General features: G+C 41.6%; 1 pseudogene; it reads left to right on the top strand.

The window, feature by feature from the left end:
• Window positions 1-32,749: 32,749 nt before the first annotated feature.
• LOC147457184 (uncharacterized) lies at window positions 32,750-59,795 on the top strand (annotated as a pseudogene).
• Window positions 59,796-72,089: the final 12,294 nt, after the last annotated feature.

Below are 72,089 nucleotides of genomic sequence, written 5' to 3'. Positions count from 1 at the left end.
AATGTTGGAATTGCGGAGAGTCTGGACATGGGATGTATAATTGTCCTTGGCCCCGTGGAGAGCCAGGGAGACCTAACTTGAATTACCCAGTGATGAATGCAGGAGAAGGAGCTGGTCAACAACCAAGGCTTCTACAAAGGCCAAATGGACCAAGACCACCTCCACAAGGGGTAGAAGGAGTCCCACCTTTGCCAGATCCAAATGTGCATGTGGTAGAGGTGACAAATTCAAATGAGGTTGACATGGAAGCCAATGGCATTAAGTGTGGCCGACGAAAAGGTAAAGAGAAAGAAGGAGTCACATCACAGAGTGACCATGGACAAGGCAAGAAGGCAAAGGAAACCAAGAGGACTCGACGTCGTATCAACCTCCAAGACTTCCCTCTTGGACATGGTATGGCTCCGTACAACTTGTTGGAAGACATGAGAGGTAAGGGTCTTGATATTTCATGGCCTCAATTTCTTGCATTATGTCCACAAGTTAGGAGGGATTTAACAAGGGCAGTTAGCACTAGGAGAAAGGTAAAAGAGAGTGTGCCTGTTGTAAAAATTGCACAAGCTGAAATGAATGAGGACATTACACCGGTGCTAGACTGTTACATCAAAGGGAGATTGGTTAGGAAAGGTCTAGTGGATGGGGGTGCACAAATATTGCATCATGACAGAGGGACTCATGCAAAGACTAGGCATGCACATCCATGAGACACCTGAAATCAAAGTGAAAATGGCAAACAATAGCAAGGCTAGGTGCGTAGGAATTTGTAAAAATGTTTTTGTGGAGGCCTTTGGCATTAAGAAGGCAGTGGATTTTTATGTTATGTCGACCAAGGGAAGTGGTTATCCATTTATCCTAGGAAGACCATGGCTAATGAAAATGCGAGCTTTGCAGGATTGGGAGAGTGGGAAATTAATTTGCAGGAATGACAATCATAAGAAGGTTGTCTTTGACATGAAGGAGCAACGCCAAGAGGAGCTCCATGAAGAATCATCTCAAAGTGAGACGGAAGAAGGTTGGACCGATAGCACTTCAGAAGAAGAAAGTAGCGGTAGCATTACTGAAGAGGAGTCTTCCATCGAAGTCATGGGGGTAAGGTTAAGCCAAGCAACCAAGAGACCTCTTGTCAAGGCTTGGAGGAGGTAGGTCCTCAAGAGAACGAAGGTGTTCAAGATGAAGGGATGCTGGAAGGTATTCTATCAACAACACTTACAAAGGATGAAAGAGAGGAGTTCAAATGTGTGCTAAGGAAATTTCCTAGGATTTTTGCTAAAGACTACACCGATGTGCGTGGAGTAGATGCTGTTCAACACAAAATTGAGTTGAAGCTAGAGGCCACACCTAAGGCTCAGAAGCTACGAAGGCTAGGAGTCATCAAGGAGCAAGCTTTACTCAAGGAGGTAAGAAAGATTCTAGCAGCAGGTTTCATTTATCCAGTGGAGAATTCAGAGTGGGTCTCTCCCGTTGTTGTCACTCCTAAGAAAAACGGAAAGTGGAGGGTGTGTGTGGATTACCGTCCACTCAATGAGGCAACAAAAAGAGATCACTTTCCCCTCCCATTTCAGGATGAGATACTAAATGAGGTAGCTGGTCATGAGAAGTACACTGTGTGTGATGGCTACTCAGGCTACTTTCAAATAGGTATCGCATTGGAAGATCAATTGAAAACAACCTTTATCACTCCTTGGGGTTGTTATGCTTTTAGAGTCATGCCATTTGGCCTGACAAATGCTCCTACAACTTTCCAACGCTTCATGAACATGGTGTTTCAAGCATTCTTTGGAAAGTCCATTAGGGTTTTTATTGATGATTTTTGCATTTATAGCTCAAAATCATTGCATCTAAAAAGGGTAGAAGAAGGTTTAAAGAAGCTCTACGACATGGGAGGTCAACTCAACCCCGACAAGTGCCATATAGGTGAGGATGAAGTAATCTTGCTTGGTCATAAAGTTTCTTACAAAGGAATTGAAGTGGATCCTTCGAAGGCAAAGGCTCTTATTGAGCTACCATCACCCAAGAGTCTTAAGGAGGTCATCTCATTCATTCAAAAGGTGAAGTATATGTCACGCTTCATTCACTTAGCCTCGGAGTTACTTCACCCTTTGCAAAAGTTGACACAACAAGTAGAATTTGCATGGTCTGATGAGCTTGAAGAGTACTTTTGTAACATTAAAGTCATTTTGTCAGAGCTACCAACACTCATGCCTCCTTGTTGGGAGTACATATTCTTTGTTAGCTCTAGTGCTGGGAAAGAAACAATTGGTGCTGTGTTGCTACAACAAGATCCCCACAGTACAAGGATGCGACCCATCTACTTTGCTAGTAGGGTCATGAATGCTTTGGAGAGAGACTACACAGAAGCAGAACTCATGATGCTTTCTCTCATGTTTGCGGTGAGAAAGTTTAGATCCTACCTGCTACCAAAACCTTTTGTAATTCTCACTGCAGAAAATTTGTTCCCTTGGGTGTCATCTCAAATGAATCTTAGTACTAGGATCTCAAAGTGGATTATGGAGTTGCAAGAGTTTCAATACTCTTTCAAGGTAGAAGATAGTGTGCGTGCACAATTGGCAGGGATTCTCACTTATAGGGTGCATGAAAAGGAGATTAAGGTGCCTGAAGTAAAGACCCTACCATTACCACCACCAAAAAGTATTCCTAATGCTTTTACCTTGTTCTTTGATGGAGCTTTTCGACGAGCCACAGGGAAAGCAGGGGGAGGGCTAGTGTTGCTCAACCCAAGTGGAGATGTGGTCACGAAAGAGAAGGTCAATCTACCAGGTTCAACTAGCAACAATGAAGCAGAATACGACACACTACTTCATGGTTTGAAGATGTGCATTGGCCAAGGGATAAAACGTCTCATGGTAAAAGGAGATGCACTTCTCATTGTTAAACAGATTTTAGGCATTTGGGCATGCAAGAATGAAAGCTTAAGGACAAAAGTTCATGCCATTCGTAGGATGTTTAATCAGTTTGAAGAAGTGCAACTATATCATATTCCGAGGAAACAAAATGAAGATGCCGATTTACTTGCACAACAAGCAGTTACATGTGTTGAGAGAGAAGTGCAGGTCATCATGGTGGTAGCAGCTGTCAAGCAACAGAGATACCAGGGATTGGAGTCATTGGCTCCCATTATCGGCTACATTTTGGAGGGTGAGTTTCCACAAGACTTCATGAAGGCTCATAAGAGGAGACTCATGAAGAAGGCAAGTTTCTATCTCTTCCTAGAAGGCTCCCTCTATCAAAAAGGGAAGGATCAAGTGTGCAGAAGAGTACCAACTATCGAGGAAATTCCAGCCATTCTAAAAGTTTTGCATGAAGAGGCATGTGGTGGTCATTTTTCCCAAGAATCAACCGTGAAGAAGATTTTGCTTGTGGGGTATGTTTGGCCAAGCTTGCATGTGGATGTTCAACATTGGTGTAAAAGCTGTCACAATTGTCAGATAAATGGAAATAGAAGGTTGGTGCATGGCCCGAGGCAAATAGTGCTTGCAAATGGACCCTTTGAAAAGTGGGGCCTTGATGCTATGGGTCCTCTGCCTAGGACAAAAAATGGTAAACTCTACATTCTAGTGGCTGTAGACTATATGACTAGGTGGGTGGAAGCTCAAAGTGTGGCAAGAGTGAATGAGAGGACAGTTAGCAAGTTTGTGTACACTCACATTTGTTGCAGATTTGGCACACCTTTGGAGATTGTTTCTGATAATGGTCCAGGGTTTAGGAAGGGCTTGCTCACAGAAGTTTGTGAAGAGCTTCACATTCTACATCGTCATAGCACACCATACTACCCACAGTCAAATGGTTTGGTGGAGAAGGCTAATGGTGTCATTGCAGGAATCATTAGAAAGATGGTGCAAAACAAGACAAAATTATGGGATGACTTCTTGGATGGTTCCTTGTGGGCATATCGAACCACATATAGGGAAGCCACGGAGTTCACACCATTTCACTTGGTCTATGGTCAAGAGGCTTTGCAGCCTATCGAGCTCAACATTCCAACAATGCGACTTCATGGCAAAGGAGCACAAGATGATCAAGAGGTATGGATGGATCGACTTCTTACGTTAGTGGAGCTTGAGTGGAAAAGAGAAGCAACATACGAGTGCTACAAGAGGAAAGCCACACAAGCGAAAGAAACGCACGACAAGAAACTGAAGGACAAAGGCATCAAGGAAGGAGAGCTTGTGCTAAGGTATGACAATCGGCTTGACAATCGTTTTGATGCCAAGTTTGAAACTAGATGGCAAGGGCCATACATAGTCAAGAAGGCTTTCAATTCTACTTACTATCAGCTTATGGACTTGAATGGTAAAGAGCACTCCAGGAAGGTAAATGAGTATCGCTTGAAGCCCTATTTTAGTCGCCTTCTACCAAAGGATCTACCAAAGATCTGTCCAAAGGCCGCTGTCTCATGTAAGAATTGTTACATGAAGCATGAGTGTAACTCCAGCCAAAATTCTGAGGGGCCAAACAATGAAGATCTCGTCAAGGACTCTAAAGCACTCTCTTTGGAAAAGATGCTCTATGATGGTACATGAATATACCATCATCCTGGGGGAGGGCTAATGATAGCCATTTTTTGGCTCTCCATAATTGCTATACTAAGTTACTCCACCCTACCAAATTTACCCAAACGCTATGGCTATCCCTACCATTTCATTGTACATAGGCGTGTGTGAGTTAGGGGGCTTTTCCCATATCTTCTTAAAAACCCTCAGCTAGCTAGTCACTGGGCTAGTTGAGCCAAAAAAATAAAAATAAATAAAAATAAATAAAAAATAAAAGTATATTATGGCCTCTTTGTGTGTAAATATTTCATTGTATATATGGCCTAAATATAGGGATTTTTTATAATTATTTTGATATTTTATTTAAATATTTCTACTTAGGTGTGTGTTTTATTAAACCTATGTACACCTTCTTTCATCCTCTTACACCATAATTATATTTTTTGCCAATATGAACATACTCTAACCTCATATTTTTCCTTTATACAAATCACTCCCACATTTTCACCCTCACCCTCGTGAAAACAAAAAATTGATTTCTACTCATTGGTTACTTTTATTATATTATTTACTTGCATACCTTTTTCTCTTTCACCCAAAATAATTCGAGGAGGGACCATATCATATGATTCCAATATCTTTCCATATCCATAACTCCTCCATATTTTTATTATTATTTTTACTCATTATTCTAACACCATGTGCTCATTGAGCTAAAGTCCATGAATAGTCCATACACTAGTCCCACCATGTATATATTTCTTATTTCACCAATAATCCTCCTCCATGCATGGGTCAAGGGCAACTTGAATGCTTTGTATTATAATATGACAAAGGAGGGGCTCACTCTTGGATGCATTGTACAAATTCAACAAAGGAGGGGGCCACTAAAAGACTTTTGCAGGCATAAAAAACAGGCTTTTTGGTGAGAATTTTGGCACCTATCTCCACTCCGAATTTGGAGCGGTGGTCAAAAGAGAAAATGTAGCCCACGCTCTGAATAATCACCTCAAATGTTTTCATGATTTTTGGAGCTACCAGAGGTGAGCTATGATCTTTTGAGTGGACCCCAGTCTGCCCACTTTTCTCACAAGTAGCCCTTAGTCTTCTCTCACCCTTCCACACACCTACTCACTCTTACACATCCCTCCCTCTCCTTCCCTCACTCAAACCTGCAATTTCCATGGCTTCTCCCACCCTCTTCACCATTACCCTTCTCTCTCATCCCTATAGTTCTTTTATGAACCTCTACATACATACACCCTCTCCATGTCTCTCTCTATTGCTTCTATGTTACAATTTCATTTACCTCTCCTAAAAATATCTAAAATTCAGCATCTTAACCATGATAACTTCTGCAAATTGAGGATTTTTCATCAACAAATCCTCTTTTCATCGTGGTGATCAACCGTGGCAGCGGCGTAAAGAAGCGAAGAAGAAGAAGAAGACCAACGGTCATTTTTTCCACAATCTACACAAGGGTGAGTTCAAGCTTCTTCAAAGCTTCACCATCTCAATGATTCTCTTTTAATTCACCCCTCTTCCTTCATCAAATCAACTCACTCTACCCATTGTAAATATAACATTAACTTTCTAGTGATTACTAACGACTAACATACTAACACAAAATAGCATTGACCTAACCATAAAAGACACCTCACCTCAAGACATGTGTATAGTAACACTCTCTCTCTCTCTCTCTCTCTCTCTCTCTCTCTCTCTCTCTCTCTCTCTCTCTACTTACTTTCACCTTATCTACCATCAATAATGCTCTCTTTTGAGCCCACACCCATGACTCAAGCAGACAAAGAAGGCCCGCAATGTTTTGATATTCAAAAAATCATAATCCTGATTTGTTAGCTTGTAAATTAGTATTTCCAATAATCTTTATGAGGGGTCTCCAACCTATAAATAGACCCCTCTCCTTCTTGTAAAACAACCTCCAACATCTCACATAGCACCCCAACACTCTATGCGTGAGGAGAGACTTAGGTGTAGCAACCACTTGTGAGCTTCACTCTTGGTGTGAGAGAAACCTTCAAGCTACACATTGCAAGTGAGAGAGCGTGAGTTCCACAAATCTCAAAACCACTATTGTACATGCTCCTTCATCATCAATAAATTGAGGTTTGGTGCATCAAAGGCGTGATTCGACGTTTAAATCTTCGTCCTTCCATTTGTGCAATACGGTTTGGTGAATTCAAGGTGACTTGTGTATTTTGAGTTTTATCGGTTGATCTTGATTTTAGAAAGTGTTCTAGTGTGTTTTTCATTGCCAGTTTTGTGTCCATTGTAAGAGGGTATTGTGGTGAGAGGTCTCCCACACCCTAAGACAGTGTGTGTGTGTTTTGGCAATGATTAGCAATCACTAAGCATTGAGTGAGTTTTGTACAAGTTCTACGATAGCATCATAACGAACCATCTCCATTTGCAAGTCACAAATAAGGTATTACGCAAGATCCTTCCCTCTCTCTCTTCCCTTTGCTCTAGCTCTCTCTGGTCCATTTCATGTGTGTCTTGGTGTGAGGTTGCTTGTGTGTGTTGTGTGGTGCATCTTCTTGGTTGTGCCAAAATCTCTCTTGCATCCTAGTTCGCATACCATAACTAGGTGGTGCCCCTATCTTGTTTGGGTTTGGCTGTGGGTTTGTTGTTGTGTTGTGCTTGTGGTTGCCCCAGCCCCAATTGAGCAGCACGGGAGCCTTGAGGGGTGTTTAGAGGTCGCCTCTCTTGTTGCCCGCCCCGGACCGCCTTAGTAGTTTGTAAGCTAGTCCTTTTGGCTTAACTTTTATTGGCTCCTTTTTCTTTCCTGTTGTAGATTCCTCCATGGTCACTTTTGGTGAAGGTGCCTCCTATGTTGGTGGTGCTTGCAAAGGTGTTGCATGATTCCTCCCTCCACTTCTTGTAGCTCTATTTGAAGGACCTTCATCACCATTTTCACGGCTACGCTTTTCTTCTACAATGGCTTTAACAATTTGTAATGTAGGCATTGACAGGCATTGAATCCACTGGATCATTCTACCCTATTTCCAGGTGTATGTAATCACCTTCTGCATGTAGAATCTCTTTTTTTAAGCTAATTCCATGATGTTTGGCCAAAGTCGACCATGATGATCACTCCCCTCTTCATCACTAAGATGCTCAATTTTTACTCCATTAGTAGCTGCCTCAGCTGAAGAGGTGGCATGGTTAGTTGTCATATCTTCAATTGAGGTTTGCATTCCCCCCTTCCTAGAGTTTGTTCTCAAGGGTAGACCTGTCTCTGTTAAGTGGATTTTACCATCCTTAAAAAAGATAACATCTTTTGTCAAAGCATCACTAAAACTATCACAATCCCTTCTTGCATGGTTTGTACTATCACACCAAATACATCTATTAACAAACCCTTCTTTGGGCTGTTGTCTTTGCCTAGGAAGTGGGCTTGATGGTTGGCCTTTTTCTTCAAGATTTTCAAGCCTCACCTTCAAGTCACACATTCCTTTCACAAGCTCATCTAGTATGGACTCGTCAAACTTAGGAGTTATAAAAGTAGGCTTTATCATTTTGTCAGAAGTTGAGGTGGAAGGACTTGTAGTGTTTATTACCATATAGTCCCTTCTTCTTTGTCATGGGGCAGGCAATGAGACATCACCTTCAATCTCATTCTAGTCGGTCTTTAGTCCTTGCTGAGCATCTTTATCTTCAAGAAGAAGCTCCAAATTTTCTTGAAACTCTTTACCTACAACTTGTAAGAAAAGATATGTCTTCTCTTCATCTAGTGTGACCTTTTCTATCCTAGTGAGTTGTTCATAGCACCGCTCAAATTTCCTAAGTAGCTCGTTATTGATAGTCCTTGCTTTGGCTTGACTACCTATTCTAAGAATGTCCTTTTGGTCATTCTCTCTGAGTCCTCCATAAAATATTCCTCGTTTAAAGCTACTTTGAGTTCTTCCTTGTTTCTCCCATGCCCATCTTTAATTGCCCTAACATGTTTCCTAATTTTTGAAGCAACAACTAGCTCAAAGCTTTGAATCATCTCACCTTTCGACACGCGATGCAGCTCCATCTCCTTCACATACTCGCATAAGTACTTGGCGACATCTTTTCCATTGAGCTGATCCATTCTGTTGATGATTGCTTGTATGGATTTGGTTGCTGAAATCTCCCACCTTTCAGTGGCATGTTGTTGTTGCATGAACATTGCAAATTCTTGAAACATTTGCATTGTTGCTGGGTCCAAATGCATACCATGTTTCTCCACATGATCACCCATGGTTACCCACAAACTCTCACCCTGGCAGACTCACGTCGGGTTCACCAAAATTATGTGGATCCCATCATACTATCCCTTATAGACTATAACTTTTCTTTTGACATAAGCGTAGTTATCTTGCTATGAACCAAGAGGATTTGTACACACAATAAATCCCAATCACTAGACAAAACATATATATTATGGTAATCACAAAATTACAATTTCAAAGAATAATTTGTAGCATATTTGGTCAGCAAAGATTGAATGCCATTAACTCATCTATTAACCCTTTCATATTACCCATGATACGATACGACCAGAGCCTTGATGTTTTCATCTTTGTGTTATTTTGATATGCTCTTTTGTGTTCTTTTTCGTTGTATGTGAGTGCAAGACAGAAAGAGTGGGGCTTCTTTGATTGCCCTTCCTTCCAAACCCTAGACTTCATGGCATCTATGGTATAATTCCTTCATATGGTTTTGGAGTTCTCTCACAAACTCTCACAACTAAAAGCCCGGTGCTTTCGTGGCAATGTTTATTCTAATGTGTGGAGTGAAATGGAAGGGGAAAACCTCTATTCCTTGGCCATTATCCATGGTCTATGCATGACCTAATACTCAAAACAAAACAAAAATATAGACGTCCAAACTAAGGTCGTACCTAATCAGAGGAAAAATAAAAGGGTTTACTGAAGCGTTTATCTCGGCCAACCTAAGAGGACCTAAAGTCCTACGAATTACTCGCTGAAATTGCAACTTAGTACTAACAATTATGTGTACCTTTTGCCTTGCAATGGGAATGAAAGGATCATACAAATTCTCGTGATTCATGCAACCTACTTGACTATGCTAAAGGTTGAACCTACACAAAAAGATACACAAGCCTTTCCTCCGTGGGGGCACCAAAATTGAGGCGGTCCGGGGCGGGCAACAAGAGAGGCGACCTATAAACACCCCTCAAGGCTCCCGTGCTGCACAATTGGGGCCGGGGCAACCACAAGCACAACACAACAACAAACCCACAGCCAAACCCAAACAAGATAGGGGCACCACCTAGTTATGGTATGCGAACTAGGACGCAAGAGAGATTTTGGCACAACCAAGAAGATGCACCACACAACACACACAAGCAACCTCACACCAAGACACACATGAAATGGACCAGAGAGAGCTAGAGCAAAGGGAAGAGAGAGAGGGAAGGATCTTGCGTAATACCTTATTTGTGACTTGCAAATGGAGATGGTTCGTTATGATGCTATCGTAGAACTTGTACAAAACTCACTCAATGCTTAGTGATTGCTAATCATTGCCAAAACACACACACACTGTCTTAGGGTGTGGGAGACCTCTCACCACAATACCCTCTTACAATGGACACAAAACTGGCAATGAAAAACACACTAAAACACTTTCTAAAATCAAGATCAACCGATAAAACTCAAAATACACAAGTCACCTTGAATTCACCAAACCGTATTGCACAAATGGAAGGACGAAGATTTAAACGTCGAATCACGCCTTTGATGCACCAAACCTCAATTTATTGATGATGAAGGAGCATGTACAATAGTGGTTTTGAGATTTGTGGAACTCACGCTCTCTCACTTGCAATGTGTAGCTTGAAGGCTTCTCTCACACCAAGAGTGAAGCTCACAAGTGGTTGCTACACCTAAGTCTCTCCTCACGCATAGAGTGTTGGGGTGCTATGTGAGATGTTGGAGGTTGTTTTACAAGAAGGAGAGGGGTCTATTTATAGGTTGGAGACCCCTCATAAAGATTATTGGAAATACTAATTTACAAGCTAACAAATCAGGATTATGATTTTTTTGAATATCAAAACATTGCGGGCCTTCTTTGTCTGCTTGAGTCATGGGTGTGGGCTCAAAAGAGAGCATTATTGATGGTAGATAAGGTGAAAGTAAGTAAAGAGAGAGAGAGAGAGAGAGAGAGAGAGAGAGAGAGAGAGAGAGAGAGAGTGTTACTATACACATGTCTTGAGGTGAGGTGTCTTTTATGGTTAGGTCAATGCTATTTTGTGTTAGTATGTTAGTCGTTAGTAATCACTAGAAAGTTAATGTTATATTTACAATGGGTAGAGTGAGTTGATTTGATGAAGGAAGAGGGGTGAATTAAAAGAGAATCATTGAGATGGTGAAGCTTTGAAGAAGCTTGAACTCACCCTTGTGTAGATTGTGGAAAAAATGACCGTTGGTCTTCTTCTTCTTCTTCGCTTCTTTACGCCGCCGCCACGGTTGATCACCACGATGAAAAGAGGATTTGTTGATGAAAAATCCTCAATTTGCAGAAGTTATCATGGTTAAGATGCTGAATTTTAGATATTTTTAGGAGAGGTAAATGAAATTGTAACATAGAAGCAATAGAGAGAGACATGGAGATGGTGTATGTATGTAGAGGTTCATAAAAGAACTATAGGGATGAGAGAGAAGGGTAATGGTGAAGAGGGTGGGAGAAGCCATGGAAATTGCAGGTTTGAATGAGGGAAGGAGAGGGAGGGATGTGTAAGAGTGAGTAGGTGTGTGGAAGGGTGAGAGAAGACTAAGGGCTACTTGTGAGAAAAGTGGGCAGACTGGGGTCCACTCAAAAGATCATAGCTCACCTCTGGTAGCTCCAAAAATCATGAAAACATTTGAGGTGATTATTCAGAGCGTGGGCTACATTTTCTCTTTTGACCACCGCTCCAAATTCGGAGTGGAGATAGGTGCCAAAATTCTCACCAAAAAGCCTATTTTTTATGCCTGCAAAAGTCTTTTAGTGGCCCCCTCTTTTGTTGAATTTGTACAATGCATCCAAAAGTGAGCCCCTCCTTTGTCATATTATAATACAAAGCATTCAAGTTGCCCTTGACCCATGCATGGAGGAGGATTATTGGTGAAATAAGAAATATATACATGGTGGGACTAGTGTATGGACTATTCATGGACTTTAGCTCAATGAGCACATGGTGTTAGAATAATGAGTAAAAATAATAATAAAAATATGGAGGAGTTATGGATATGGAAAGATATTGGAATCATATGATATGATCCCTCGAATTATTTTGGGTGAAAGAGAAAAAGGTATGCAAGTAAATAATATAATAAAAGTAACCAATGAGTAGAAATCAATTTTTTGTTTTCACGAGGGTGAGGGTGAAAATGTGGGAGTGATTTGTATAAAGGAAAAATATGAGATTAGAGTATGTTCATATTGGCAAAAAATATAATTATGGTGTAAGAGGATGAAAGAAGGTGTACATAGGTTTAATAAAACACACACTTAAGTAGAAATATTTAAATAAAATATCAAAATAATTATAAAAAATCCCTATATTTAGGCCATATATACAATGAAATATTTACACACAAAGAGGCCATAATATACTTTTATTTTTTATTTTTTTTTATTTTTTTGGCTCAACTAGCCCAGTGACTAGCTAGCTGAGGGTTTTTAAGAAGATATGGGAAAAGCCCCCTAACTCACACACGCCTATGTACAATGAAATGGTAGGGATAGCCATAGCGTTTGGGTGAATTTGGTAGGGTGGAGTAACTTAGTATAGCAATTATGGAGAGCCGAAAAACGGCTATCACTACAATCTGACATTGAGCTTGCTATATACTTGAAGAAAGTTCTAGAGGAGAGAATTTTGAATATCAAGGTTGAGTTTACTTTAGGGGAGGTGCTTTGCATAGCCAAGCATGAATTCCAGGAAGAAATTATGGACATCATCAAGAGAAAGAAGCAAACACTTGGAGAGGCTATTCGCCCACAAGTTGAAGGCGATATTGTGAAGACACAAAGAGTACATGTGCATGCTAAAGAAGGTGATGAAGCTATGGTGGGATGCTAGCAGTATTCTTGGAACGTAAGGCAAGTGAAATTTGTTGATGATGAGGAAGAATCTCAAAGTATTCCTAGGAGCCACTATTTTAGAAGCCATTGGGCACGGGCTACTACAAAGACATTGGTCAAGGTAGGTAATCTTGAAGAACCATTTGTTGCCTTGATTGACCATGGTTCTGAAATAAATATAATGTCAAAAAATCTTTATAACAAATGTAAATGGCTACTGTACACAGAACATGGTTGGATGGTCAGAGTGGCAAACAATTCATCAGGTGAATTGTATGCAGCATGTCCAAGTGTAAAGGTGACAATAGGTGATGTAAAGGTTGAACAAAACTTCTTTCTATAGGACACATCTTCATATCATCTTATCCTTGGGCAACCCTAATGTTGGAGGAGTGACTCACACACCCATGAAGTGCATGCAAACACTACCTAGATCAACATAATGTCAATCGAGGACACAGATGACACGATAGGCACACAGAGGAAATCTCTTTAGCTTGTTAGGTTGAAACCATCCTACACATACAACACTCTGGAAGGCCAACTAAACCACAATCAAGAACCTCATTGCTCTCAACTACACCACCTAGCCACATACACACATACGGAAGGTAACTCACCTAATCATGCCAGATTTGTACGAAACTTAAGGAACACCATCCCCTCACTAGGATACACATGTCCCTAAGCTTCTACACTCAATACCCTCACTCTAAACCCATCTGCGAAAAACGCGTAGGATGACAGAGCAGAATTTTGAAAGTGCCCAAAACTGAAATTTATGAGTACCTATGTGTATCTTATGTCGCCACGATTCTATAGACTACTAGCACGCAGAAAATAGACACCGTTTGATACACTTACGGCCACAAATAGCTCGTAGATGCGTCGGCGTGTGCGCTTCGTCTCGCGTGGAATGCTTGGCATTGTCGCGTAGCTCTCCTCGAGCCTACATCAATGGTGCAGTTGGATATCCAATGTGTTGAGCGAGCCGGGCGTAGCGAGAGGATAAAGCTCACGCTCACTCTCTTTCTCTCTCACACACAGTAGACGGCAGTGCTAATGTTTCGATTATGATAAAAGTCTCCCCTTTTACAAAATGACCTAGGTACCTTATATACTAAGGCTACCTTAGGTTTAACCAAAAATGGGGTTGAAAGGGTCAAATGGCTTTGTATTTACAATCTGGAAGTGCCATTGCACCCCGGCTTCTGAAACTAGAATAACTAATCATTACAAATGACGTTTATAGCCATAATCCGCAGCATTTCATAACTCGCAAAAGATAAGACTTTGGTACGAAACTTGAGTTATGTTGTGTTGTTGACCCAGCAGTCAACACTCCCCCCTTCCGCGTTCATGTCGTCCCCGGCATGACTTGATTGTTGATGGCGATGTGGTCTTTGCTATCGTTTTGGATTCATCTGTTGCATTGATTGTAACTTTTTCGAACCACATTGACAAGAACTATGATCCATTAGAGCGGACATCTATCATCATAACCATTCATCTTTTGAAATCCCCTGATTACTTTTATGTATGCTCTTCTTCATTGGGGACTTCTTTGTTTCTGTGCAATCATGTTGTTGGTGTTGTCTGTAGCTTGGTCATTGTAGGCCATTCTTCGACTCGCCATTGAGGAGAAGTATGCTATGATCTGAAATTGGTGCTCCAATTCATTTGTCAATTGATTTGAGTAAGATTTCCTTATTGTGGATGTAGAAGGAATATGTACAAGAGGATGGTGATAGGTGTCTTTAGATTAGGGTCTAAAACCTGGATGACCAAAGGGAAAAAACCCGGTGGGAAAAAAAATGCATTTGGTATACGCTCTTATTGGAGTTGAGCAGTTGAACATGAAGTACATGTTCATGAAAGGTGAGTGCTTGGGTGAAACACGGAAAGAGTGCCTGATGCAAGTGCCAATCATGGGACACTCTATATGTATATGAGAAATTTGTCAACAAAAGCATGCAATGTGAAAGAAGGAGATGATGGGTGTTTCGAGGAATAAATGTAGCACATGTGACATCAAAAGATGTCTCAATAGCTTCCACCTTTCCAAGAAGGGTTGTCAATGTAGAAGTTTCTCCACTCGTATCTCACTGTGCTCAGTACGTGAGTGTCTTTGGACCTTCTCCTTCACTTTACCAGACTTAAGTACTTAGACTTCGACTCTTTTGCTCACTTATACCAGCATGAGCGACACAACGTAAATATGCTCAACTCTTCGAGCTTGAGGAGTACCTAGAATAGCTAAGACGCTTAGACCACAGAGAATATTACTTGAAGCTTTGGGACTAACACCTCACTCATTTTGTGGCTTAGCTACTCGACTCTGACTTTTATGACTTGTCGATTGCCTGTTGACACTGCTTTGTGACAAGTTCTTCGGCTGTTGTAGTGGCGGCTGAGACATACTTCGTGAAGTTTCATCGTTTTCCTGCACCTTCTTCTCTTTGCAGTGCTCACGCCTCTCGTCAGTCTTTTCTTCATGTGGATTATGGATTATTTTTTTTCTTAATAATAAACAAAGAAAATCTTAAAAAAACTCAACAAAAGAAAAATCATTCAAATAGAAATCTAAATGCTATGTACACTATACACATGTCCCTAGGGGCTCATATATGGATTTTGTACACATACTCCTCTGTAACACTACTATGAGGGCATATACTCTAAATTTCGTCAAAAAATTATCACAATAAAACGCAAAAATTCAATGCATCTCACAAAACATTGCCCTCTAATAGTCATAATGTTAGGTCCGCATTCAGAATGCGTGCCCCCTTCCTATTTGGAGTCATCCTTTACGACAGGGTATCGCAAAGGGTATGTGTTGTGCTTGGGCAATTAAAAGTTGTGCCTATGCAGGCCTTGTAATGTAGCCTTATTATGCATACACAGTCAATGCATGGAAAAGATTTATGTTGTGCAAGATGTGGGTATAAGCAATTTGCTTATTGGTATTTGTTGGCCAGGCTTCCTATTCTAAGCAATGTAATGGTCTTTGAAGCTCCTGTATCGTTGCTTGATTGAAGCGACTTGCTCTCTTCTAACTGTACTGTAATCATAGGAAGAATTGTAAGAATTCAAGCGGCGATGCACTGACAGCAGTGTTGTTGTTCTTCTTTGGGACCCATTTCTTTGCGATTATTGGTTGTTTTGTTGCTGACGCTCGTTTGGGAACCCATACTTGCCCGTGCTTCGTTTGTGTTTGAAGAGACTTCTTTGGGATCCACCTTTTTGTTGTGTGATTCATCAGTAGTCTTTGCTTCAGCCCTTGTACGCTTGGTTGGGGACGGGATTCAGGCTTTGAAAGTTAATACTGTGGTTGTTTTGGAATCCAAATGAATTCCTGACTTTTTTGTGCTTGAATCAACTTCTTTGGAGCCCAAACCTGAGTTGTGAAAGCTTGCGACTTTGTGATATTCTTACCTGTTCGTGCACGCTTTCCTTGTTTTTGTTTTGGTGTTGGATCTTGTGATTTGTCATTAGATATCTTTGTCTTCTTGATCCATATCTGTTTTTGGCCGATCTGGCTTTTTGGTATCCAGATTTGTCTAGCTTTTTGGCTTTGACTTGTTGTCGTGTTCTTTTGACCTGTCATGGTTGTTGCTGAAGGGGTTGGTGATGGTGATGGCCTGAGTTGATGATAGGGGATGTCGTAAGATTCATCACTATCGCTACTATCCTCAGCAAGGTTGACTTCTTGTACTTTCCCTTGATTTTTTGGCTCGTAGTGGAAAGTTAGTGTCTGTTTGCTCGTGGGTTGTAGTTTCTTGGAGGACTTTGCTAGCCCATTGATTAGAGCATTGTTAGCTCATTGCTCTGGTCGTATTCCTCCTAGCTGAGTCTTTGTATCCTTATTAGGAGCCATGTATGAGGATGCTTGTGGTGGCTATGTCTTCACCAAGGACTTTGGGATCCACTTTTGATGCACGTTATTCGTGTAGCGATGACATTGATTCCCGGGTCGTTGATCTTCTTGAAGCTCAAAGTGTTCTACAGAGTCATAGAACTCGTCGTCTTCTTCATCTTTTGATTCTCCACATTTCTTTGTTTGATCCTTATTTCGAAAGCTTGTTGATGTCTGGTTCTCTTCGTTTTCTTGGATTACACTCACTGCAAAATAAGGAACGACATCATAGCCATTTTCATCACAAAACTTTGTTGTGGGAGCATCCTCCACGGCGCACACGTCCATAGTAGCCAAGATGTGTTCCCATCCAAAAGGCTCTAACTCTTCTTCAGGAAATGGTTCTGGGATATAGTCCATATCCTCTATAACCCGCTCTAGGATACATTCCTCAAGTATCAAGCTACTACATTGTGAAGCTCCACACATCCACATTTCTTTAGGCTTACTTAACCAAGCTGGAAGTTCTGATCCTGCTACTGTGGCGGAATCAAACTCCTCAACCGGTGTTCTCATCACATCCCTATAGCTATGGTCCCTCAAGTTTATCTTTGTTATGGTTTCCATATGTCTCAGGTATATATGGTCATAACCCCAATCTTGGACCATTTTCAATTGTCGCATGAATGGTCTTCCCAGAATGATGTCATAGTTGTTCTTCTTGCCAAATTCAACAACAGCAAAAGTGTGTTCATATTCAATGCCACAAGAAGTAACAAGTACTTTTTCTAGCAATCCTAGGGGCTTTTCCTTGTGTCCGTCTACAAGCTGCAGGGTCATTCGTGTGGATATCAAGGCAGGTTTTCCCCATTTTTTCCAAACCTCTTTGGTTGCAATGGCCACACCAGCTCCACTGTCAAGGATTGCCATGGTTTTTACATTATTGAATTCCATAGGAAGGGTGGTGTTTCCATCTTCTCCCTCGTAATACTCGCCTACCTTGTTTAATGGCACTGGCCTAGTATTTAGTTGAGGCATTTCAAGATCTTTGATGCCTTCCTCCATTTGAGTCATTGGGGTTTTTACACCAAATTTCTCTAGACATTTACCCACATTAGCCCACATGTTTGGTATTATTCTGAGCAACTCGGCTAACATTATTGTACAACTGACTGGGGTAGATAGAATATCTACTAGCCCCTTTGAATCGATGGCCTTGTTGGGAGACAGTCTCTGTGATGGGACTGCAGCCACATCTGACTTGGTCTCGTACTCTCCCATGTAGGACGGTAGTGTTCTTAGCGAATGGGGTTGTCTATCCATAGATTGTACAGATCCTTTGTCACCCCAATACGATCGCACGTCTAGATTCATTTGAGATCCAGTCTCAAATTCCTCTATTGGTGGTAGAAACACTCCTCGTTCATCACCAGTCTTGTCTACTCGTCTTCATAGGTCATCGGCTTCATTGGCCTCTCTGACTTGTTTCCACAATTCGGCAAGACCATCTATCTCTTTACAATCCTTGGGTATAGCTTGGTGAAATCCCTCGGAAGAGTTATCCCTGGTATTCAGTACTATCCTTGGTTCTAATGCTAGGTCTTTGAGGTTTGGTCTGTGCTCATGACTAGAATCTGGCTCTTTTAGTTCCTGGTTTGGTGGGATTACTTGTGTAGGCATGACACGGATCACATCCTCAGGTTTTGCAACTGGTGGTTCTAGTAAAGCTTGGGCTGTTTCAATCATTTTTTGGCACATTTCCTACCTTTGCTTTTCTAGTTTTGCATAGGGATATGTCATCCACCTGTGTTCTTGGGTTCGGTTGTTTTTTAGCTTCACATCATAGGCTTTCAAGAGGGCATCTAATGTCTCATTAACCTTCTCTGCCAACACAGATCCTCCTGAACTAGCACTTCTTTGTTTCTCATCCGTGGATGGTTCTTCTAGAGGTTTAACCATCTGTGTAAGAGAAGGTGCCTCCTTTTCTTCATGTTGTTTTATCTTCTCCTCAGCTTCGGTAAGCTTCTTAGCTAGGGATTTTTTCTCTTGTTCCCTACGTGCTTTCATCCTAGTCTTTCTAGCTTTCCAACTATTTCGTTTGCAATTGGTTTTCTGACTAGGTGCGTCTGTCTTTAGTCCATCATCTATCTTTGGACTCGTGTCACTTTCTGTGTTCTTTGTCTTTGAATTCTCATCAGCTTTCTTTTGAGCTTGTGCTCTCATAACCACTTGAACTAGTACGACATTTTCATTTTCTGAGCTATTAGGTAGCTGAACAATCCCTAATACATTTGTCGTTATTTTCTTGATTTGGTTTGGGTTTTTCGGGCAATCGGGGATCAAGTGAGTGATGCCACACTTAAGACAATAGGCATTTACTTCAGTGATCTCCGTATGAGGACATTGTTTAACCAAGTGGTTCTCATGACTTTTGTGACAATCTGTCTCTGGTTGAGGAGATTCTGTTAGCATTTCCTCTTGGCTATAAGCAAGCTTTGACCTAGATAAGCCGATATTTGCAATGAATCACAATGTCCTTTCGTCCATTTCATACCTTCTTTCTTTCGACTGAAACCCAGGAGGTGGAGGTTGTACCGGCCTCACCACTCCATGTGTTTCTCTCACATTTTGTTGCTCCGAAGGGTAGTACTCACTTTGGTTGCTATACCACATTGTAGCTGGTACTGGCGTTGGTTTATTTGATGCTTCCATCATTGGCATGTATCTCATGTCTACCTGCATTCTAGCACCTCGCAGTGGAGGTTGTTGTCCTAAGACAAGCTGTGGCCTTAAAACTCCTACTTGTCTTTGCGCATTCCCCGTAATGTATCTAGGTGGAGTAGGTGCTTCTGGAACAGGTTGTACATACCTCTCCCTAGCATTTTCCATGCTATAATATCACTCTTCCCCCGTATGGTTCGTCCATTTTCTCTCAATTTCACACCACTTCGGCTCTCCCGAATCAAACCTTACAAGAGGAATCAACCTCTTGACCAAGTCGTCGATAAGCTTTTCTTGATCAATAGGTGCCGTTGGCTTGGCAATGGACTCACTTGTCTGTGAAACACTGTGTTGAGAGGATGTGTCATCTTCTTGACTCTTTAAGTCCTTTTCTTTGTATGCCTCACAGTTATCCACTAGATAAAGAGATTCTTTGATCAACTCGTTTAGCGTCATCCTCCTTATCATATGCAGATCCTTCTGAAGGCCCGCATGTCTCACTCCCTGGATAAAGATCAGCATCAGTCATGCTTGAGTAGGTAATTCCGCTCTCGGACAGAGCTTAACATATCTCTTGAGCCGTAATGATGCTTTACGTACTGATTCATTCTCTTTCTGTTTGAATCTATGGATTTGCGAGACCGTGTTGTGAGCAATTCCTTTTGGCGATAATTCTTCAATAAACTCCTCAAACAACTCATCTAGGGTCTCAAATTCCCATTTTTCCACCGAGTCGAACCATGTAGCTGCATCATCTTCTAGAATCAATCCAAATCCCGCAAATTGTGTCACAAAATCTAAAACTTCCTCTGCTCTAATCACTCTTCTAAAAGCCGTTACGTGATCTCTCGGATCTTTATCTCTGGAGTATTTTCTGTTTACCCATTTTTGGACTTGGGATGGTCTAACTCATCGATTGTCTACAAGTCTAACCAGAGACTCTCCCAATCCTTCTCTCGTTATCGCTCTTGAAGGGAATCCTGGTGGCTCTCTTCTTGGACTTCCTATAGGAATTCTCGTGTTTGGTGGAGGCATTTGTGGTCCTTCATTGACCAAATATCCACCTCTTTCTAGTACATTCTGTGGATTTGTTCTTTCTACAACTCTGTATTCTCGTCCATACTTGTCGACAACTATAGATCTCCATTGACAGTCGACTCCGTATGTGTAGACATATAAGAGCTTGTAATCCATTTTCTCTTCTAGGTATGGATCTGAGCACCTATAAAGATTGGCCTCATTGTCATCAATGTATCTATATAGTGCTTCACTCTCATGACCAATCATCCAAACTCTTTCAACAAGATGGATCTTTATCAATTGCAAGTTTGGAAGATCCATTGTAGGAGGATATTCCTCTATCATCGGGATCTCCAAGCTTGTGTAAGCTAAATTTGAATCTAGGGTAGACATGATTTCTGGGCTTAAGAGCTTTTTCTTGGTTCAAGTAGACTTAGTCCACTGTGTTCAAGTGCTTTGGTTAGGGAAAAGTCGAAACTATGTCCAAAACCGCAACCGTTTCGTCACAATTCTCGCAAATTGTCGCTTTTAGACACCCCTAACTTGCGGATGTATTTTGAGGCCTCAAACGACGTTTTTTTTCAAAGTTGAACTAAATGTTTTACTCTAAGATCTGTAGAGTCGCTCTCAGGCTACGTTTTGATATAAAAACTTTTTCGATCTGATACCGTTTGTGAAAGTTATGGCCAAAACAGTGAAATGCAGTTTAGAATGGTCAAAATGAGTCCAAATTCAATTTTAAAAGAAGATTCGGGATCTCTGTGACACTGTGAACACTCCTGTATGGTCAAAATTACAGTTGGACCCTAAAACTGGCCTAGAGACATCCTACGCGTAGGATGTCTATATGCTCAGAATTTAACAAAATTTGGTCCAGAGACTCCCCTTAAGTCTAGCAACACAATGGTATGCTTAAAATTTCATTTGGACCTAAAAATGGCCTTGAGACATCCTATGCGTAGGATGTGTTTTTGCTCAGAATGACTTGAAATTTTCACCCCAGCTTCTCCTTGATGTGTTGATCACAGTGGTGTGCTCATAGGTTGGTTTGGAGTCCTAAATCAAGCTGGAGACATCCTACGTGTAGGATGTCTAACTGCTCAGATTTTGTCCAAACTTGATCCCAAGATTCTCTAGTGCTCAGCAACCCAATGGTATGCTCAAAATTGAATTTGGATGCCAATAGGTTAAGATTTGGGCTACAAGAGCTTCTAGTGCACTCCAAGAGTAGGATATCTGACAATTCTTGTCTTTGCTTGGTAAACAGGCCAAACAAGGTCCAAATTCACTTTTGAAAAAAGTTCTGGAATCCTTGAGACACTTAAAACCTCCCTATATGGCCAAAGTAGAATTTTAACCACTTTATGACCCTGGAGACATCCTACGCGTAGGATGTCTTTTTGCTCTGTTTCAACTCAAACTTGCACTGTAGCTTCCCCTTGATGTGCTAAGCTTACAGCTATTTTTACTTTTTGATTCTGACACCTATAGGTTGGTCAAATGATCAAGAATCTGTTCCAAAATTCTGATGTCTGTTCTGATGAATTCCTAAGTCAAATCAACTCCAAATTGGACCAAATTTGCCTAGGAGGCTTGCCTAAGGCTATACAACACCCTCCTATGTCCACAGTTTGAATTTGGCCTCTAAATCATGCCTTAGACATCCTACGTGTAGGATGTCTAACTGCTCAGAATTGCCCCAAATTTGAACCACAGACTCTCCTTAAGGTGTTGATCACTGTGGTATGCTCAGAGGTTGATTTGGAGTGCTAAATCATGGTGAAGACATCCTACGCGTAGGATGTCTAAATGCTTAGAATTGCCCCAAATTTGGACCAAAGATTCCCCTAATCTTCAGCAACCCACTGGTATGCTTAGATTTGAATTTGGATGTCAAAAGACCCCAAAACTAGCTATTCTTGCCTTTTTCAGTCAAAAATGCTAAAGTCCGCTTTGAACCCAATTTTCTCACCCAAAAGAGGTGAAACCCCTTTCAGTCACTCAATATATAATTCAAGACATGTTCATGCAGCCATATTATGGTTTTGGTCTCAAAATAATGCTTTGGCACAAATTGGGTAGGATGTCTAGAAATTTCAGTCTATCTGGCCTTCTCCTGTCAAGATATGGTCAAATTTCCACTTTCCAGGTGAAAATAGGGTAAAACCTACCTTCTGAACACACTGGTAACCTCAGATTTTCAAAAAAAAAAGCCCAGATCACCGAGTAGACATCCTACGTGTAGGATGTCTACTGCTGATTTTTTGAGACTGAAGTGTCCATGATGCTTCCTTAGGCTCTCAGCAAGTGCAAGTATGCTTCACAATTGCAAAAACATGCAAAAATCACTCAATTAAGCTTTTGCTGAAATTTTACGTTTTCTGACACCGCCTTTTGGCTTTTGGTCAACAAAAATAGGGAAAATCACTCAAGTCAATATGTTACTAGGGTAAAACCTACCCTCTGAACCCACTGGTGCAGCCAAAATTTTCAAATTTGGTCTCCAGAACCCCCTTGAGACATCCTATGCATAGTATATCTATGTTTACAAAATTGCAGGTTTTCTTCACAGAACCCTTGCAAATGCTCTTTTATATGCACAACATCAGTCAGCCATACAAAAATATCCACAAAAGCTTGTTTAATGCATTTTTACCCTCAAAAGCACACTTTTCCATGATTTCAAATGCAATAAAGCACTTTAGCAAATAATTCAGTGATGATAGCTCTAGATCAGAATCGGATCACTTACCTAAAGCTACTCCTACAAATCATATGGGGTTTTGCATCTATGAGTAGAAAAACGCTTCACTGCCACACACGGACTAGTAAATGCTTTTATCACCTCACAAATCACTCGACCACCAACAACTACTCTAATCCACAGATCCTAACTAAACCTATCTAGTCGCAGACCCTCGGCAAGACACACGCTTCCTGGCTATCCACTTGATTGCGGAATATCCTCTTCCGGATCCACTTAAGAAAAACGCTTTCTTTAGCCGAAACTAAATCAAGCAACCATCACACGAGTGTTAGTAGTGATGGGGGCTTTTCACAAGCCAAGCTCCCATACCCCTCTTCTCTCGTCCCCACCCCATGAAAACCCCCTCTTAGGGAGGGAGTGATAAAAGACATTGGAAAAAGTAAGAAAAAATAAAGTATGATTATGTAAATATATAAAAAAGGTAAAATAGGCCACCTCATGCCTGCGGGGTAGCCCATCCCCACCTTGCCTCCTTTTTCTTCACTGTTGCCCCGCCGGGTATCCCTTTTCCTCTCCTCCACTCAAAAGGTCAACCCCCTCTCTCTTCCCCTTGTCCTTTCTCCTTTCTCTCTCCCCTCAAGCTACCCCACCTCTCACCAATAATGCATTATAACTCACCAATAATGCACCAACTCACATGCAACTTACCCTATCTTCCAAAATAGTATACCCCACCCCCCCCTTCTCTCTCCCATCATATCCCATGACCCAAATACCCCCCTCTCTCTCTAAAGGGCTCCATGTCTCTTGTCTTGTAGCTAAATAACCTCCCCCACACTCACACACACTCAATTTCACTGAAAAAGGTGCCCACAAACCCATCCCCACCCGGTGGTTACATGATTTTTCTTGTGTTCACACACATCTGCACACAGATTCACCTCTGAACACACTCCCCTCTCTCCCCTCTTGTAATTACTTTATTCTCCATGTCACCTCTCACTTTTTTTCATCAACCCATCTCTCTCTCTTAGTCTCTCTCTCATGAGACTGCTGTTCTGGCACATATACACACAGCCAGACAAGTGGGGCCACAGTCACATGGCCTATGTAGATAATGATTTCTTCATTTCTAAATTCTAGAATTTCTCCCCCCTCCTCCCCTATATAAAGAGGGATCACCATCACACTAAACACACACACAACATCACCAAAGAACACACTATGCACTGTGTGTGCCTAGTGCACACACACACACCCACACCATCACCATCACCGCAATCACCATGCTTGTCTTGAGCATGACCTCTACACCCTTGGCTATGGAAGATGAAGGGCAACTAAATGAAGGATGATGTCCATAATCCTCATGCGAATCTTCGCCATCAACTCCCACCTATCCGTCATGTGCTCTACCACTCTCTCCCTTCTCATTCCCCTACCCTATGCTCCCCATTTCATCGCCTAATTCTCTAATTAAAGCTTGAGGTTTTGTGAGTATGTTTTCTTGCAATGTTTTGCCCATGTGAGGTGTGCGGAATCGTCACCTAGTCTTGTGTTTTGGAGTGAGCTTGTGTATATGTGAAGGGTGTGCGGATTCGCCATCCTTTTGTGATGCCTAAGTACTAAGCCGTTATACCCCCTCCCTCTCTCTCTCTCTCTCTCTCTCTCTCTCTCTCTCTCTCTCTCTCACTTGATCTCATTCCCTTTCCTTTTCATCATTACTCCCAAGCATCCATCTCTCTTGGATGAAAACTTTGTTATGGTGGTGTGTTGTTTGCGTCCTAGCCGCTGAAGCTAGGTGGTGCCCCCTGTTTGCTTTACCATGATAGGCTCGAAGCGCGCCATTCGGTCCCCGGTGTTTTAGAGGCCGTCGGGGGTTCGGGGTTCGCTTTGCTCCCGTCATTTGGTGCCCCCACTGAGGAGGGCTTTCTAAGACCCTTCAGTTTACAATGCTGAAAGTGACGCCCACTATCAATCATGGACGAATGGCTGAAGGAATTTTTTAACTGGAGGACGGAAGAAGAAGAGACGAAGGAGGCACTAGCCGCCTTCATTGAGGTGCTACTGCCAGACTGCAGTGTCGTCAGCATTCAAGAGGTAAATTCTCCATCTCGTGTCGCTCGTTCTAACTATAAATTGAGAGCATCAGGTGGGAGGTCGGTGAAGTGCCATCACTGTTGCCAACCAAGGCACACTATCAATGAGTGCCACCAACGAAGGCAGCGAAAGGGCTGAAGTCATCTACATCGACATTCATCGCAAAGAAGTCATTCACATCAAGGAAGGGAAGCAAACGGTGAGACCTCTTTTCCCTAAAGAAACTACAGTCAAAGTTATAACTCCAAAGTGGCCTAAAGGGACTGCTCGAGCCAAAGGCAAGGAGAAGATAAGCAAGTCTGGAAACACATGACCCCGAAGGGAGAAGCATCTGGCCAAGCAAGTGCTTCAAGCTCAGAAAGCTGGGTTGTACCCAGTTTGCCAAAGAGAAAGTCATCCGAAGCTAAGTGGCGAAAGGTCGCCTACCGATTTGCACGACGCATGCGAGTGCTACCAATCCACTTCGACAATCCGAAAGAAGAAGTGGTAAGAAGATTCCCATGTCCTAGAGAAGAGTGGTAAGAAGATTCCCATGTCCTAGAGAAGAGTGGTTCGGCTACTGCTCTCGCTGTTTTGGAAAGAGAGTGGAGGATCTTCCTCCTCTCCCTGTACAACATATCCTGAAGAAGCTCTCTACCACGGGAGAAACCCAGTGGGCTGGGGACGAGTTGCAACTGAATGGAGTAGAATTCATGCAACACGCCGACTACGGAAATTACCTGCAATTGTTGTTAGCCAAGAGGCTGGGAGTGGTCAGACGCGTCACCATCACCCCGTACGTGCTGAGCAACGAAGGAAAGGTAGAGCCCATGAAAGGCGACGACCTCTTGTGGATGTGCCGACTCATCAACACTGGCACGATAAGAGTATAAGTAAGTATTTCATCCTCTGTGCATGATGGAAAACGGGCCAACGGCATTCCCATTCAGATTCTTGCAGCATATGCATGTGAATATCTATGTAGATAGGAAAGTCTTCTACCAACAGAAGATCGTACACCTATTCAGTGCGGCGGTACTAGGAGAAATCCTCAATTCCCCGAACCCTATCATTCTCCCCATATTAGATTACCATCATTCCTTTAATGTTTCTATCTTTATCTTGTTTTAACCTATCCACCCACCCTTGTAAAAAAAAGCTACTATGAGCCACTACTGTTAATGTATGTTTAAAAAAAAAGAAAAAGAAAGAAAAAAAAAAAGAAAAAGAGGTTTGTAATTTCCTGAGTCACTACCATGGCAAGTGTTTCTTTCCCCACGTTCAGTGGAAAGAAGGGAGAGGATCTCACCACCGACTTTTTGGATGATTTCGACATTGCTTGTATCGTCTCCAACAAAGATGACGACGCTTCACGACTTAGAATTTTTCCTCTAATGATGAAAGTAGAGGCCAAGTCCTGGTATAATGCATTGCCCCAGGCCACCAAGAATGCATGGGATGTGTTAATGGCTGCTTTTGTAAAGAGGTTTGGTGGAGGCACAACCTCGGAGAGGCTATGGCAGTTAATGACAGAATTAAAGCAGGGAGGCCTGCTGGAGTATGCCACCTACGAGTCTAAATTTGTGGACTTATGGGAGAGATGGGTTGCCTCGCTGGAGGAAGGTGAAGGAGCGCCTAGTTTCCTAAAGAAGGACCGTTTCATTGCTGGTCTATGGTCGCCGCTTAGAGAGAAGGTGAAGGGAAGGTTTCCTGCAACATATGAGTTGGCAGTCGAAGTAGCCCGCCTTAAAGACAAGAAGCTACGCATGCAAGCAAGAGTAAACGAGTCAGAGGAAACAAGCTCAGCCCAACCAACCCCAGTGACTGTAACAGCCAATCATAGAGTCCAACCACAGGAGGCATCAGAAGAGCAAGACCTGCTGAGTCGCATCACCACCCAACTAGAGAGTTTATCTGTGCATCTGGTGCAGCAAGGGCATACACCTGGAAGGAACCCAGAACAAGGAAGAGGACAACGAAGGCAGAATCCAGAGTACCATTGTTACAACTACGGGGAAGATGGCCGTGGAATTTACTACTGCCCACACCCGAGGAGGCAGAATTTCAATAGAGGGGGGAGACAGAATCAGATCTCTCCACCAAGAACACCACCGCCGCTCAGGCAACCAATCCCACCTGTTCAAATCCCACCACCAGCGGTGCAACCACAGCTAGCCACACCAGTTCAACGCTAGTCACCAATGCAACCACCGCCACAATCACCACTTACAATCATCCTACGTCCACCATCAATTGGTACCCGTACACCAAGTATCATTGGTCTTGTAGAAGAGGTCAAGATGAAGGTAACCGAAGAAGGATCAAGCGAGAAGTTTATTCAAAGAACTGAAGCAGTGGAACAAGAGGTTAAAGAATCAAAAGATGCTACCCAAGTGGGGGAGGTAAGTCAAAAAAATTGTGTTACAAATGTGAGTACATCTTTAAGCTTGAATGAAATAGGCACCAAAGCGATCAATCGACAGCATTGGGCAGTAAGCGTAAGAAGGTGTAAAGTGTTGATTAGGCCTAGTCAGAGTAAGAGGAATGCAAAGGGCATGAAAGATACAAGAGAAGAGGAAGACCAACCTTCTAGCAAGGCTTTGCAGAAGATGAAAAACATATCAAGCAAAGGGGAGGGCTTTGAAAACGGAAGCCTGTGCACTAGCATGGACCAAGAACAGTGTTGCAAGCTAAAGGAATCTTGCATCAAGGCAGTTTCACATGAGGACCATAACGAAGAGGTAAGTATGACTGAAGGTTTGGAGTTGGATATTTCTCCAGAGGCTTGGCAGCCGAGCAAGATTTTATTGTGTAGTGTTATAGACTTGGAGATGGGTAATGCCTCCAGTTTATGTGAGGATGTTCATAGTAAGTTTGATGATCAATATGTTGCCAACCTTTTAAGGATGTTCCAAACTCCTCCACAACACAGCATTGTGTTTGCATGGGATGCATCAGACCTATGTCTATGGCTAGCTGCTATAACATATAGAGAGAAGATCAGCATGGAGATAAGAGCAAAGGAGCCATGGATAGACAAAAGCCTGATAGAATGTAAGAATAAAGACCTCATTCGCAATTTGGTACAATTTTTTACAAATAGTGCATCCTCTCTTTGGAGAAAGGTAAGTGGATTACGCTTGTATTTAAGCCGCAAGGTAGGTGGCTTGCTATTAGCATCAGTAAAGGAAGCTGACATGTTTGAGCACACCCAAAAGAAGCATGATATGCTTGCAGTTTTTTCTAATGGCAGTAAGCAAGACTCTGAAGACAACTTGAGCTCACCACACCAACAAGGCGGCCATATATGGTGGATTCTTGGTACACACTTGGGAATCATAATTTTCAGTTCTGTCTTTGCAGGAGCCAAGATGCTCATTTCCCCTCTCGCTACTGGTGGTTACAAATTTGATCCAATTTGGCATGCAAATTTTATTGTTCGGACACTGCAAACAATGATCCTATTTTTCACTTGAGATCCAGGAGGACATTGGCACAAAGTTTTGGAAGCCATGGGCTTCCCCTTTAATCAACCGACACTATTCCAAGGAACAAGCTATCACCCGGACCTGTTACAGATTCATGAATATCCCAGAAATCTCACCAATGGCCAAATGGAATGGCTAATTCAGAAGGCAACTCGATATCGGATCCTACAACTAAGCAGAAGAAGAAACGATGGGGGCTTTTCACAAGCCAAGCTCCCATACCCCTCTTCTCTCGTCCCCACCCCATGAAAACCCCCTCTTAGGGAGGGAGTGATAAAAAGCATTGGAAAAAGTAAGAAAAAATAAAGTATGATTATGTAAATATATAAGAAAGGTAAAATAGGCCACCTCATGCCTGCGGGGTAGCCCATCCCCACCTTGCCTCCTTTTTCTTCACTGTTGCCCCGCCGAGTGTCCCTTTTCCTCTCCTCCACTCAAAAGGTCAACCCCCTCTCTCTTCCCCTTGTCATTTCTCCTTTCTCTCTCTCCTCAAGCTACCCCACCTCTCACCAATAATGCATTATAACTCACCAATAATGCACCAACTCACATGCAACTTACCCTATCTTCCAAAATAGTATACCCCACCCCCCCCTTCTCTCTCCTATCATATCCCATGACCCAAATACCCCCCTCTCTCTCTAAAGGGCTCCATGTCTCTTGTCTTGTAGCTAAATAACCTCCCCCACACTCACACACACTCAATTTCACTGAAAAAGGTGCCCACAAACCCATCCCCACCCGGTGGTTACCTGATTTTTCTTGTGTTCACACACATCTGCACACAGATTCACCTCTGAACACACTCCCCTCTCTCCCCTCTTGTAATTACTTTATTCTCCATGCCACCTCTCACTTTTTTTCATCAACCCATCTCTCTCTCTTAGTCTCTCTCTCATGAGACTGTTGTTCTGGCACATATACACACAGCCAGACAAGTGGGGCCCACAGTCACATGGCCTATGTAGATAATGATTTCTTCATTTCTAAATTCTAGAATTTCTCCCTCCTCCTCCCCTATATAAAGAGGGGTCACCATCACACTAAAGACACACACAACATCACCAAAGAACACACTATGCACTGTGTGTGCCTAGTACACACACACACACCCACACCATCACCATCACCGCAATCACCATGCTTGTCTTGAGCATGACCTCTACACCCTTGGCTATGGAAGATGAAGGGCAACTAAATGAAGGATGATGGCCATAATCCTCGTGCGAATCTTCGCCATCAACTCCCACCTATCCGCCATGTGCTCTACCACTCTCTCCCTTCTCATTCCCCTACCCTATGCTCCCCATTTCATCACCTAATTCTCTAATTAAAGCTTGAGGTTTTGTGAGTATGTTTTCTTGCAATGTTTTGCCCATGTGAGGTGTGCGGAATCGCCACCTAGTCTTGTGTTTTGGAGTGAGCTTGTGTATATGTGAAGGGTGTGCAGATTCGCCATCCTTTTGTGATGCCTAAGTACTAAGCCGCTATACCCCCTCCCTCTCTCTCTCTCTCTCTCTCTCTCTCTCTCTCTCTCTCTCTCACTTGATCTCATTCCCTTTCCTTTTCATCATTACTCCCAAGCATCCATCTCTCTTGGATGAAAACTTTGTTATGGTGGTGTGTTGTTTGCGTCCTAGCCGCTGAAGCTAGGTGGTGCCCCCTGTTTGCTTTACCATGACAGGCTCGAGGCGTGCCATTCGGTCCCCGGTGTTTTAGAGGCCGTCGGGGGTTCGGGGTTCGCTTTGCTCTCGTCAGTAGGAAACCTACTTAGGTCCTTGTGTCCCCGTCAACGGCGCCAATGTTGGAGGAGCGACTCACACACCCATGAAGTGCATGCAAACACTACCTAGATCAACATAATGTCAATCGAGGACACAGATGACACGATAGGCACACAGAGGAAATCTCTTTAGCTTGTCAGGCTGAGACCATCCTACACATACAACACTCTGGAAGGCCAACTAAACCACAATCAAGAACCTCCTTACTCTCAACTACACCACCTAGCCACATACACACATACGGAAGGTAACTCACCTAATCATGCCAGATTCGTACGAAACTTAAGGAACACCATCCCCTCACTAGGATACACATGTTCCTAAGCTTCTACACTCAATACCCTCACTCTAAACCCATCTGCGGAAAACGCGTAGGATGACAGAGCAGAATTTTGAAAGTGCCCGAAACTGAAATTTATGAGTACCTATGCGTATCTTATGTCGCCACGATTCTATAGACTACTAGCACGCAGAAAACAGACATCGTTTGATACACTTACGGCCACAAATAGCTCGTAGATGCGTCGGCGTGTGCGCTTCGTCTCGCGTGGAATGCTTAGTGTTGTCGCGTAGCTCTCCTCGAGCCTACAGCAATGGTGCAGTCGGATCTCCAATGTGTTGAGCGAGTCGGGCGTAGCGAGAGGATAAATCTCACACTCACTCTCTTTCTCTCTCTCACTCAGTAGACGGCAGCGCTAAAGTTTTGATTATGATAAAAGTCTCCCCTTTTACAAAATGAGCTAGGTACCTTATATACTAAGGCTAACCAAAAATGGGGTTGAAAGGGTCAAATGGCTTTGTATTTACAATCTGGAAGTGCCATTGCACCCCGGCTTCTGAAACTAGAATAACTACTCATTACAAACGACGTTTATAGCCATAATCCGCAGCATTTCATAACTCGCAAAAGATAAGACTTTGGTACGAAACTTGAGTTATGTTGTGTTGTTGACCCAACGGTCAACACCTACATTTTGGGAGTTTAATTGGAAACAAAGGTAATGGATGATGGTTCAGCTTATGCCAGGATATGAAGTAAAGATGGTAAACGTGTTGTTCAATTTATCACAGTTTATGTAAACCATGAAAGAAATCATGACAACCTCAAAGATCATCCTCTACCAAAGGTGAGCAAAGAGTTTCATGATCATATGGAAATGATGGGTTTTGGCCAAGTACCATTGTAAAACTGGATTACAGTGTTACATTAAGAAAAAGAGTCTCGCTTGATCCAAAAATAGGTGAAACTTTCTTAACAGGCTCCTTGGTAACAAGGAATGGATCAGTATGTTTTACAAAACTTGAAAATTTGAAGAGATGTGAGAGGCAATATGTACATAATGTAATAGTAGGCATGAAAGAGAGTGGGTTTCTAGAGCCTACTAAAAATGTTTTGGGTTTGTCTGAACAAGTTTCTTTTGTAGATACTATGGGTGAGCTTGATACTATAATGGAGTCTAGTTTGCATCTTGAAAATGAAGTTGTGGAAGTATGCTCTATGGAAATGTATCAAGTACATCAGGGGATTTTTGAGGTCTCTTTTGGCCCCTCTAAGAATATCCAGCTCAGCTAAACACTTACATGAAAAGACTTTTTAGAGAAAGATTTTGATAAAAATTAAAATTAAGTAAAGAAACGTTTGTAAATCAAAATATATCTCAAGACATGTATCTTTGTGAGAGTTTGTGAAAAACTAAGAACGATCTATATCTTGTCATGATTGCTTGGTAAAAACAAATTTTATGCGGAAAAAGATACAAATGGTGGTGACAAGTAAAAAGTTAAACATAAGCTTTTTGGTTGCCAAACCTCACCTTCCTTCTTTATTCTTACAATGGAGAACTTTTCTCAGGATGTTTCATCTAGTTCTCAACGCAAATCTAAATACAATCTTCATATTGAAATAGATGAAGAATACGAGCCTTTACAAAATAGAAACAAAGCCCATAATCTTACATCTGATCAGAAACACCATTTAAGATGTTTGGGTCATCAAAATTTAGATTTATGGAGTGATGGGAGTATAGATCCTTGCACATTTTCAACTCCTAATTTTAGAAATCCTACATCTCTTTTACAATTTGCGGGAGATGGAGCAAAGGGTCTTTATGGCTATTGTTGCCATTTGTGGGATACATCAAAGCAAGTAATTTCTTTGAATCAGAGGTTGATAGAAGAAAATATTTTTTTGAATCAAAATCATCTCTTGAACAATCAAAAAGTCAATTCCTTAACTGAGACTATATCTGATTTAGAAAGAGATATGAGAAAATCTTGTATTAAGAATACTCCTTTGGGCTTCAGACAAAGATGTCAAACAGTTTCAAATAATGAAACATTGAAAACAGGTAGTGGTGGACTTAAAATAAGAATTCAAGCCATAAAGTAAGTTATAACTCTCTTGCATTATTTCTTTTGCAATCTTGAATAAAATGTTTGAAAAGTTTCTTTGTTTTTCTTACATAGCATGCTTCATATACTTTTTTTCACTTTGTAGAGATATGATGCATCCAAGAAAAGAGAATATTGATCCTGTCATGGCAAATAAACCTTTTTCTTCTTTGATCTCACCATCTATTGCTCAGGAGCTTATTGAATCTTCCAAATTCAAGAAGGTGAAACAAAATGTTATCCATGAGTCCATTAGTGAAGCATAGGTGAGTACTTCAAATGTTCAAAAGTTCATTGATGATAGTGGTATAAGTAGAATGGGTTACACAGATTTTTAAAGAGGTGAAAATTATACTCAAAGATAAGAAAAATTCTTCATCTATATTACCTGCTCCTGCTAGATGAAAAAGTCAAGAAGAATGCTCAACTTAAAAGTTGCAGATTTTTTGGATCCTCCCCTACACATTGCAAGAGACTTTTTTGCAAACAAGAGAGTGGTGCACTTCAACAAGTTCAACAATATATTTTTTGATTTGGAGAATCTTTAGCAGAAAATGGTCCATTTCTATCAAACAACTCCGGAGGAGTAGGCAAGAAACTTATTTTTGTAATCAAGCTTGATGAATGTGAAATGTTGAAGCACAAAAAGACTGAGCAGGTGACAATCACGCTCATGAATCGAGCACTTACAAAATAGTTTTCTAGAAATACAAATGGTAGCCCAAACGATGAGAAAGAGGGAGATTTCAATGTGCAGTCAGAAAATCATATATGGTGGCTTGGATTATTTGAGTTAAATTATTGAATACATTTTCTCTTAAATATTGCTTAGATTACTTGCAAATTTTCTTTTTTTATCACACATTTGAGACCTAAGTGACTATGAATAATGATTATTGCAGGTTGACAAAGAAGATCATGATATTTTATATTGAAAATTTCATCAACCCCAAATACCAACAATTATTCAAAAACAAACCAAAGGAGAACTTTTGCATGTGAAGGATGTTGGTAGTTTTTCTGTTAAATGCGCATGGCAGGTGATCTCAAAACATTGAAATGAATGTATAACATCTCAAAAGGTGCTCTTTTAAAATATCCTTGTTTATATTGTATGCAATCAGCAGATTATTTAAATCATTGAAGCCAATTATAGAAACCTACAAGGGATCTTCAATATCCAAACTTGAAACCTATTTTAAATAGTCCACTATCACATGTACATATTTGTACATTACATGCATTGTGCAGAATTGTGGAGAAAATAATTTACTTGTATATCCAATTTGCATGGAATCTTAAACTTGAAAAGGTATCAAAAGAAGGCATTCAAAAAATTGAAGAAGTGCTTTATGGAAAAGGACTTCATGGAGGTAATCTCAAAATCACAAAATGCTCTAAGAGATCAACATCATCACATGAAGTTCCAACAAAACCATCAATTGATTGTGTTAAATCATGAAGAATCCTATCAAACCATGATAAGTTTTCAACCTCCACAATTAGATTTAACATGTGGAAGATGTTACATAATGCAGTTAAAGATCATGCTGACAAAGGTGAAGCTAGGAGTCAGAAAGCAAAGGTATGGATATGTTTGGCCAAGGGAGGTCACCTAATAAAAATGTAACCTATCAAGTGAGTTCAACAGAAGGGTATTTAAAGTTCTTGAAACTTACAGAAATATATATACAAAAGGGCATTATTTTTTCAAAATTGAAAAAAACTTAGAGATTTTAAAAGAAAAGGGTACATTATATTTTTAACAAAATTCACAGATAAGGGGTTTTACAAACATCTCTTGAACGCACATGATATGGTAGTTTTACACATAGTGAGCACCCCGAAATTTTTTGTATATTTGTGGGCTTCTGCCGCACGTATCGAAGCAAGGGACTTGCCTAGCACTGTGTGCGAACCACAGATGGCTCCAAGCATGCAACTAGCCTAAACTAGTAAGCTCAAATATGATAATGGTGTGTCACTCACCGCTCTACGCTTGCTATCGTGGAGAATTCCTTGCCACGAAAAAGAGGGAGCCGCCGCTACGCCATGCTCAACCGCCTCGCCACCGTTGTGCCACTGCAATTCTCTCTCTCTCTCTCTCTCTCTCTCTCTCTCTCTCTCTCTCTCTCTCTCTCTCTCTCTCTCTCTCTCTCTCTCTCTCTCTCAAGCACACACACACTAGCACACAAAGGAGACGGAGAAGGAGATGGAGCAAGAGTAATCTTCTTGCATTGCAAAAATGAGAGAATGCGGTATTTTAGGTTTAGATTGACTTTTATATGGTCTTGTCCGTTCACATTTGGGTGCCCACACTTAGCCAATCTTACCCAAACTCTATAGGTTCCAGTTTTAGAGTGCACCTCTCATTAGCGATCACTCTTAACCATTCCTACCTAATCGACAAGCCCGATCAATAACATAATACACTACTAGCGGGTCCGACAAGCCCAGCCCATGCCTACATAAAAGGTGGTCGCTTGGTGGTAACATGCCCCCCTTTCTGATGTAGATTTCGCCCTCGAAAGCTAGTGAGAGAAATCCTGTTTTGTCCATGTTGTAGAGCATCTAGATTTGAATCTGCAAGGCAAAGTCACTGATTTATGCAAGCAAAATTATATGGATGAGAGGAATGTAAAGTACATGTGGAAATGAATAAATTCAAGATTTATGAAATGCTAGACTACCATTAGGGACAAATAAATTGCACTTTGATGAAATTAATCAATCAAGAGTTTTGGGCTTATAGATGCATTTATCAACTAGTTAGCTATGACTAAGGTTAAAACAACTACTCTAGTAGTAGTTAAGCTAAGAAGATTATCTAAATGCAAGATTCCCTAATTGTGCTTTTCAGCTTTGATTAGCCAACTAGCTCTCACAACTCCAAACAAAAGCTTAAAATTTTAAAAGCTCGATGGAAGTCTTTTAAATTTTTTTTTCTTTTTTATTTTACTTTGGTTCACAATTATTTGACATGTGTGCTTATTTTGTATGTCCGGGGATTTTTGTTTCTCAAGGAAAAGCACCCACACTGGGGGACCTCTAGGGCTCTAGTACCATAGACAATACATGTGAGTGAAGTACCAAATCAAGCCAAGATTTCTCTTCCAGTGTAAGATTTTTCATTTGTGGAACTTATGTTTTTTGCTTCCATTTCCTTGGTATTCTCACTAGTGACTTTTGTTGTTTAAGTGATTAAGCTTCTCTATGCCTAAAATATTCCTAAGGTCTCAAACACTCAGATAATTTTATCAATTAGGACTAGTGGTCAAGTAAATAAGTTAACCTAAAATCACGGTCTCCTAATCTCAAGGCTCATCTATAAGATTAAACTCTAGTTCAATCAACTTAAGCAAAGACAAATTTATACATCTATAATGGCAGATAACAAACATAACTACTGCACTCAAACAAACCATGAAAAAACACAATTAGCAATTATACATATCCATCAGCATGAATTATGGAAAGTAGTATACCTAGAGGTATGGAGTTGCTCATTTCATTGAAGCAGATGTCCTCAGCCATGTGGATGGAAATCCATATAAGTCCTACATAACAATATCGAACAACAAGGCACTATACCTCTAGGAGGCATGTCAGTGTGAAAAAATTAAAACTCCTAGAAAAAAAACTCAAAAGACAATCCAGACCCCTAACCTACCTATCCGTCATCACTTTTAGAATCAAGGAAAGAGGATATTATATAAACCGCGTGGCATCCCTAAGGTTAGGCCTCTATCCCCATCATCTAGATAAACAAAATCATTTTTCATAAGGCCATAGTCTTCCTCGGTCTCTATTATTTCTTCTTCATCATCCTCTTGCGCAATCGTGTTAATCAAGAACCCCCATATGCGTGGATACTCATCTTGTGCAAAATAATAAGCATGTACCACTGGAGAAACATTCGCTACTAGGTAGGGATCACTAGTTATCCATAGACATATCAGTCATTTTAACTCCTCAAAATTTCTCTCATGCTCAAGTATGTCTACCAAATCCCATTGAGGTATCAGTCATTCTAAGTCCTCAAAATTTCTCTCATGCTCAAGTCTCTCTACCAAATCCCATTCGCAAGAAAGTACAGGGTAGTAGATGTGAAACATTTGAGAAAAATAAAAAGGGTACCTTTCATCAAAAATAGAAGTGCATGCCTCTGGTGAACTAGCCATCTCTGAGAATACAGATAGATTTGGTTAGCTCTTTAAAACATAAGAGTTGTTTTTTTCTGTTTCTTGATATGACATGGTGAATTTGGACTTATGTGTAGGATCTAATAGGGTGCTCTCTCGTTGCTAGTCGCTCTTACTCTTCTACTTCTTTTTTTTTTTCGTTTTTTGCTAGAACTAGTATAAGGCTATGTATATACATTCCCTAAGATTGGTGATTGAGAGGTCAAGGAGGAAGGTTGAGAGAGAAGCAAGTGAATGATGGATGTCAGCAAACACTCCCCCCTTAGGTAGATCATACCTTTTGGAATGATGTCATCACCTTTTGAAACCAATTGCTCTAAGTTGTTATGGGTGAAGGATTTAACCAATAGTTTTCAACCTCCATATGCATTTCATCCAGTTGCAAGGGTGGTAAGGTACTCTCCCATGATTTTATTTGCAACGTTGTTGTAGGTGGTGAACTTACAACGGAAGGTGCAAACTCTTTCTTGCTTGTATGGATAGGTACAATGGTAGGTGGAGGTTGTGTCGAAGATTCTATTTCTGTATAGGAACTACATGAAGAGCAAGAAGCTTCATTTGACTTCCCTGTTTCTGAGCTAGTTGAAACAAATCGTTCTTTCTTCGGTACCCAAACTAGCTCTGGAGCAGGTATGTAGCATTCCATGATATTTTCCTTTCCATGATATTCACTCTATTTTGCAGCTATGGGTATGGGCTCACATGGGCTAGGTGAAAAGTAAGAGAACAAATTACGTTTTGGTACCCAGATTTGATCATTTCCTTCATAGTAGCCTTCGGATTTCAATAGTGTTTTAGGAATCCAACGCAACATTTCTTTACATTTCTTGATGCAAGTGGGACGTCTCTTACCAGGCTCTTGTCTTTGAGCACTAGCTATGGCCGATAAAGAAGCTTTAGGGACCCACTTATATGTTTTATTTGTTATATTAGGATGGGTCTTGTATATCTCAAGCTTTATTTCAATTACAGCAATTGAAGCTCTAGAAAGTTGGGCTATGGGGACATATGGTTCAACCTCCTGGACATGCAGTGTTTTGGGTTTTATTTCCTTGAGAGGCAATAACTCAGGGGCTATGGCTTGAGTGGCAGGGCTAAGAGTTGGTTTCTGCTTCGTGACAACTCAGTGCCCCAGTCAATAGTGCATTTGGTGGCTATCATCCACGTGCGTCCTAGGTTTATATTGCCTTCCATAGTTCCAGCATGCATGACCAAAAATTATTGAGCTACAACCCCATTGTCATAAATGACCGAAGTGTGCTAGATTCCAAAATCGCAGTTTTCTTCTTGTTGACACCCTTGACTTGGATAATACTCTCAGATAGAGGTGGCTTTCCCAACTGACACCATACTCCATATGACAACAAATTATACATAGCACCCGTGTCCAATAAGACTTTATATAGCACTTTTCCATAGGCTCTATTTAGCTCAATAGGGTATCGTAGAGGTGTGTTAGAGTCCGACCAATCATCCTCTGTTTCAACGTGGAATGCATGTGTAAATCCAAGGTTAGCCTCTTGTTAGCGTCTTATGCGTTTTTGTCGCTCTTTAGCCTCAGCTTGAGCTTGTATCTTCTTCAATTTTGTTTGTGCATTGGCTGCCTTTTTTTTATGGATGGCGCATAGCTCTTCTTGGCTTAAAGGATCATAATATCTTTTAAATTTTCTATCATTGAAAAATCCGATGGTTTCAACTCTATCCAGAGTCTCCACACAAATTGTTCCTTGTGGGGTGATTTCACATACTCTATATGGTCCTTTTCCCGCATATTTCAACTTTTTCTTTTTGTTATGCACTCCATACATAAGGACTTTATCACCAACATTGATATCCTTGTTCTTTAGATGACGGTCAAACCATTTCTTCCTCCTATCTTTCTCCACAAGTGAGTTTTGCACAACCAATTTCCTTTCTTCATCTAACCTTTCAAGGATATATAAGCGCTCACTAAAGGGTTACCATCCCAACCTTCTTGTGAAGCTACACGCAAACTAGGAATTACAAACTCCCATGGCATAACTGCTTCTTGGCTATATACCATTTTGAATGGTGTACAATTAATAGCCACTTTGTAAGAAGTATGATAAGCCCATAGGGCTGAAGTCAGCTTCAAATCCCAATATGTGCAATGAGCTTCCACCGTTTTGTTCAAGATAGAGAATAAGGTCTTGTTGGTGCTCTCAGCTTGGCCATTTTCTTGTGGATAATAAGGTGTGGACTTATGGTGAGCTATCATGAAGTTGGTAGTGAGTTCTTTTATCACTCCATTGATAAAATGAGTGCCATTGTCGCTCACAATCTCAAAGGGACAACCAAATCTTGTAATAATCTTCTCAAAGAGAAACTTGGCAGTTAACCTTGCATCAGCCTTACGTGTCACCCTGGCAACAATAATATATCGAGATTGAGTGCTAGGAGTCGTCGGACTAATTGGGCCTATAAATTCCAACCCCCATTTTTCAAATGGTTGAGTCACTTTAAAAGGATATAAGGGCATCTTATCCTTTCATCGTGTGATCTTGTAACATTGGCATTCATCACATCCTTTTGCAAAAAGTGAGGCATCTTTGAATAAGTTAGTGTTAAATATGGAGCCTGATTTAGCCTTGTAATTTTCTGTGGTAAAAGCGCACATTTGTAAGGCCCCCATTATGAGGAGAAGCCATCATGCGTGAAGGAAAATCACTCACCGGACACCAAAATTTTCACGGACAAGAATCAGGGGCAACTTTAGACCCCTGAGACTTTTTTTCGCCAGAATATTCCTTTTCGCTGGAATATTATGGCTGGACGGCGGCCGGAAAGTGGTCGGAAAACAACCGATCGGTTGGCCGGTGGCCGGTAGTCAATGGCCGATGGCCGGTGGTCGGAAGTCAATGGCCGGTGGCCGATGGCCGAATTCAATGGCCGGTGGCCGAATTCAAAAGCGGACTTGTCTTCTCAAGGGCGGCCACACATGGGCGGATTGGAGGGTCCGATTTGGACTTATTCGCACAAGGGCGGCTACACATGGCTGTCTCTCATTAGAGAGGGCAGTCCTTTTGGCCTATAAAAGGAGGCCATTTCTACACACATTTCATAGTGTGAAGTTGATGCAACAAGGTGAGTGTGAGGTGGTGAGAGTGAAGCAAGGCGGGAGCTCTATCAAGGGTTTAATCCCTTTGTAAACTACTTCTTCTTTTGAAGTGCTAAAGCCATTGAGTGGCTGCTTTCCCGTGGACGTAGCTCACATTGGGTGAACCACGTATATCGTGTGTAATCTCTCTCTCTCTCTCTACTTTATAATCTCTTGTGTGTGAAATCTATCTCTCTCCATTAAGTAATCTACTCAAAAATCTATTTAGCATACGTCTTATTTTCTTACAACTGGTATCAGAGCAAGGTTTTCTCGTAGCTAAATTATCTCAAGGAAAGGATTCCTTGAATTGAGTGGGAGTTATGGCGGAGGAAGGGAAGCTCAAGATTGAGAAGTTCAACGGCAAAAACTACCAACATTGGAAGATGCAGATTGAAGACTATCTCTACTAGAAGGACCTCTATTTGCCACTAGGCGGTCTTGCGAAGAAGCCTGCAACAATGGCAGATGAAGCATGGATTGTCCTTGATCGAAAGGCACTGGGAACAATCCGGTTAAGCTTGGTGCCAACGGTGGCCTTCAATGTTTCAGAGATGAAGACCACGGAGGACTTGATGAAGTCACTTGATGACTTCTACGAGAAACAATTGGCATCCAATAAGGTATTTCTTATGAAGCGCTTGTTCAATCTAAAGATGGCAGAGAATGGTTCAGTTGCAGAACACCTAAATGACTTTAACACAAACATAAGTCAACTTCAATCAGTGAAAATCAATTTCGATGATGAAGTGCGATCTCTCCTTATACTATCATCTCTACTGGATAGTTGGGACAGCCTTGTGATGGCTGTAAGTAATTCTATCTCTGGCACAAATACTCTTAAGTTTGATGATGTTGTGGGTGTTCTCCTAAGCGAGGAAATGCGAAGGAGAAGCACAGGAGAATCATCAAGTGTTGCACTATCAATGGAAACAAGAGGAAGGCCTAAGGAGAGGTTCAAAAACCAAAAGGGTCGTGATCGCTCAAGGCAGAGCAAGTCACGCACAAAGTCAGTTCTTGAATGTTGGAACTGCGGCAAGAAGGGCCACGTCAAGAAGGATTTCTGGTCCAAGAAGAAGAAGGAGACAGAGTCTCAAGACAACAAGCCAACATCGGAGGCCACTGTGGCAGGTAAAGTAGAGCAAGATGCTCTAATTCTCTCATTAGACAATGTGTCTAATTCCTGGATAGTAGATTTCGGGGCTTCATTCCATGCGACACCACACAAGCAACATTTCCAAGACTACACCAAAGGTAATTTTGGGTATGTATACTTGGGAGATGATGAAGCTTGTGAGATTGTCGACAAAGGTACAGTTTCTGTCAAAACTGCTAACGGAAATGAATGGAAGCTTAAAGATGTTAGGCATGTTCCTTCTCTTCGCAAAAATTTGATCTCTACAGGACAATTGGACGATGAAGGTCACAACATTGCATTCGGAAACAAACGGTGGAAGATCTCAAAGGGATCTTTGGTGGTTGCCAAGGGAGAAAAAGTCGGTACACTTTACTTGAATACTGTTAGCACGCAACCTTTAGCTTGTGCAACAACTACAGAAGTTGACAGTGCGGTGTGGCACTACCGACTTGGGCATATGAGTGCCAAAGGAATGCAAATCCTTCAAACAAAGAAGCTTCTACCAGGTTTGAAAGAAGTGGACTTAGAGTTCTGTGAAGATTGTGTTTATGGTAAACAAAAGAGGGTAAAATTTCAAAAATCAGGAAATGAAAGAAAAAATAAAAAACTTGAGTTGGTTCATTCTGATGTTTGGGGTCCTGCAAGTACACCATCACTTGGTGGCTCATTGTACTATGTAACATTCATAGACGATGCGAGTAGAAAAACATGGGTTTATGTCATGAAGAATAAATCCGATGTATTTTCCATATTTCAGAGGTGGAAAGCCTTTGTGGAAAATGAAACAGGTACCAAGGTTAAATGCCTCAGATCCGACAATGGAGGAGAATATTGCAGCCAAGCTTTTGAAAGCTTTTGTGCTAGAAATGGAATTCGGAGGCAAAGGACAACCCCAAGGACACCTCAACAAAATGGGATTCGGAAAGGATGAACAGGACAATCATGGAACGAGCACGAAGCATGCGGCTACATGCAGGCCTACCGCTTGAGCTTTGGGCGGAAGCTGTAAGTACGTCTGTGTACTTAATCAATCGATCATCCTCAACGGCATTGGATGGGGGAGTTCCAGAAGAGGCACGGATAGGTAAACCGGTGAATTATGCATTTCTCAAAGTGTTTGGGTGTGAGGCTTTCATGCACATAGATAGAAGCCTAAGATCAAAGCTAGATGCAAAGTCCAAAAAGTGTTTCTTCATTGGCTATGGAGAAAGAGACTTTGGGTATCGCCTATGGAATCCTGAAGATGGTAAAATCTTAAGGAGTAGGGATGTAATTTTTAACGAACAAAATATGTACAAAGATTACTTGGAAAGAAAACAAACAAAAGAAACAGGTGATGAGTACATGGAGCTTGAGGACGGTGAAGACTCAAGGACTGCAAACGGTGACATTGTGCAACAACGTCAACCAAATGAGGAGCCTCAACCTATTCCCCGAAGATCTACAAGAGCAAGTAGACCTCCAGAAAGGTTTGTTCCTTCCTTCAACCATCTCTTGATCTCAGATTCTGGAGAGCCGGAATCATACGAAGAAGCTATGCAACATGAATCCAAAGAACAATGGACGAATAGCATGCAAGTGGAGATGGACTCACTACATCGCAACCAAACATGGGAGTTGCTTGAGTTGCCTAAAGGTAAGCGGGCACTTCAAAACAAATGGGTGTACAAGCTGAAGGAAGAAGAAGGTGGGAAGAAAAGGTACAAGTCTAGGCTTTTGGTAAAAGGTTTTTCTTAAAAGAAAGGCATTGACTTCAATGAAATATTTTCTCCTGTTGTAAAAATGAACTCAATTAGGCCTGTCTTAAGCCTTGTGGCTGCTCATGATCTAAATCTCGAGCAAATGGATGTAAATACGGCATTTCCTCACAGTGACTTAGAGGATGAAATCTACATGCTTCAACCAAAGAGGTATGAAGTAAAAGGTAAGGAGAAAATGGTTTGCAGATTAAAGAAGAGCTTGTATGGTTTAAAGCAAGCATCAAGACAATGGTACTTGAAGTTTGATCGATGGATGTTGGATCATGGATTCACAAGATGCAACTCGGATCACTGCGTCTACACGAAGAATTTGGGAGATGGGAAATTCATCATCCTAATGTTGTATGTTGATGACATGTTGATTGCAAGTGCTAACATGCAGGACATCAAAGACCTAAAAGAGGAGCTGTCCAAATCTTTTTCAATGAAAGATTTAGGTGCTGCAAAGAGGATACTTGGTATGAAATATCAAGGGACAGGACGAAGAAGACAATAAAGCTATCTCAAGAAGATTACATCAAGAAGGTACTAGAAAGGTTTGCAATGCAAAATGCAAAACCAGTTTCTACACCTTTGGCTGGTCATTTTAAACTAACGAAGGATATGTGTCCAAAGACACAAGAGGAGATAGCCTATATGTCTAAAGTTCCATATGCTGCAGCGGTAGGTTCTCTAATGTATGCTATGGTCTGGACAAGGCCAGACATTGCACATGCAGTGGGAGTTGTGAGTAGGTTCATGGACAACCCAGGTAAAGAGCATTGGCAAGATGTGAAGTGGATACTTAGGTATCTAAAAGGGACAACAACAAATGCTTTGTATTTTGGAGGAACTGATATTTTTCTAGAAGGGTATGCTGATGCAGATATGGCAGGTGACAAAGATACTCGAAGGAGCACTACTGGCTATGTGTTCACGGTTGGAGGCACAGCAATAAGCTGGGCTTCAAAGCTGCAAAAAGTGGTTTCACTTTCTACCACAGAAGCAAGTATGTAGCAATGACGGAGGCAAGCAAAGAAATTCTGTGGCTTCACAGATTCTTAGAAGAGCTTGGATTCAAACAAGACAATTGTGTCTTGTACAGTGATAGCCAAAGCGCTATACATCTTGCAAATAACTCAGCTTTTCATTCAAGGACAAAGCACATTGAGGTGAGATATCACTTCATACGCACTCTTTTGGAAGAGGGACAGCTCAAGCTAGGAAAAGTGCATACAAGTGAAAATCCTGAAGACATGTTTACAAAGCTGGTCAACAAGGAGAAGTTGAGCTTTTGCTCATCTTCAATCGGCATTCAAGGATAAGAAGCCAGAATGGAAAGCAGTCACAGGTTTGGTTTGGAGATCAGTCTCCAAGTGGGAGATTGTTAAGTATGGAGCCTGATTTACCCTTGTAATTTTCTGTGGTAAAAGTGCACATTTGTAAGGCCCCCATTATGAGGAGAAGCCATCGTGCGTGAAGGAAAATCACTCACCGGAAACCAAAATTTTCAGGGGCAAGAATCTTCCTTTTCGTCGGAATATTATGGCCGGACGACGGCCGAAAATTGGTCGAAAAACAACCGGTCGGTTGGCCGGTGGCCGGTAGTCAATGGCCGATGGCCGGTGGTCGGAAGTCAATGGCCGGTGGCCTATGGTCGGAAGTCAATGGCCGGCGGCCGGTGGCCGAATTCAATGGCCGGTAGCCGAATTCAAAAGCGGACTTGTTTTCTCAAGGGCGGCCACACATGGGTGGATTGGAGGGTCCGATTTGGACTTATTCGCACAAGGGCGGCTACACATGGCTGTCTCTCATTAGAGAGGGCAGCCCTTTTGGCCTATAAAAGGAGGCCATTTCTACACACATTTCATAGTGTGAAGTTGATGCAACAAGGTGAGTGTGAGGTGGTGAGAGTGAAGCAAGGCGGGATCTCTATCAAGGGTTTAATCCCTTTGTAAACTACTTCTTCTTTTGAAGTGCTAAAACCATTGAGTGGCTGCTTTCCCGTGGACGTATCCCACATTGGGTGAACCACGTATATCGTGTGTAATCTCTCTCTCTCTCTACTCTATAATCTCTTGTGTGTGAAATCTATCTCTCTCCATTAAGTAATCTACTCAAAAATCTATTTAGCTACGTCTTATTTTCTTACAGTTAGGCCACCAATAGCCTGATTGCAACACCTTTCTAGCTGTTAGCTCCCCTGAGAAATATCCTCCAGCTATACCCATGTGGGCTTCTTGCAGTATGTATAAATACTCATCCTCACGGGCACAACGTCTAAGAATATCATCCTTCCCTAGCCTGTAGAGAGTTCTTGCAATGAGAGAATAAGGTTCAAACTCTTTTAACAGTTTTTGAGCTATGTCTTTACAAAGCTCTTTGGATGGAAAACCATTTACTAGAAAGTTCACAATCTTCTCACTCCATTTAGATATGGTTTTGACTAGGAATAGATAAGTATCGAGAAATTCATCATCAACTCCAGTAGCGGCTTCACCATTGGTTATGCGAGACAAATGATCCTCCATGACATGTCTTTTACCAGGTCTCACCAAAACGGTAAACTCAAACTCAAGGAGAATTAACAACCATCGTGTAATTCTTCCCGTGGAACAAGGTTTATTTACTAGATACAACAAGGCTTGATGATCAGCATAGAAAACAAACTTGTTGGCCAAAAGGTAGTAGGGAAATTTCTTCACTACATAAATCATACCTAAACCTTCTCGCTCTAGAGTGGTGTAATTTCTCTCGGCATCATTCAATTGACGACTTGCAAAGCTAATGGGGTAGTCCAAGTTATGTTCTCCTGGTTGAGCTAGAACACACCCAATAGCAAAGTTTGATGCATCAATATGCACATGAAAAATTACATTCCAATCGAGCACTCATAGAATAGGAGTGCTAGTCAAGGTCTTTTTCAATGACTCATAAGCATGGTCACACTCCGCGGTCCAGTGGAACTCAATAAGAAGCTTATACAAAGAACGAGATATCTCAGTAAAATTTAAAATAAACCGTCGGTAATAACCAACATGGCTCATGAACCTTTGTACTCCTTTATAGTTTGTAGGTGGTGGAAATTCAGCAATGGCTTTAATTTTGCTCTCATCTTTGGAAATCTCATTTTTGAACACTATATGCCCTAAAATGACTCCATGTTTAACCCAAAATTGGTATTTGAAAGGGTTTAAGGAGATGCGATACAATCTGCACTTCTCAAACACTTTTTGTAAGCATGATAGATGTTCTTTTCAAGAGGAATAAGCACAAAGGTCATCTAAGAAAGCTTCACAAAACTCCCTCACATATTCTCTAAAACCAGTGTTTATTAACCTTTGAAAGGTAGTGGGGGCATTGGTTAAGGCATTAGGAAGAGAATGGGGTCTAGGAGGGCCTCTTTATTTGGTAGTTTAAGGAAGTCAGACCTTTAGTATTAAGAAAGCAATCAAAATACAGCTTTTGAATTCAAACAGGCAAAACGGCTAGTTTATCTAAATTCAAGGTTTCCTCCCAAAATGGAATTTAAAATCTAGCGGCGGGTAAAACCATATGATGTAGCATATCTATGGAGAGAGCTCGACGCATAGATTGTAGATCTATGATCTTCGCTCAAATCGAAGATCACAAGTGGGAGTTATGGAAGGACAAAAATCATAAAACTTTCCACCTCCTTTTTGGAAACAAAAGTGCATCCTTTGACCACTCTTACACACCCACCATTCTTGCACACATGGCGTATACCTATACGCCAAAATGTTAATCACCTCCATAAGCTCATGGCAAATAAAGAGGCCCTCCTACACCCCATCCTCTTCCTAATGCCAAAAGCCATAACACGAAATGCAAACACTCCAAATTCGGTTATAAAGGTTGTTTTAGCCTGGTCCTCTAGCACAATTGTGATTTGATTGTAGCCAGAGTACCCATCTAAAAATCTATAAGCTTCCTTCCCTGCAACTCTTTCAAGCACATGTTCTGAATATGGCAAGGGGTAATGGTCCCTCCTAGTGGTGGTAATGGTGATTTGATTGTAGTCAGAGTACCCATCTAAAAATCTATAAGCTTCCTTCCCAGCAACTCTTTCAAGCACATGTTCTGAATATGGCAAGGGGTAATGGTCCCTCCTAGTGGCGGCATTGACCTTCTTGAGATCCACGCATACTCTAAGTTTCCCATTCTTTTTTGGCACAATCATTATTGGAGACACCCATTCTGAGTGCTCAATAGGGTATATGAATCCGCATTTCACAAGCTTTTCAATCTCTTCTGAAAAGATCTTTGCATATTTAGGATTCATTGGGTAGGGTCGTTGCTGAATTGGTTTACCCATGCTATCCATGGGGATTCTGTGTTGCACCATGGAAGGTGAGACACCTTTCATATCATGATATGTCCAAACAAACATATCCCTGAATTCATTGAGAAGTTCTTTAAGTACACACTCTTCAGTCTCTGTCAGATCTTGGGCAATGAAAACAGGTTTGGACTCTTCTCCTAGGTCTGCTAGTGTGAGGTCCCCAACCCCGAGAAGATTGGGGCGACTTTGATAGATGGTCTTCCTTTATTCTCCTTTTCCATTGACGACACCCTCCTCTATTTCCACAAAGTAAAGATACGAGCAACAGAAGAGAGGAAGTCCTCTATCCACCGTTTACGTGGTTATAAGGGTCATACGCCACAAGCCAGGTCGATAAATCTAGGATTCTAATGAAGCTGTTTCCTAACATAAAGATGAAATCCCATTGACATATTTAGAATCCATAAACAACGCCTTTTTCCCCACGTTTAAGAGGCACGATCGTCATCCATAAACCATAAATATGATATGACTTATTCTAAACTAAATAGTAATTTTATGTCACGTAGATTTGGGCCATCTCGACTCTTGGCACAATGAGTCTCTAATTTTACTTCTCTTAATAAGAGGGAGTGGAGAGTTTCTCGACTAATCGAGACCACCCATCCTTGATTGGAAACCTGAGCCAGCCCCCACTTTCCACCCCACACGCACACTGTTTTACATATACAAACACTGTTCCTTAATTAATTCCAAACACAGGTTCTTTTATACAGCCCTTCAAACAATACCAAAACAATTCAAACAAGGTCTAATGAAGACAAACCTATATTTCAACAAAAACAACTTTTCTAATTGCTCATGAGTTTGCCGCTACCTGCGGACTTCCTCTGTCTAACCAACAGAGCCTTTGCAAAGGATTTATTCGCTAGCCGCGAATTGCGCAACCTTTCCATCTCGCTAACCGCGAGGCATCTTGCTAACTGCAAGGCATCCCGCTATCCATGAGACATCCCGCTAATCACGAGGCATCTTGCTAACCTCCAGGCATTCCGCTAACCGCGGGACATCCTGCTAACCGTAAGGAACAAAAGAGAGCCAATAACCTCAGCTTAATCTCCGTTAACCGCGGGATCATCTCGCTCTCCGGCGAGGAACAAAAGATATTCTTTCAACAATTCTTCTCTTTAAATGATTCTTCAAAAATAAACAATCAATTCTTCATATCAATGAGAATCCACTTATCAAACAATAACAATTTATTAAGCAATAACAATTCAACAACAGTGACAATTTATCAAACAGTTTTTTTACTAATCTATGAAAACATATGCTTGTTTCTTGTGATAGAATCACATTTCCGGACAGTTTAAGGGGTTCCAAGTCAAACATGAATAGCAATGCAGAATTATAAATTTGTCTTACTAGATTTGGAGCACGTGCGGCTAACTCCTGTGTTGGAGGTTGGACGGCTTCGACTTCTTCTTCGGTTGATGCTTCCGCATGAGATATGTTCGGAGTAGACACCTTTCTTTCCACCTTCCTTGGTGGTGCAACGGCATGGGCGTCCTTAGAACTTCGCATTACACGCTTCGGAGCCATAGCTTCGGAAAGAGAAAAGAAAAGCGTGTTGTTGGAGAGAGAGAGAGAGAGAGAGAGAGAGAGAGAGAGAGAGAGAGAGAGTTCACAAACCAGGAGACGGCACGTCGACGATTGGAGATGGAGATGGCTTGAAAGTGAGAGGCTAAGGGAGAGAGGCTCCCTCCAGCATGTCGTTGCAAGAGAGCTTCCACTTCTGTAGATGTGTGTGTTCAAATTGAGTGGAGAAGAGTCCTTTATATAGGTCCTAGGGGAGTGCTAAGAATACTGAGAGGGTTTCAAGAATAGGAGAAGGAAAAGCTCGCGTGTCGTCGCGGCTCTAAATTTCTTATTTTTTATTTTTTTTAAAACGTTCGTGAATCTTATGCGCGATTTTTAAAAAGCTCTATACTTACAAGTTCCCATTCTATCTTGAGAGAGAGAAAGAAAGAAGTATCCTAATTTTGACTCACCTCTCTTTCTTTCCTAAAAATACTATCTCTAAGCTTTTTCTTCCCACATAGATTGAGTTCCCACATAAACCTATTGTTCCACATAAAGAAAGATCATAAATAAATAGATTCCGAACCCGATTTTTAATCCGATTGCTCTGATAAACTCATGATGACTCACAAAATTGAGAATCTCAATTACTTTGCAAAATAACTAAAATGACTTATATGGATAAATGTTGGGTACATTACAATCTTCCCAACTTAAGGATTCTAGATGTCCTCATCTTGGGGAAAAGTGAGGATACTCCTACTCTAATTACTAGCGACCATCATTATGTTAAAAAGGGTGATTTCCAAACTTAGACTTATCCAGTCCACTAAAAGCTCAATCGTATAACTTAATCAATCCTCACTTATTCGATTCATTAAAACTCAATCACATGATCTAACCAATCTTAACTTAACCAGTCCATCAATACTTAGTCATGACTTATCTTAATCACATGACTTAACCAGTTATGGCTCATTCAATCCACACAAAAAACTCACTTACATGACTTAACCAGTCAAACAATTTCTTTGTAGAAAACAGCTCAATCTTCTAATCATAAAGTCATCAAAATGTCATATAGAGGTCTAGAAAAGATCTCTTCAAGAGCAAACATAATAGAGGTTTCAACCATAACTATGAGACACATCAATCGGCATATTGTAATATATCTGTGAGTCTCGTAATGGGTATAGAAAACCATACACATGAGGAAGCTTGAAGTAGCCAACTAAAGATTTTTAACCTATGCGCTGATACCAATTGTGAGGTCCCCAACCCCGAGAAGATTGGGTCGACTTTGATAGATGGTCTTCCTTTATTCTCCTTTTTCATTGACAACACCCTACTTTGTTTCCAAAAAGTAAAGATACGAGCAACGGTAGAGAGGAAGTCCTCTATCCACCATTTACGTGGTTATAAGGGACATACGCCACAAGCCAGGTCGATAAATCTGTAGACATGTAGTAGTGTTAGTGTGTATACGCGCTTCACCAGGGGCACTTTTCTCCCACTGGGTTTTTCCCCCTGGACATCCGGTGTGAAAGGACACCTTATCTCTTAGGGTTTCATATAAGCTTTGTAGCTCTGAGTTTGTATACACTATCATTCTAATACAGAGAGAGAGACTACAGAGATCTCGTACGCAAGCTCTGTGTCTTCTCCTTCTCCATCTTCTTCCTACTCTGAGTTGTTGTCTTCCTTCTGTTTCCTGTTTCATCATCTTCAACAATTGGTATCAAAGCGAGGTGATTTCCAAAGCCTCTCCTTGCGTTTTCGTGTCCGCGCGCGCAATCGCAGTTTTCAAGCAGTTTTCGGAAAATTTGCTCGTGGGAGCATCCTCGACGTTCCGGGAGTATTCTGAACAGATGACCTGTTGTTTTACCCCCCTTTCGAAGCCGTTCAAGCCCTCAGAATTTTGTTCTGAGCAGCGTAGCAGAAGTTACTTTTCGGAGGCATTTAGATCAAGAGGGTGTGCTTTTTGACAGATTTTCTTCAGGTAAACAGTTCTTTTGTAAGGCAGCTTGTCTTAGCTTTGTGCTAAGATTTTGTGTAGAGTTTTGCTTGCATTGGAGAGGAGATTTTTGAATCTCTTGGAGGTTCTTTTTCTCTCTTGTGTGCATCCACAGTATGGCTCAATCTACGGAGAAAGAGATTTTTGGTGCGTTTACATCCGAAGACAAATTGGATGGTAACAACTATTCTCTTTGGTCTTTTATGGCCAAAAATGTTTTGGTTGGTAAAGGATTGTGGGATTATGTATCTGGAGATGAAGTTCGTTCAGGTAGCATTGCACCTACCACGCCTGGTCGTGGTGCAACTGTTGGTGCAGGACCCTCACAAGTCACTCCAGAGCAAAAGAGATGGAATACTAAAGATGCACAAGCTATGGCTGTGATTGCCTTAACCATAAAGAGGACAATCACACCACATATCAGATCTTGAAGAACTTCTGAGGATGCTTGGAACACTCTGCAAGCTATGTTTGGAGGAAGAAACGCTGCCAGAATAGAGTTTTTGAAGAAACAACTTGACAAAATACAGATGGACGAAGGTGACGATATTGTCGAGCATCTTATAAAAATCAGGGATCTTAAAGAGCAATTGCTTAGCATTGATGAAGTGATTCCAGAGAAGGACTTGGTTTCCAAAACACTCAATTCACTACCACCATCTTATTTGACTTTTCAGACTTCTTTGACTCTGTCTTTGCGAGCTAATCCTGAGCCTCTTCATTTTGAAGAGTTAGTGGCTTTGCTATTGCAGGAGAATCAATCACGTAAGAACAAGTCTTTACAGGTGGATGGTATGGATCATGCTCTTGTTGTACAGAACAAAAACAAGGGTAAAGAGAGTGCTCATTACTCCAAGTCTAGTGCAAGACAATCTTCAGAGAAGTCTAAAGGTGATTCCGACAAGTCTAAGAAGAAAGGTAAATGTCACTACTGCAAGAAACCTGGTCACTACATTAGTGAGTGTAAAAAGCGAATTGCTAAAGAAAAGAAGAAAGAGTCAAGTTTGGTTGTTTCAGCTTCTGGTGATTCTTCTATAGCTAAAGAAGAGTCTGCAAACTTTGTGCAGGATTCTTATGCTTTTGTAGTATGTTCAGATTTTTTTGCTTACAGTGTTGACAAGACACAAATGATTTGGTACTTTGATAGTGGTGCATCCAGGCATATTACTTCAAGGAAGGATTTGTTTTGTTCATTGGATGCAGCTCCAGAAGGAAAGAAGGTGACATGTGCAAATAATGCTTCTTATCCAATCAAAGGCGTTGGTAAGATTTTGATTACCATTTCAGATGGTTCAGATTTATGCTTGCCAGATGTCTTATATGTTCCAGGGATCAAGAAGAATTTGTTGTCTGTATCCTCTCTTGCAAAAAATGGTCTTCGGGTCATTTTTGAGGATGACAGATGTGTTGTACGAGATCCAGAGAATGGTTATTCTCTTATCACTATAGGTACGCTGGAAAATGGACTATTTGTGCTAGATCGTTATGAAAAGCAGATTCAGGTATGTATTGCAGAAACAAAGACTCGGGCCATGCAGGATGCTGAGTTGTGGCATGCTAGATTTGGGCATGTTAGTTATGGCAGTTTGATGACTTTACAACGTCATAATATGGTGCATGATTTGTCTTTATTGGATATGCCACCAAGACATGTATGTGAATGTTGCGTTCTTGGAAAGATGCACATATTTGCATTTTCGCAGGATGGTTCAGTTAGAGCGACACGAAAGTTGCAGCTTGTACACAGTGATGTATGTGGTCCTATAAGGACGCCATCTATAGGAAACAGCCTTTATTTTGTGACCTTCATTGATGACTTTTCCAGGTTTTGTTGGGTGTATCCACTCAAAGCAAAGTCAGATGTGTTTGCAATTTTTCAACATTATGTCGCCATGGTTGAAAATGAAACAGGTTGCAAAGTACAGACTCTTCGTACTGATCGAGGAGGTGAATACATGTCAGGTGCATTTAAGGATTTTTTGGGAAAGAAAGGCATTAAACACCAATGCACTATGCCATACACACCACAACAGAATGGTGTTGCAGAAAGGAAGAACAGGTCTTTAATGGAGACGGCTAGATGTATGCTCAAGGCTAAGAGTTTGCCTCATAAGCTATGGATGGAGGCAGTTGCTTGTGCAACACATGTTTTGAACAGGTGTCCTACTCGTGCCTTGAAGACCATTACTCCATTTGAAGCTTGGTATGACAGAAAACCTTCAGTCAGTTATCTTTGAGTTTTTGGTTGTCTTGCTTATGCTCACATCCCTCAGCAGTTATGTGGGAAGCTTGATGATAAGGCAATCAAATGTATATTTGTGGGGTACAGTAGTGGAAGTAAAGGTTATAGACTTTACAATCCGCCTACAAACAAGATTTTTGAAAGTCGTGATGTAATTTTTGCAGAAACTACTGCTCAACCTATGGTTGCTTTTGATGTACCGCATATGCAGACACATGATGTATTTGAAGGTTTGCTTCCTTCTTTTGTGGAGAATCAAGAATCACAACAGGTTGATAATCTTGATCAATCTTTTGATCAGCATGTGACACCTCATGATGTAGAGGAAATTGTGCGTGAAGAGCAAGAAGTTCTCAGGGAAGAAAGAACCTTGCCTAAATGGGTTCAGAAAACTTTGCAGGATAGCAAGTTGGATGCACCGTTGCCACGAAAAACACGTGTTGGTACTACTTTTGGTAGAGAGCAAGTAGATTTGGCTTGCTTTAGCACTCTTTGTGATGCAGATGAGCCTGATTCGTTTGAACAAGCTTTAGAGTGTGTTCAGTGGAAAGATGCTATGCAGCAAGAAATTTATTCTATTCATAAGAATCATACATGCGATCTAGTGGATTTGCCTACAGGTAAAAAGCCTATTGGTACAAAGTGGGTTTTTAAGGTAAAAAGGAAACAAGATGGTACTGTTGACAGGTACAAAGCAAGGCTTGTGGCAAAAGGCTATGCGCAACAGAAAGGCATAGATTATGATGAAACCTTTGCTCCTACTTCTCGTGCGTCCACAGTTAGATCACTAGTTGCAATTACTGCTCATCATGGTTGGAAAGTGCATCAGTTGGATATCAAAACTGCTTTTTTGAATGGTGATTTGCAGGAAGAATTTTATGTAAGTCAACCAAGTGGTTTTGTTGTAAAAGGTCAAGAGCAAAAGGTATGTAGATTGCGTAAAGCTTTGTATGGTCTCAAACAGGCTCCAAGAGCATGGTATGAGAAGATACATACTTATTTGATTGGCCAGGGATTTCAGAATAGTCCAACGGAAAGTACTTTGTATGTCAAAAAGAGAGATGGAGTTCTCATTATGCTAACACTTTATGTGGATGATATTCTTCTTACAGGCAATAATGCAGATGAAATTGAAGCGTTTAAAGATGCTTTGAGAAAAACCTTTGAGATGTCTGATCTTGGTTTGCTACATTATTACTTGGGTATTCAGTTTGTGCAATCAGAGGATGGCATATACATGTTGCAGGAAAAATATTTGCATAAAATTTTGGACAAGTTTGGTATGCAAAATTGTAAGCCAATCTCTACACCCGTAGAAACTGGATCAAAGTTGAGCATGCACGATGCTAGAGAACCTTTTGATGTACATACTTATGCAGCAGCCGTTGGTTGCTTGATATATTTGGCAGGCAACACTCGTCCAGACATTCAATTTGGGGTTTCACAAGCAAGCAGATTTATGCACAGCCCAGGTATGCATCATTGGCAGGCTGTGAAGCGCATACTTCGTTACCTTTCAGGTACCCCTAATCTTGCCATGTTCTTTCCAAGGGGGGATATGTATGGAAAGCACAGTTCTATGCAGCTTCTTGGTTACAGCGATTCAGATTGGGCTGGTGATTTTGACACACGACATTCCACAAGTGGCAATTGTTTTTTCTTGGGAAATGCATGTATATCTTGGCTAAGCAAGAAGCAACCCACAGTGGCTACATCAACTTGTGAAGCTGAGTACAGGGCAGCTTTCACGGCAACAGTTGATTGTGTATGGATACGTAGGTTATTGGCAGATCTTTGTGAGTGTCAATAGGCACCCACTACCATTTTCACTCACAGTCAGAGTGCTATGGGAGTTGCAAGGAATCCAGTATTTCATGCAAGAACAAAGCACATAGAGGTTCACTACCACTATGTCAGGGAAAGGCTACATGCAGGGGAGATCACACTAACTTACTGTCCTACACAGGATAACATTGCAGATCTATTTACGAAGGCGTTATCACGAGAAAATTTTGAAGCTTTCCGAAAAGCTTTGGGCTTACTCTCATACACATGATGATCTGCTACCTTGTCGGATTCACACAATCACTACAGGGGGGATTTGTAGACATGTAGTAGTGTTAGTGTGTATACGCGCTTCACCAGGGGTACTTTTCTCCCACTGGGCTATTCCCCCTGGACATCCGGTGTGAAAGGACACCTTATCTCTTACGGTTTCATATAAGCTTTGTAGCTCTGAGTTTGTATACATTATTATTCTAATACAGAGAGAGAGAGACTACAGAGATCTCGTACGCAAGCTCTGTGTCTTCTCCTTCTCCATCTTCTTCCTACTCTGAGTTGTTGTCTTCCTTCTGTTTCTTGTTTCATCATCTTCAACAAAATCTAGGATTCTAATGAAGCTGTTTCCTAACATAAAGATGAAATCCCATTGACATATTTAGAATCCATAAACAACGCCTTTTTCCCCACGTTTAAGAGGCACGACCGTCATCTATAAACCATAAATATGATATAAAACTTAGTCTAAGGGTGAAAGCATGGTTTGGTGGTACAAAAAAAGGACCTATTTTGCTTCTACCTGGTTGGTACATCTACATATGTCCACACTTTGGACGGAACCTTTTTTTCCAGCTATGTTAAAGAATGGTAGGAGGGAAATTTGTATGATTTAAACTTTCCGTGAAAGAAAACGTGGGTGGGACAATAAGTAATGCGAGTGGTGTTTTGAAACCGTGCCAAAAGTCCCATCACAGACTGCGTTTGTGAGTGGCGCAGTTGCTCAACACATTTTCCAGCTTCCGCCTTGCTCTCTTACTACCACACCTTCTGCAAACCACTACAGTTGCAAGCAACAAGCTCCCCGGCTACTCACAATCAGGAAGATGAGAACGCCAGCGAGGAAATCAGCAGTCAAAGCGTCACCGGACAATGGGAAGAAGAAGAAGAGGACAATGGATACAAAATCCCCTCGGAACATTGACACCCCAAATACGAGGGCTAGAAAGGGGGCCTCCTTTGTGGAGAGGGAGAAACCTGTTGTGTCTGTGGAAACTTCATTTAAGCCTGGGCCTCTTTTTGCCGAAGATGAGACTCGACGGTCATCTACAACATCTAAAGGTAGGTGCTATGAGAGCTCTGCGTTTTTTGGTTATTTACCATTTTCTTTTCCATGCATGCAAGCTTCTTCATGTCTTTTATCTGATGAGGTCTGCATTTGCTTTTTTTGCATGCAGCAAGTACATGTGCATGTTTGGGATTTTCTTAGGAATTTAGGGTTTAGGAAAGTTACAAAGTTACATGGATAAGCTGCTCTTTGGATTGCTAACTTGCATGCATGCAAGTGCAAAAATCAGTATATGTTGTGCATGAGCATAGCACAAAGTTGAAGCTCAGTAGGGTTGTCAACATAACCAAATTTGGTTAGTACCAAATTTGGTACCAAATTTGGTACTAACCAGTACCAAATTTGATACTAACCACTACCAAATTTGGCTTTGTACACAACTGAATTTTGCAATTGTCACTTGAATGAGATACATTCATTTCATTCCACGTGTTTTGTTTAGCACAACTGAAATGAGGCATATAGGATGAATAATCAAGTATTTGGACTGTTGGAATGAGGGCATGTCTTTACTTGTGTCTTGTTTCCACATCGCAGGAAAAAACAAGATGGAGGAGTACCCTATCTTTACAAAGTTTTGTTATACAACAGAAGAGCTTCATGATGAGTATGGATTGAGCATGGAGGGGGTGCTGCCAAAGGATCTTACGGAAGATGACATCCCCGATGACCAGTGGCTCACAGTATTCAGGCATTCCAGCCAGAAGAAGACAAAGATTTACTTAAATCACGTGCAGCCACGGCTTCAGGATGAATGCAGGTTTCTGTTCCATAAGGTATACCAAGCCCCACCATCATGTGGGGAGATCACTAAAAAAAATTTCCCGCTGTTTTGCATATGAGAAGTGTCATGCAGCCACAAAGGACCCTGTGGGCCACAGGGTTGCATGGGCCAGGTTTGGTGAGAGTGTACTCAACATGTGTTCCTCCCGACCAAGAGGCTTGGAAAGAAGACTGAGAATTGGCGAAAGGCAAACGGTGCGTCCCAAGGAGGCCACCCGTCAAATACCAAGAAGCCCCGGCTTATGCCAGTCGGTAGTATGCCCCCTACACAGAAAGTCCCCCCACAGCTTCATGAGGAGAAGACACCTGATTATATTGCGGACCTTGAAGCTATGGTTGGGAGAGTCCCTCAGACATGTGTGGGGGTAGCCAATATACTGAAAGAGCTGACAATGTCTCTGAAGCAGAAGAAGGAAACACTCTTGAGGGCGGAGGGTTCCAATAAACTTGTCAAGCAGATTATGGATGACATCAAGGAATATGAGACCCAACTGGAAACACTGAGAGAGGCCAACACTGGCAATGACGCTGAAATCAATGTGATAGAAGCTGATTTGGCTGCCAGTCGAAGGATGCTACGCCGATACGGAATCAGTGAAGATACGACATTGCTCGACAAGGAGATTCTAGAGCAATAGGTGTTGGTAGTTTTGGGAGTTTTTGGTAGAACTGTTTATGCTTGGTTTGGTGGGATTGGTAGTGTTAGGTACCTTTGGTAGAACTGTTTATGCTTGGTTTGGTGGGATTGGTAGTGTTAGGTACCTTTGATAGAACTGTTTATGCTTGGTTTGGTGGGATTGGTAGTGTTAGGTACTTATGGTAGAACTGTTTTTATTCTAAGTAGTTTATGGTTTCCTTATGTCTTATGGTTTGGTATTTCTGGTACTATGAAGCAGTTTTGGTACTTTAAGGTACTTTTTGAAAGTGTTGCAAAAGGTGTTATGGTAGTTTTATTCTGATAGCTTTGGTAGTTTTGCTAGTTTTGGTACTTTTAGGTACTATTTGAAAGTGCTGCAAAAGTGTACTTGGTAGTTTGATTTTGGTAATTTTGGTAGTTTTGGTACTTGAAGGTAGTTTTTGAAAGTGCTGCAAAAAGTGTTTCTTTGGTAGTTTTGGTTGTTTTGGTACTATTTGGAAGTTTGATTTTGGTCATTTTGGGAGTTTTGGTACTTTTGGTACTTTTAGGTACTATTTGAAAGTGCTGCAAAAAGTGGTTTTGGTAGTTTGATTTTGGTGGTTTTGGTACTTTTGGTACTTTTAGGTACTATTTGAAAGTGCTACAAAAAGTGGCTTTTGTAGTTGGATTTGGTAGTTTTTGGTTCTTTTAGGTACTATTTGAAAGTGCTGCAAAAAGTGGCTTTGGTAGTTTGATTTTGGTAGTTTTGTTACTTTTAGGTACTATTTGAAAGTGCTGCAAAAAGCTTGTTTGGTAGTTTGATTTTGGTATTTTTGGTAGTTTTGGTACTTTTAGGTACTATTTGAAAGTGCTGCAAAAAGTGTCTTTTGGTAGTTTGCTTTTGGTAGTTTTGGTAGTTTGGTACTTTTAGGTACTATTTGAAAGTGCTGCAAAAAGTGTCTTTTGGTAGTTTTGATAAGGTTTGGGTAGTTTAGTTCTCCATTGAGGGTAATTATATGTTTTTGGTACTATATGATTCCCGAGTTTGGTAGTTTTTGGTAGTTTTGGTAGTTTGGGTTCTGTTTGGTAGTATAGTACTTAGAAGTACCAATCTCGGTATGACTTCTTGGTAGTTTTTGAAACTAATTGGAACCGCTGGTTGTCAACAGGCTGAGTATGACACTCTGGAGAAAAAATGTAAGGAAGGTCAAGAGCATACCCTATTTGTGAAGGAGATGTTGTCTGATATCAGGCTTGGGAAGAGGTTCCTGCTATATCCTAGGCCCCAGGTTAATGATTCGGTAAATGTGATCCCGGTGTTTGGTATGTGTGTTGCATGCAGTGAGCCCTTGGAGTACGCACATGTAGTCGGAACCTTCATGCTAGAGTGCCGACACGAGTATCATCCCTTGTGCTTCAGTGCTCTGTTACAAAGCAGGGATCAGTGTGTCAAGCCGGGTTGTAATATGGTAATCTCTGATTTGGCAAAGTCCTGGGCCAATGGGCTTCAAGTTGTCAAGAGTAAGTATATGTGCATTTTTGAATACATATGTGCACTTGCAACTCAGTGAGGTTTTCATACAAGTTAGTATGTGTTGTCTTTCTTTGTGTTTGCAGAGGAGCAGGATGCTGCAGCTGCTGACCAGCACGCCACAAAGTCGGTTGCAAGTCGAATATGGGACTTGGATGGGGTGACAAGGGAGATATTAGATGTTCTCCATGATCTGAGGCAAGGTAATTCTGTAGGGAAAGACAATGTGACGGGGCAAAGATGTGAGGCAACAGGTGACAGCGAAAGTAAAAGTGAGGAGGAGGCCAAAGATGATAAAAAGACAGGTGACAATGAAAGTAAAAGTGAGGAGGAGTCCAAAGATGGTAAAAAGACTAAGGACAAGGAGGAAGGTAAAGTCCCTGTTGTTGTGGAGCTGGATGCGGAGGAAAGCCAAGATGCTGCCAACACAAAGCTCGATGATGCAACGGCCAAGAAGGGAGAGGAAGAACCCAAAGGGACGGAGGAAGAAGCCACGAAGGGGGGTGTTGGGAAGGGGGTGGAAACCACAAAGGGGAGTGAAGGGGAGGCCAAAGAGGGGTAGGAAGTCAACAAAGATCGGAGGGACGCTGAGGATGAGCAGGAAGAAGTACTTGCGAACGATACTGTTGTGGATAGCACCGACGGGGGCGTTGACTCTACTGTTGCCGATGCTGTTTCGAAGCAAAGAGGTGATTCCCTTGATTCCGTGACCCTGCAAGAACTTTTCTATTTGCAGAGAAAGAAGCGCAATCACGCCCGTGATCAATTATCCCGTGCATGCAAACTGTAGCCAGTGAGAATCTGTTATATTCTGCACTATGTGCTTTTTAGTGACTGAGTCAACTTGATTTTTTGGCCTTGAGCTTTATCTGTTACCTTTCGTTACATTACTGTTTCAGTTGTCCTCACTATATGTGCATTACAGTACCAAATTTGGTACTTTTTGGTACTGTTGAACTTGGTTGCACGTCTATCCACTATTACAGTACCAAATTGGTACTTCTTGGGTGCACGTCTGTCCACTATTACGGTACCAATTTGGTACTTCTTGAACTTGCTGTTTCGGATAGTCCTTATCACTTGTGCAATACAATACCAAATTTGGTAGTTTTTTGACCAGTTTTCTATTTTAGATATGATGTTTGCACTTAGTATTTGTCCCCACTCATTATGTCTCTTGGTGCTGTAGTAAGTTGGTGTCTAGACAAGACACCGGCAAGCACATTGCTACAGCCTGATGTGGCTGCTAGACACGGGCGGATGATTGTGCTTGATCTTAATGGCGTGCTACTAACTAGCTGTGCAGCGAAATCCCCGAGGAACTTGAGTGCCTGCCAAAGGAGCACACGCCACGGGTGGTCTATCTCCAAAAGGATATAATTTTTCTTGTAAGGCCGGATGCGGAGCAGTTCATCCTACAGCTGAAACAGAAAGCCAGCCTAGTGTTGTGGTCCTGCTGTAGAAGGGAAAAACTATGACACATCGTGAACGCGTGCTTCCCCAACCATAGAAGGAAAAAATATTTTGCAGGTAAAGCATGCCCGTTTGAATGTTGCAGGACATAAGTTACGCATACCTCTAACCTCGTTTTTTGGCATTAGCAGATATTCTCTCCCAAGAGGACTGTGAAATATGGCGGCCTCGTATGTCGGAGCTGCTGGTTGTGCCCAAACACATGGGCGATAAGCCCGTTTTCTTGAAGAAGCTACGGATGCTGTGGGCAAGGCATCCGAAGTATGATGCCAGCAACACTATTCTTGTAGATGATTGTAGATACAAGTCTCTTAAAAATGACTATGAAAACTGTATGGCAATCCGATCATACGATTCCATGGTAGTAGGAACCGATTATCCGTTTTACTTGCTGGATTTTGTTTTGCCTTGGTTGCTCGGGTGGATAAGGGATCGGTACCCAACAACGTACACTCGCAAAAACCCAGTCTTTGACACTGAAGACGATATTTCTGGGTACATTATTGATTACTTCATACAGATGGAGGGGTACTCCTATAAATTTGATCCCCCGAGGTAGGAGATTGCCATAATCATGTAAATAGTGGAATTTTGTAACCCGATACTATACATAATGGAAAACCACTTTTCTTGTTCAGACTGTCTTGGTATCTTGATCTCTACTGTTGAAACCTCTTGGAGCTAACCAGGTTGCCCAACATTTTAATTTTTAAGGCAGATAGCATCTATGTTTGGCATACCTTTCATGTTATCAACGTAGTTCTAGACATTGCTCAAGGTGGTCGTATCAAATACGAATAGACAAACTGAAAAATACCAAGAAATAAAGTAAACCATAAGTGATACAGCAAGTTCAAGAAGTACCAAATTGGCTCTGTAATAGTGGACAGACGTGCACCCAAGTTCAACAATACCAAAATGTACCAAATTTGGTATTGTAATAGTGGACAATCGTGCACCCAAGTTCAACACAGTACCAAAAAGTACCAAATTTGGTACTGTAATAGTGGACAGATGTGCACCCAAGTTCAATAGTACCAAAAAGTAGAGATATAGTGAGGACAATTGAAACAGTAATGTAATGAAAGGTAACATACCAACACAGAACCAGATAGAGCAATAAAGTAAACCATAAGTGATACAGCAACTTCAATCAGTTCCAAATTGGTATTGTAATAGTGGACAGACGTGCACCCAAGTTCAACAGTACCAAAAAGTACCAAATTTGGTACTATAATAGTAGACAGACGTGCACCCAAGTTCAACAGTACCAAAAAGTACCAAATTTGGTACTGTAATAGTGGACAGAGAAGCACCCAAGTTCAACAGTACCAAAACGTACCAAATTTGGCACTTTAATGCACATATAGTGAGGACAACTGAAACAGTAATGTAATGAAAGATAACATACCAACACAGAACTAGATAGAGAGAACAGATAAATCTCAAGGCCAAAAAGTCAAATTGACTCAGTCACTAAAAAGCACATAGTGTGGAATACACTTGGCACTGTTGACTACCAGATTTGGTACTATTGACTACCGGATTTGGTACTATTGACTACCGGATTCAGTTGTTCAATCAGGGCTTCTCATTGCCCTCAAGTAACATGGGCGCACCTTCGTCTCTCTCATCATCATGATATGGCATGCTATTGTATATCCTCTCATATACTTCAGTAGACAACTTGTATTGTAAAATTTGACCTAGGGATCCTGCAATAGGCTCCATCGGGAAACGTATGGCCCTAACAAGATGTGAGTAGATCATTACCGGATATGTGTGATCCAATAGCCAGTATGTATCAGCTTTTCCTTCAACTTGGCCATTAAAAAACCCTTCAACAACCTTCCCTCCTCTAACAATTTTGTTATGCCACTTATCCTTTTGTGCTTTCACTGTTTGGTACAACACTTCTGTGCATTTGATAATGTAGAAGTCTTCGTTTGCCTCAACTGCTTTCACTACAAAATTATCCCCTATGGACAGCATGCCACTTAACATTTCAGGGCATCCTTCATATAGTGGCAGGTCGGACACTTGGCTCATCGGAATCGATGTTGAATCTCCACCCTCCTCGTCATCTGATTCGTCATCTGATTCGTCATCCCTAATTGTATCCCCGGACTTTGGCAATGGTTTGATGCAAACATATTTCCATTCTTCAATGTGCATTATGTTCCTGCATCTTCTCCACAACCCACGCATACGCGGATCACAAAAGCATGAAAGTGATCGAAAGCGTATGGCGGTGTGGTTGTCCTGTGAATAGCCATCAGCACAATGAAATGAGCAGGATCCAACGATGCGCTCACAGTCCCATTGCAGACTGCGCTGCACTTCATCCGCGCCAATAAGCCAAAAGACTCTTTGCGTATTACACCTCTGAGACTGTTCTCTTGGCTGAAAAGTTGCTTTCAAAAAGTTGACAACATCGGCTTCACACTTCATACGCCAGCCATCTGGTTTCAATTCCTCATGCGTCAAAGTTCTCTTGGTGATTGCCCCTACCCCATCATGCTCACCTTTTCCATGGCCGGATGGAGAGAAGCTATGCATCATGTGCAAGCCTGTCATTTGGTAGTACCTGGCCACAAAATAGTAAGGTCTACGGGCCTTGAATTGTGAAGCAGCACCACCTGACCAAACCCAATGTTGTTGCAGAGAATGTCCTCGTTCTTTTAGCCACTTTTCATGCAGCAAGAAACAATGTTGTACAAACAATGTGTCATGCTGCTTGTCATCCGATATGTAGAAGTGTAGCGTCTTCTGTGTACCACTTGCTGCATTTCTTAAATAAGTGATGTGCACAAGTATTGTGACTTGGGTAGACCACCAATGCATTGACTAAATTTCATTCTGAACTTTAAATGAATAATTATCCGCAAAGTCAATAACAGATACTACAACGTTGCTAGGAAAATTTTGCAACTAGTCCTTGAATTGTTGGGCTTGCCAGCGAAAGACAAAGTTGTGCCTGATGAAGTCTGTCAGATGGGCTGAAAATAGGCTAAGAAAAGTCCCACTTTTCATCCGTTGCACAATCAAGTCCTTTCTATTCTTCTCACTCCCACCTTCGTGAACCTATCCTCTTCCAACCTCCATGAAAACCTTCACAGACACCTCCTTGCTATCCTCTGCTATCTCATCGGGACAAAATGTCAACCTCCGTACTCCACATTGTGAGCAGCCCCCCATCAAGCATTTCTTTGCATGGTAGTCACAATTTGGAGGCTTTGGGCACATGATGGATTCCCACATAACGGTGATGTGCTGACACACTGCTTGGTTTGCAAAACACGTTCCTCTCTCATCACCTCTGCAACAAACGGAGCAAGTGCAAAGGTGACCTTTCCCGTGGTGCCCAAACTTGTTCTGCCGCATTTGATTAAGGGCCTCTTTGAAATAGAGCATTTGCACATGAACCACACAGCAGCAAGTATTTATGTCCTTCAACTTTCGTACAAAGTATGGCTTCAATGCCTCGAAGCATCTAAGGGACACTACCACTGTTGGGTGAGCCTTCTTGAATCTTTGGTATAGCTCAACCTATGGCACAAAAACAAAACAATTCAGAAAAAAACCAACTTCATGGTACTGGTAAAATTCCACTATTGTAGTAGTGCCAAAGCTGGCTTTAGACAGTTCCAAATATGGTACTGTAATAGTGGACAGACGTGCACCCAAGTTCAACGGTACCAAAAAGTACCAAATTTGGTACTGTAATAGTGGACAGACGTGCACCCAAGTTCAACAGTACCAAAAGTACCAAATTTGGTACTGTAATAGTGGACAAACGTGCACCCAAGTTCAACAATACCAAAAAGTTCCAAATATGGTACCGTAGATTTGGTACTGCCGGTAGGCTTTGGTACTCTATAGATATTATTTGGTACTCTACATATAGGCTTTGGTACTATCAGAAGTGTGGGATACCCTCTAAATATACTTTGGTCCTATAGTGGTAGGCTTTGGTACTCTACAGATAGGATCTGGTACTCTTCAGAGAGGATTTGGTACTCTACAGATACTATTTGGTGGTATCCGATGAGTTTGGTACTCTACATATAGGCTTTGGTACCATCAGAAGTGTGGGGTACATTGTAAATAGACTTTGGTCCTATAGTGGTAGGCTTTGGTACTCTACAGACAGGATCTGATACTCTTCAAAGAGGATTTAGTACTCTACAGATAGTCTTTGGTGGTAACCGATGAGTTTGGTACTCCGTAAATAGATTTTGGTTCTCTATACATAGGCATTGGTACTGGATAAATAGGTTTTGGTACTTTGTCGAGAGGGTTTGAAACTCTATGGACAGGCTTTGGCACTCGATCGCTAGGATTTTGTACTCGATATATCGGATTTGGTATTCTACAGATTTGAGTTGGTACTCCATAGATAGGATTTGGTACTCGATATACTGGATTTGGTACTCTACATATGTGCTTTGGTACTTCATAGATAGCCTTTGGTACTCATTAGATAGTATTTGGTACTCTACATATAGGCTTTGGTACTATTAGAAGTGTGGGGTACCCTGTAAATAGACTTTGGTCCTATAGTAATAGGCTTTGCTACTCTACAGAGAATATTTGTGTTAAGGCGGTTACGCCGCTAGCGGAAGCTAAATAGCGAGAACTCAACCAACAACAGAATTTGTCAGAGGAGGACAGAGCTTGACCCGCAGGCGCATGGAAACAACTAGGTGGGTGTCGAATCACCTACTTGACCTTCTAATGACAATCACTACTAAGGAAATCAAATCTAAGTTCTAAAATACGCAAGTGATTGAAATCCGTACTACGAACGAATGCTATACGAAATAGGATCTAGAATCATTGAATCGATCTCAAACTCAAGGGGAAGTCTATACACTAGGTAAGAACAACACCCTAAAGACTTGAACTGCAAAATCAACCTATAACCACTCCGTGCGGTAAACGCGTATGAAGACAGGCCAAAAAATACAGGTGATCCAAAATTGACCCCGATGGTACTAATGTGTAGCTCTACTCGTTGTGGTTCTATAGATATGCTGCACGCTCCATTCCGACACACGAGTTGGAAGAAAACTCACACCGAAGCTCGTAGGAACTTACCACACATAGAAGCCGATAGCGCGCACTCTTGGTATTTGTGCGTAGCTCTCGCCGTTGCTAACACAATGGCGGTGTCGCTTCTCCAATGGCGGCTTCTCTCTCTCTCTCTCTCTCTCTCTCTCTCTCTCTCTCTCTCTCTCTCTCTCTCTCTCTCTCTCTCTCTCTCTCTCTCTCTCTCTCTCTCTCTCTCTCTCTCTCTCTCTCTCAGACACAGTCACGGCGCTCAAAAAAACTCACTTTGATTAATCATCTCCTTAGGTTACAAAAACTTTGGCTTATATACCTCAGCCTTGGAGGTGAGAACATCTCTAACTAATTACATCAGCAAGTGAAATTACTTCGGGATTACAAGCTGGCAACTCAATTGAGTCCCGTTACTTAATGACTGGCTCAAATCAAAATTAATGTTGGAAAGACATTTATTACAATCAATGGTTACAAAATGATGAGTGTGAGAAAAATGTGGGTGTGATCCTCTGCTGGCTCAACACTCCCCCCCTCCACGTTCATGTCGTCCCTGACATGAATTTTATGCTTGGTCAATAAAGTCCTGTCGTCTTGAGCATCTGCAAATGTGATTCGTATCGCAGGTTGCCGATGGTCAAGGTTGGGCCGAATATTTTGCTTTCATGGGTGAAAAAGCCGGTGTAGAAAGCTTCTTCGAATGTTTGCATGTGGAAGCTAGGCAAAAACATAATCCTTTGGTATAGGAGGTGTAACACTTTTGGAGAAGGCTGCAATGAAAGATCATACATCATATCAGTCACCGTGTCGGCCGTCGATAGTAGACTCGAGGTCGTGGCTTAATCTGGCACGAACACTTCAATGCAAGCTAAGAGAGTCCTGCAGATTTTCTTGAGCATCTGACATGAAAGGTCAGGAGAGCCAGTAAAGAGCTTGATGGTGCCCGTTAGGGTTTTCACCATGTAGGCTTTACCTATTCTCTCTCCTGCCTTTGGTCCTGGCATCCTCGGATAATTGAGCCATTTTGGCTTCTTTTCTGCAATCCTGCCATGCTCTTTCCAGTTTCTGACTCTTGGCACCGGGCAGAAGGTTGCATCCTCCCGAATCTCCTTTGGTGCCTCCACCAAGTAGATGAGGTAGGCTGGGTATTTGTTCAGCCAACCTTTCCTCCATCTAGGTTGTGAATCTACTATCTTCTTTGATTGTTCCTCCTTTGTGATGTCGTCTTCGTAAAGAGCGACATACTGCTCCTCCTCTATTCTCTTTTTCGTCTTTAGCACTTCAAATTTCATCAAAGGGAAAGGCAGGCTGGGTTTCATCCACTGTTCATGGAGCACTTTTGTGTCTAGTCCGTGAAGTCTAATGGAGATTAGGAGTCTCTTCTCCCATTCCATTTCTGCCTTGGCACTCTCCTTTGCTGACTTTTCTATTTGGCCATGGAGCCTTTGTTCTTCTTCTTCAGAGATTCTTGAAGTCGAGGCCACCTCTTGAGCTGGGGCTGGATCTTCAATTGTGGTTGCCTCTCCAGTTTCTGGTAGCTCTATGGCTGCTCCACCTTATTCTTCTTGTGGTGTCTCTGTCTCTCTTCTTTGTTGCTCTTGTAGATCTTGGAGCTGTTTGCGGAGGGCCTCATTCTCAGTCCGTAGTGTTTGATTTTCTAATGTGAGCCTCTCCTCTGCGGCCAATGATCCCTCTGCAATGTGAAACCTTTGCACTTACTCTAATCTTAGCTCTCTTTGTAAGCTTCGGATCTGGTCTTCCAAAACTGGTACGATAGCTCCCTCTTGTTCGGTTCCTGCTCTGCTAGCTCTAGGGGTAGACCTGAGTCTAGTGATTGTTCTTTCTTGGAGCTCGACTCTTTCCCTTAGCCTCCAACTCATCCTCTATCCGCTCCCTTGCTTCCTGTGCACTTGTTACTTCTCTTGAAGCCTCGTATAGCTGGAGTACCAAGCCGTCTCTCTCGTTTTCCGCATCATAGAGTGATGCTTTATGACTTTCAGATTCAGTCATAGCATTCTCTAAATTTCTTTGCAACTCTGCTTCCCTTTGTTTGGCTGTCTCAATCTCTACTTCCTTTGCCTTGGACCTTTCTTTTATCTTGCTGAGCAGTTCATGCACCATGTGCATGTCTTTTTCATCATCATCTGTCAACTCTAAAGCTCTTTCTGCCACCACCTCCACTGGCTTTGGCTCTTCTAGTACTTTCGGTTCGTCCAGTTTCTCTTCACTTTCTTTTTTACTCTTTGTCTTTTTCTCCGTCCCTCTCCGTTCATCTTGTTTTTGTAGGGTGATCCCATAAACTACCTCAAGGGCCTCTTCTTCGGTGTATCCTATCTCTACCAGATCCTCATAATCATTTCTCTTTTGCTGAACTAGATCTATCTTCTTTTCTTTGGTCTCGGCTTCTGGCTTTTCCAAAACATCTGTGTCCACCTCTACTGTGGTCTCTTCCACAATTTTTTCCGTCTTCTTCGGGCTTGGTACATCAGTCATAGAGGGATGTTTGTCCTCAGCTTCCTTGGCTTTCCCCTTGTCGGCTTGCCCATCTTTCTCTTGAGGCTTAGTAGACTCATCTACTTTCCTTTTCCCCTTGTCGTCTTTTTTCAGCTCAGCTTTTAATTGATGTACCTCCTCTTCAGTGTATGGCTCGATAGGTTGCTGCTCCAAAATAGCCTCTGACTCCTCATAAGCTTTAATATATTGATCGTATTGATCAATGTGTGGCCTGGCCGAGCTAGTTCCGACTTTAGTGGGGTTTGGCACTCACTTTTCTTCAAAGTCACCCTTTAGAGCTCTTTCCGCTCTAAACTGCTCCACTAATCTTTCCATCCTTGCCGCTTTCTGACTTTTGGTTTGCTTGGGAGCAACCTTCTTCTTTACTTTCTTCTTAAGTGGCTCGTCCACATCCTCTTCAGGTTCTGAAACTACTTCTAGTTTCCGGCGTGCTATTGTGGATGCCCTCTTGGGTACTTCGGGCTGTCCTTCCTCCTCGTCGACTTCTCTAAGCCACTCATTCTGGGAGGGAGCCTTTGGCCACTGATCTCTAGCTCCAATAGCTTCATAAGCTATTCTTGTCAGAATTTCCGCTCCTCCTATGTATTTTGGCTTCTCATTGTGCATGGCAATTACTTGCTCGTGGATGTGTTGAGCGTAATTCACCTCTTTTGGCATATTGCTCTTTAATGCCCATGTGATGGTGGTCGCAATGGCATGGGGTGGTGTCGTATACTTTTGCGGTCTTTTACTGCAAACATGAAGAAATTGGTTGTACAGTCGGCAAAGGGTTGCCGCTCTTGGGTCCGCCATATCTCCATAGGTCGCATTCTGTTTCTTGGGCCCATAGACCTCTATGGCCTCTCTTCTTTCCCTGACCGAGCTCCCTTTGTTGTGCAGCTTCAATGCGTCTGCAATTAGCTGTGGAGTGATCTGTACTTCTACCTTCTCTCCATCCATGGCTGTCAATGTGGCTTTTCCATCCTTCTGAATGGATGTTGCCAACTCGTACACTCTTCTTGTATCCACACCTGATGGTCTCGAGGTGAAGAAACTGTGCAAGTCTGCCCTTTCCAGGTACCTGCTGATGTCTTCTGACCTGCTATAATCTACCAATTCCTGTGGGATCATCGGTACATCCACCGCTTGCCCTTGAGGATCTCTAAAAGTCCCCTGGTAGATCTTTATTCCCTCTTTCTCCAATACTGCTTCCTCCACCCAAGTTTTGGTTGGCTTGAGGGTTTCTGCTGGAATGTCAAAGGGTTCTGCTTCTGCAATAGCATCTTTGATTGTCGGTCTTTTTCTCTTCGTTGCCGATGACTTGGTGAAATCCATGGATCCTGTAACTCCAATTTCCGAAGTTAGCGTCTTTTTAGTACTGAAAGCCAAAGTGAAGCTTTTAACTATCCAAATGACTTGAAAATTAAAACATGAGCTATTCAGGGCCTAAGGATGCAAGGTAGGTGAAAAAATATGCAAAATGGGCTCAAAATCATGCTGGAGACATCATACGCGTATGATGTCTTTTGTGTCAAAATGACTTCATATTGGTTGTGCTTGTAGCTGATAGTGTATACATGATTATCATATGCTTGGATTTGAGTTTGGATCCCATTTGGTCAAGTTTTGGCCAATTTAGTCCAGTTGCGGCTCTTGGCAAAATTTTGAAAGGGAATTGGATTTTACAATCCAAATTGGATAAAACTTGGTGGTTCACTTTCAAATAGCATGTAGATCACTTCTGTTTGGTGGTTGAAGCCCTGAGGTGCCAAAATCACATAGTGAGACATCATACGCGTATGATGTCTTTTAGTGTATTTTTGGACAAAATTTCTCTATAAGCTTGGATTTGGCTTTAGATAGGCTTATTCAGTGGATTTATGAAGTTTGGATAGATTTTGGGCTAAAATTGGCTCTGGAGACATCATACGCGTATGATGTCTTTTTCATCAATTTTGCATGGGATTGGTTCTGTGGACTCCCCATGTACTAGTGAAGGACTGTCTCTACTCAAATCTTGGTTTGGACTTGAGTATGTTGGATTTGGGCCAAAAATAGGCTTTAGGTGAAGGATTTTCCCTCAATAGGGCTAATGGGGTGATCCTCTTGACCAAATGGTTCCAAATTTCATATGTAGCATGTATTAGATATATATAATGGATGTATATGACAAATGAGCAGTTTTGGCTCTGTAAGTGCAAATAGACATCATACACGTATAATGTCTTTTGTGTCAAAATGGTGCTTTTTGGTTCCAGATAGCTTGTAGATGTATTTAACAACAATCCTACAAAGTTTCAATGAGTTTGGAGTTATTTTGACAAAATTAGGACCAAAAATCAATTTTATGGCCTACTTTGCGTCTTTTTGGTTTTCCTTGGGTTTTCTAACTCCAATTCTCATGATACTTGGTTCATAGGATGTGATTAACATGTGGAATGAGGCTATGCACTCAAATGTTGAAATGGATGTGAAATTCATGCTGTGAGACATCATACGTGTATGATGTCTTTTCTTGAAATGTTGGTCCTTTTGTGCAAAGAATGCTTTGTGCTAGTGCCGTAAGCCCTGCTAACTAGTTTTCAACTTAAGAAGTCATCAGTTTAGCTAAAAAGGCCCCTTATAGGCATTTCCGTCTCCGAAGTCGTCTTTTTGCCTTGGAGTTGAATCTCTTCAACTTTTCTTCTCGAGAGTTGCATTTCCAGCTCATTGGATATGTTGTGAAGCCATCTATTTGGTTGAACTTGACTTTGGCTCCCCATTCTCCATCTTTCTCCATTTGGTTACCCGAAAGCGTCTTTTTCACCATCGGTAAGTGAATCAGCTTTCTTTTGGGTTTTGCTTGCAAACATAAGTCATCAATAGTTACTTGAAGCTGCTTGTGAAGTTTCATTTCATTCGGTCGTCAATTTCAGTCGTTATGCCAAAATGACGCTTTGTGTGTCTGTCGTCGAATCGGTTGTTTTGACCCACTTTTGGTGGTCCAAACCTGGAGATACTCCATGGTTGCATTGCCCTCGATGTTGTTAAGCTTCCTGAGAAGTTTTGTGTCATTTCGACAACTTTTTCCTGTTTGCCTCTTGCACGCTCTGTTGACCTAGGGTTTTTCCAGTCGTTCTTTCTCGAGCTTTGAGTGTTAGAAACCCATCTTCTATACTAGGGTAACCCACCTCTAAGTTCTTGCAAAGTTTGGTTAGGCGGTTGTGCCACTACCTAGCATTCTACCGCATTCCCCGTATGCTCTTGTTTCTTGGTTTTGCTCAATTTTTGCGACAAAAGTTAATGATAAGCATCAAAAGCTTATGGCAAAGAGTCTACCTCTCATATCTGGTGTCCTCTGAGCTCTCGTAGCAGTCGTAGAAAGCTGTAGAAGGTTGGATGCTCCTGTGTGCTCTTTGCTCTCTCCAAGTGGGTAATAGTGCAAATGAGCCTATAAGTGAAGTCAAAAATACTTAACTTTGGACTTCCTGGATCACTTGTTACCAAATTTGACATGTGCTCCTATCTCGTCGTGAAATGCACTTTAGGATTTGAAATTTCTCACTTTGGACTCCGTTTGACCTTTTTCTGAGAAATCTGTCCACTTTGCCAAAATTCTGTCATTTCGGGATTTCCGCAACTTTTCCCGAATTGTACTCAATTTTTACCATGGGTTGCCCTTGTCATTAGGATCATCACCATCTATTCTTTTCTTTTTTCTAATCTCGTTTCACCTACTTTTTTATTTTTCTTTTACTTTTATCAAGAAAATCATAAAAAATAAAGGAAAATAGCAAATTGAAACCACGAAATTCCAAACATACACAATAAATAGTTGGTAACCCTGTGTATATGAATATACACTTATTTGTGATTTTTGGACTTGGATTACCACTTTTTTCCACTTTTTAGCTCCAAAAACACTCTTATTTAGTGATATTTACACGTCTAGAGATCCAAATTCATCATTTGATCTCCTCTTGTTGCAAAACAGGGTATATAAGGGCATAAATATTATCAATATCCGCAATCAAAAATAAAAATTGC

This window comes from Adiantum capillus-veneris, chromosome 5 (assembly GCF_014529385.1).
Source record: "Adiantum capillus-veneris isolate H3 chromosome 5, ASM1452938v2, whole genome shotgun sequence".
In the NCBI taxonomy this organism is placed as follows: Eukaryota; Viridiplantae; Streptophyta; class Polypodiopsida; order Polypodiales; family Pteridaceae; genus Adiantum; species Adiantum capillus-veneris.
The sequence above is the reverse complement of the archived record's forward strand: the minus strand, read 5'-3'. Positions and strand labels throughout refer to the sequence as shown.